At 38.6% G+C, this 72,089-nt stretch overlaps 4 protein-coding genes and 1 non-coding gene across 8 annotated transcripts; 3 read left to right on the top strand and 2 right to left on the bottom strand.

Annotated features, from left to right (window-relative positions):
- Positions 1-31,072: 31,072 nt before the first annotated feature.
- Positions 31,073-33,904, bottom strand: LOC122022271 (DNA-directed RNA polymerases I, II, and III subunit RPABC5). The gene is made up of 4 exons (XM_042580227.1): positions 33,682-33,904; positions 33,475-33,533; positions 31,406-31,500; positions 31,073-31,315 (listed from the first exon to the last, which is right to left on the bottom strand). Exons 1-4 carry the CDS (start codon positions 33,715-33,717, stop codon positions 31,290-31,292), a joined length of 216 nt encoding a protein of 71 aa, XP_042436161.1. The 5' UTR covers positions 33,718-33,904; the 3' UTR covers positions 31,073-31,289.
- A 9,440-nt stretch (positions 33,905-43,344) lies between these two features.
- LOC122023681 (endoglucanase 9-like) lies at positions 43,345-46,298 on the top strand. Its single transcript, XM_042581939.1, has 6 exons — positions 43,345-44,181; positions 44,314-44,621; positions 44,708-45,172; positions 45,254-45,389; positions 45,463-45,635; positions 45,710-46,298. The coding sequence occupies exons 1-6, from the start codon at positions 43,791-43,793 to the stop codon at positions 46,106-46,108; spliced, it is 1,872 nt and encodes a 623-aa protein (XP_042437873.1). The 5' UTR covers positions 43,345-43,790; the 3' UTR covers positions 46,109-46,298.
- A 661-nt stretch (positions 46,299-46,959) lies between these two features.
- LOC122024068 (probable NOT transcription complex subunit VIP2) lies at positions 46,960-55,866 on the top strand. 4 transcript variants are annotated; one of them, XM_042582601.1, is made up of 14 exons: positions 46,960-47,056; positions 48,356-48,486; positions 50,238-50,343; positions 50,434-50,612; positions 50,690-51,053; positions 52,420-52,518; positions 52,679-52,810; positions 53,888-53,973; positions 54,046-54,237; positions 54,345-54,776; positions 54,857-54,909; positions 54,995-55,036; positions 55,483-55,627; positions 55,710-55,866. In XM_042582601.1, the coding sequence occupies exons 2-14, from the start codon at positions 48,469-48,471 to the stop codon at positions 55,773-55,775; spliced, it is 1,914 nt and encodes a 637-aa protein (XP_042438535.1). In that variant the 5' UTR covers positions 46,960-47,056; positions 48,356-48,468; the 3' UTR covers positions 55,776-55,866. The 4 variants fall into 4 exon arrangements, with proteins under 4 accessions (XP_042438535.1, XP_042438534.1, XP_042438533.1 ...); XM_042582600.1 differs by having other exon boundaries at positions 52,420-52,626; positions 52,709-52,810; positions 54,061-54,237; XM_042582599.1 differs by having other exon boundaries at positions 52,420-52,626; positions 52,709-52,810; positions 54,860-54,909.
- On the bottom strand, positions 50,266-50,343 carry LOC122025992. The gene has a single exon (XR_006123979.1). It is a non-coding gene; the product is annotated as a small nucleolar RNA snoR35 (small nucleolar RNA).
- A 5,849-nt stretch (positions 55,867-61,715) lies between the features above and the next one.
- Positions 61,716-62,984, top strand: LOC122022814 (protein PHYTOCHROME KINASE SUBSTRATE 4-like). The gene has a single exon (XM_042580930.1). The coding sequence runs from the start codon at positions 61,716-61,718 to the stop codon at positions 62,982-62,984; it is 1,269 nt and encodes a 422-aa protein (XP_042436864.1).
- Positions 62,985-72,089: the final 9,105 nt, after the last annotated feature.

Raw genomic sequence — 72,089 nt, 5'->3', positions numbered from 1 at the left:
TTATTCTCATATTAATAAAGTAAGGTCTAAGTAATAAGGACTCTCGAGTCTTCAAGTAAACATAAGGTGTATTTGTAATAATGCTACAATCCAATTATTTATATAAAGGTTTGTTAATTGAGTATCTATTGTTATTGATTTTTCATATTATTGTTGATATTCTCTCTACTCCCAAAAAATTCCATTTATTTGGACCCCCCCTCCCCCCCCACTCAAGTTGAGTCAACACCATGATGGGGTGACACATCCACTGTACAAATCAATACATACTCACAGGAGGCAGTTGGACGTTCAATTTGTATCATAAATGAAAAAAATTATTTCAGTCTGTATCCATAAGAATGAAGAATTAGTAGTAGTAAATAAAGAATTAGTTGTCATTTTGGAAAGGGAATGATTATCTACCCAACAATACATCCCGATCCTCATGAAGATTCATCGACCAATCTGAGGAGAAGAGGACGTGACAGAAGTCACTATAATCTCAGAAACACTTCTAAAGATACACCTTCATGGGTAGCAATGGTCTTGGGTATGAAGAGGACTAGGAGACCAATGAAGGAGGCTGAGGGGGATAAAAATTATCAAAAGCAAGGCAAAGATATTAAAATTTAAGAATATTAATCCCCGACGAGATTGATAAAAAAAGAGGAGGGCAAAGAAATACAAGAAAGGGAGATTAATTATGCAGTAATTCATAAATATTAATTGCAATCCTATTGACATAAGTTTTTTTGTGGGTATTAAATATATTGAGATGTTATTATTTGCAGTGTCTTAAAGGTAAAATTAATGCTCTCAGGGCGTAGCACAGACGGTGGACGTATGACATCTCTGTCATAATAGTCAAGGGTTGATACTTAAGAACTGACAGCCTATCCCTACCATATGCCTAATGCATATGTACTTGTATTTATCTTCCTCCATATCCTTGGGACCGGTATTGGGGGGGCCGTTAAGGTAGCAAATTTATCTTTTTTAAAAAAGGTAAAATTAAAGAAAGCAAAAAAGAATAAATGAGACACAATTATGACCTACCTAATATCAGTATTTACAAAGTTGAAATAACCTATTTCTGACTTTGTATGGGAGGAAGGGTACCACACTTGACAAAAAAACCTTCCTTACATGTATCTTAGGCATGTTTACGAATGGAGAAATAATCAACACATACATTTCAATACTTTTTAGGAAAGTATACTCGTCTAGTAAAGCATATTAATGATTCATTTATTGCTCAACTGGATTCAGAATAAGATTTTTCTTTCATATGATAACTTATATTATGTTTGTGATATTAGTGCACTAAATTATGAATATATATTAAACTTTGCAATAGTCATATGAATACTTATGGAAAATAACTTTATACTAAATAATCAAAATAAATCTGGTTGATCGTGAAGTTAAGTATATTTTTATACTAAGGAATACTAATCGTGCTCATTATTATTTACTGGTCATGGACACCTACATGAAGCATTCTACCATTATTATCCAATGTCCTACAACAAAAAGTATGATAATTATTTTGTAGAGTTGGTTAGTAATGATTCTTTAAAATATTCATTATTGCACTATGACACATAATTTTATTTTAATAATATTTGGTCATCCGATTGTGTGTGACAGGAATCAAGATTAAAAAAAATCTAGCGGTAAACTAAATGAAATGCACAATGGTGTACAAGATTATATGTCTTTTGATGATTGATCTTCTACTAAAGTTGATTATTCCCAACAAATATTGTCATAAGTAATTTGACTACAATATTATTTGCCTAATTTATATTACCATTTAACTAAGTAGTTTAAACTTTTGAAACTACAGTAATGATTGTTCCTTCTTTGTAACGTAATATTGTTGATGTTTGTTGTACGATATAAAAATTGATTTTACATAAAAGGATATTTATACATTTAGAGTAGAGGTTGCAGTCTCAATCCTTTAGTAGGTCCGTACTAGAATGAGTGCATCATCAATCTTGTTAGTGACAAGGTTTAATATGTTTGTATTTCTTGCATATTAAATGATGTAGTATGTTTATGTTGTAAAAAGAAACTTTTATACCTATTTGGTATGGAAGTATTTTATTGTAAATTTCTATTTTAGTGTTAGTATTTATTGTTAATGTAATTTGTGTAAATTACTATTTGGTGTGACAAATATTATATAAAATATCATTGTTATTAAATTGTTATTATGGTTATTGTTGTCTAGGCAATTGAGATTGTAGTTTACTGCTAACCGTTGGTTTGTCTAAATTATTGAGCTCTTTTATTTAATGTTGTAAAAATCAATAAAATTGTTGTGTTTTGACAGGCAAATATGTGTAAATTGATATTGTTTACAGTATGCAATTGTGTTTTCATTATATTATTGGTGTTGTTTAGATATTGAATTTGAAGTAGGTATGTTTAATTTGATATTTGGTAATTTATAAATTAATCTTCTACTTATTTATAGGAAAAAGAAATTTATCTTAATATTTGTTCGTGATAAATTATTGAAGAGATGATATCAGACGAGTACATGTGTTTAATGCTATTGAATTTTACATATTAAGCCGTGTTTCATTGGTGTTGGTTTTGAGGGGAAAAAACCGTTGCTTGAGAATTGTGTATTGCATCGGTGGTTAAGGCCATGAATTTTATTAGGGAAAACTAAACGAGCACATCGATGTTGCTTTTATATTATTTGGAGTTATGTTGGTCGTTGGTTAGTTCACTATCATCATAGATCATCTTTATAAACAAACTTTCTCCCATTACTCAAAGGTATCGGACCGGACGATGTGCAATAATACATTTTACAGGAAGTGCATCAAGGGAGTCATACGGGCGATCAGTCTCTCACTCGAAAAATATTACTGACCAGATATTTTTAGCCCACTCTGCAGGTAGATACAAACTGATTATTAAAAACTTGCTTATCTTGTCAAAAGCATTAGAATATCCAGCACCACCATATAGAGTTGCTGAAAACCTCCATTATTTCTTGCCCATTCGATCAGTGGGGAATAGATATAGTGGAGCATTTTCTCTTAGCACCCGTCTAGAAAATTTTTTTGCTGATGGCAGTAGACTATTTTTTAAAATGAGTGGAGGCCGAGCCATTGTCCAAGATAACCGAGTAGATGATTATTAAATTCTTATGACAGCATATTATTTATAGGTTTGGAATTCCACATAAAATTATTTCAGATAATGGAAGGCAATTCTAGAGCAGAAAAATCTGAGAATGGTGTTCGGGCTATTGGTATCGCACATGCCTTCACATCTATGGCTTATCTGTAAAGTAATGGATAGGCAGAAGTGATGAATAGAGAAATCATCAGAGGACTTAAAACTAAATTAGATCATATCAAAGGAAGCTGGGTTAACGAGTTACCCAGTGTACTGTGGGCATACCGAACAACCCCTCGAGAAGTGATAGATATAATCCCTTTCCATCTGGTTTATGATGGTGAAGCAGTGATCCCGATCGAGATTGGCTTAGAATATGATTGAAGGCAGCTGTACAACGAGGACAATACTGGCCGGTGCCTCATGGAGCTTGATTTGATAAAAGAAATCAGGGATAAGGCGGCAGCTCAACTAATGGCATACCAAAAAAAAATGAGATAAAATTATAACAAAAGGGTTATACCTAGATTTTTTTCAGGTAGATGATCTGGTCTAGAAGTGATTATACCGATTGGAGACATTAACAAGCTGGAGCCATAGTGGGGAGGACCAACATATAAGGTGGTGCAAAAGCTCACCTTGGGCTCTTATTACCTCGAAGACGGAGAGGGGAAAAGGTTGGAGCGTCTCTAGAGTGCAAATCACAGCCTTATAGGGCTTGAAAAGTGCACCTATAACTTGCTCGTGTATTATATTCAATTTTTATACTTAATGAGAATGCAGGCAAATTCATTTGATAAATCCTTCAAGTTCCAAACTCTCGAGCCACCGGCCAGATTATAAGTGAGTATGCTCTCACGCTTCAAGTCCAGACTCCCGAGCCACCAGCCAAGTTATAAGTGAGCATGTTCTCGAGCATGCTCTCGCACTTCAAGTTCCAGACTCCTAAGTCACCGGTCGGGTTATAAGCGAGCATGCTTTTGCGCCTCAAGTTCCATACTCTCAAGCCACCGGTTGAATTATAAGTGAGTATGCTCTCACGCCTCAAGTTCTAGACTCCCGATCCACCGGCCGGGTTATAAGCGAGCATGCTCTCGCGCCTTCAAATTCCAGACTCTCGAACCACTGGTCGAGTTATAAGCGAGCATGCTTTCTCTCCTTCAAATTCTAAACTCCTAAGCCACCGGTCGGGTTATAAGCAAGCATGCTCTCATGCCTTCAAATTCCAGACTTTCGAGCCACTAGCCTGGTTATAAGCGAGCATGATTTCGCTCCTTCAAATTCCAAACTCATGAGCCACCGGCCGGGTTATAAGCGAGCATGCTCTCACACCTTCAAGTTCCAGACTCTCGAGCCACCGGTCGGATTATAAGTGAGTATATCCTCACGCCTTCATATCCCAAATTCTTGAATCTATAGATGGGTTTTAATTATAGAATGAGTTCTAATTATAAGGATCCTATTATATTATCTAACCCGATCATTATGTTCGATAGCATTATCTTGCTCAATTTATTATTCAACTCAAAAATCTACTATGAAGAATTCATTTGGAGATCATCTCATAAGTGTATTAAAAGGCTATGAATGTTCAACTTGAAAATTCTGCTCGATGTCGATATCTCACCCAACATATTATTCAGTCTAGAGGTTGCTTAAAAGAAAATTCATTTGCTCAACTAGGTTATTCTGTGTTGTATTATATTATCATGCCCAGTTTATTATGAAGATTAATAAATATTACTTGAAAAATACACATGAAATATATTTTATAAGAAATACTGGTGGTTCTAAAGATATATATACAAGAAAACAGGTGTGATCTAATAATTTTTAGCGCACATCTTGATATTTAATTTATGTTCCTTGCAACAATTACACAACATGAAAATATGACATGAAAAATATGATCATACACTTAATCAAACTTGTTCAAGAGGTCTTTCGGGAGCTCTTTGAGAAGTCGTTGGCGATCTATCGATCATGGAGGAAGTTCTATTAATAGATGGTCACCTTATCATAGCTATTGGGCTGCCCCTTCAACTGCCAGGGTGAGCGTCCTTGAGATGCGCTTAGCGAATTGTTGACCAAATTCTCGCGAGTCAAGATAGGCCCTCCATTTAGCCTCAAAACGTTCATCCTTCTCGGCCTGGTAAGTGGCCAATTCGGCTTTGGCAGTGTCCAACTTATCCTGCATTGACTCCAACCGGGCTTCTTGTGTATCCAATTTCCTCTGTTGCTCTAATATCAATAAGTCCTTGGAGGATAACTCCTTGGCTTGTTCAGAGGATCTAGAAACATGAGAACTTCTCAGCTCCTCTAGTAGAGCAGGTTTTTGAGCTAGGTCAGAAATAATCTTGGCCCTCATGGCGCTTTCTGCTCGGAGCTTGGATTCACTGGTTTGCAACATGATTTCCAATTTTTTTTTCTTATTTGTTTATTGAGACTCCGTCAATTGTTGATACTCCTTCAAGGTTTTCTCCATACCCAAGAGAAGTCTGGCCTGATCTTTTACCTCTTTTTGCAAGTTAGCCATCTTGGTGCTCGGAGTAGACGCAAAAGCTTCTAACTCCTCTACCTATTCTCTTAGGATCTTGTTAACCCACTCTAAGTCCATAACCAATTGGCTTAAATGTAAGCTAAAAGTGTAGAGCTGAAAAAACAACAATAGGTCTTAATTCATAAGGAAGGCCTGTTAGGATCCTTTGTACGGCTAGAGAGGGGGGTGTGAATAGCCGACCCCAATTCGTTCTCGATTCTTTCTATAAACTAGGGTTAGCGCAGCGGAAAAATAGATGCAGAAAGAATACAGGAGAAGAAAGACAAACCATATAACGAGGTTCAGAGATGAACTCCTACTCCTCGGCGTGTCCGTAAGGTGGACGAAGCCTATCAATCCGTCGGTGGATGAATCCCCGGAAACCCGGCTAATAGATACTCCTTGTGGGTGGAGAAACCTCACCACAATCTTTGCAACAGCAATAGAAGTACAAATAGGAACAAGAAAACAAGAACAGAAATGTAAACAACACTTGCTTGCCTTCTTGAAGTCAGCAGGAACCCTGGTGAAGCAGCAGCTTCTCGGATCCAAGCCTAGCTAGAAAACCATCCACGGGAAGAAGCTCACGCAAGCTTTAGCACCCAACGAGCTCAACAAAGCTCAAGGAAGAAGAAGCAAAAGCTTGAGGAAGAGTACTCGAGGAAGAAGAAGAAGTAGCCTGTAGAAGCCCTCGACCCCTTTATACTGCGAAGAAGAAAAACTAGCCGTTGCATCGCAACGCTAGAACACCGATCGGCACCGATCGGCCCAGCGCTGAAGCTTTTTGTCACCGATCGGTCCCCGCATCGATCAGGTGTCGCGATCAAGCCCTGATCGGTCGTGGACCGATCAGGAACCTCCGATCGGTCCATAGACCGATCGGTCTTCGGTTCTTCCCGTGGGTGTCAGTCGATCGGTCCGCCGACCGATCAAGTGAGATCTCGGTAGCATGCTGCGTTGCTTCTGTATCGTTCTGATCGGTCTACCGATCAGATTGCAATCGATGAGCCATCGATCTAATTCTGATCGGTCACCAGACCGATCAGGGCAAACGCAGTATCACTGGATCGGTCACCAGACCGATCCAACTCCTCGGTTTAGAGTGCCCTCTCTAACCTAGTTCGGAGAACGAGCTACCGAGCCCTCTCCGACTCCATATGCCAAGCTTCACTCACTTGGACTTCTCAACACCAGATGTCCGATCACCCTTGATCCATCTGGATTTTCCCTTGCCCGGCTTCACTCACCAGGACTTTCCACCTGGCTTCACTCACCAGGATTTCACACTGCCTAACATCCCAGTTAGGACTTTCTCATTCACCTAGCTTCACTCACTAGGATTTTCACCTGGCTTCACTCACCAGGATTTTCCCGAATGCCTGGCTTCACCCTGGCTTCACTCACCAGGACTTTCCCTTGCCTGGCTTCACTCACCAGGACTTCCCAACTGCCTAACATCCCAGTTAGGACTTTCCACTGCCTGGCTTCACTCACCAGGACTTTCCAACTGCCTAACATCCCAGTTAGGACTTTCCACTGCCTGGCTTCACTCACCAGGACTTCTCCGTGCCAAGTCTTCATACTTGGACTTTTCCCGTGCCAAGTCTCCATACTTGGACTTTTCCCGTGCCAAGCTCCCTGCTTGGACTTTTCCGTTGCCAAGTCTCCATACTTGGACTTTTCCCGTGCCAAGCTCCCTGCTTGGACTTTTCCAGTGCCAAGTCTCCATACTTGGACTTTTTCCCGAATCAGGTCAACCAGGTCAACCTTGACCTACGGTTGCACCAATAATCTCCCAAACATCTATTCTTGTCCCATATCAAGAATAGAACTCTCTCACGAGTGTCAAACATCAACATGCAACACAACTAGGTCAACCTTGACCTAAGGTTGCACCGACAATCTTCCCAAGTCAAACATCAAAATACAACTCGAGTCAAGTCAACTCGAGTCGGGTCAACCAGGTCAACCTTGACCTAAGGTTGCACCAACAATCTCCCCCTTTTTGATGTTTGACAAAACCATAATCAAGTTAGGTTAACCCGATAACCTAACTTAGGTTTTCCAACCATCTTCCAATGTCCAATGTTCTTTCCTTGAACATTCTCTAGACATTCTCCCCTTACGTTAACCTGATAACCTAACTTGGGTTCTCTAATAATTCTCCCCCTTTTTGACACACATCAAAAAGTATTCCAATGTTCTTCCTTGACACTCTTGCCCTAGCTTAGGTTAAACCGATAACCTAACTTGGGTTCTCCAATAATTCTCCAATGAACACTCTCCCCTTTTTGACACACATCAAAAAGAATAAGGAGGGTATCAAGGTCAAGAGTTTCTTCCTAATGAAAGTCCCATACCTTTCATTGAAACTCTTATTTTCCCCTTGATACTAAGCTCAACAGTCCACTTAGTGATAATCCCATATCACTAATCCTCAAGGAGTAAAAACTCCCCCTAAAAGTCAACTCCCTTGACTAATAGTTAAAACTCCCCTAAAGGCCAACTCCCCTTGACCATTGCACCAACAATGTCTTGGAGAGTTTCAAACCTTTAGAAATCCAAAACACCACTTCCATAGCTGCAATTTCAGACAAACAGTCGAAATTCAGCAGGTTGGCACGCCCTGATCGGTCACCAGACCGATCAGGCTCCCTCTGGATCGGTCACAGTGATCGATCCAGGCTCCCCTGGACCGATCAGAAACCCATCAGACACTGATCAGGGATTTCTGATTTTTCCTCTCCCGAAATTCAGAAACCCCTAATAAATTCCAGAAAATTCGAAAAATTGTGAAATTTTGAGGATACATTCCTCATATCATACACTATCATGGAAAAATAATTTTCTATGAAAATAGTTTCCATTTTCAAATCTTGATACAAAGTTCAAAAACTTTGAAATAGTTCAAGTTTTAACTCAACTTTGTATCACAAAGTTCAATGATGAATGCTATCACTAGGAAAGCTTCATCAAGGTTTTTCAAATCAATTTTAAAATGCTTTTAAAACCATTTGAATTTAGGACCATAATCTTAGGGCTAGATGTACATGACTTGTACACAAGCTTTCCCTATGATCCTCAATTTCTTGAATTAGGCTCATCTAGGTACAAGAACTATGCACCTTGATCCTAATTCATGATCCTAATATCTCACACACATCTAAGGTGTATCAAACCACATTCAAGTCAATTTGATGTGAGATATGGGTTAAGGTCAACTTAGGCTAAGTTCTCATGCATTTTCTAAACACAAATTTGATCTCAATATCAAAATGTATTTTTCATCCTTAAATCAATTCAATTGATTATTAATGCAAGAGATGATGACATGGCATAAAATGGTATCATAAATGAAAACATGTGCCAATGTCATGATGTCATGGCATAAAGTTTGAAACTTAAATAAACATGACATAACAACTAGCCTAAGCATTATCATGACATTTCAAATGATAATAAAATAAATATGATGTCATGGCATGGCATATGGTAACCAATCATGGCAAGTTAGCACAAATAAAATACCTAAATTCCCTATCTAAGTATCCTTAGCCTTAGCTAACTTAAAATCTAACCCTAGATTGCCCATATATCCCTAAGAGAAAACCAAAATCCCAATTATGGTATTTCTCTAGGTTTTCCTCAAATTGTGCCACTTAAGATTAAAAATGATATTTCCACCATTAGGCACATTTAGCTCTTCAAGGAGTAAATGATAATTCCATTTCATTTTCAAAAGTTCTCAAAACCTTGAAAATGCTCCTTGAGTGTCAATTTCCTCAAAGTTGGGTTAACTACCCTTCTTATTGAGTTGACACTCTCTAACCCATTTATGGGGTAGAGAAGATGCTCCTAGGAACCCAATACCTATTTGAGCTCATTGGGTTCACTAAATATTCACTAGGATAACTTCCTAGCAACCTCCTAATGACCCTCTTAGGCTTTAAAGCCTTGGTCATTTGGGTCTCATCAAGGTCAACTATAGGGGTGACTCCTTGTGACCTTGGTAATGGTCTTCCTAGCCCTAGGTTTTGTTCCATAATCAAATGGAACATTGTGGTAAGTGGGCTTGACCATTTGGGACTTAGGTTTGTGACTCAAACCTTTCTTGTCCTTGGACTTGGGTTTTGACTCTTAAACCCTAGAGATGACTTCTCCATGTTTTTAAGAGCCTTTTCAAGTATCAAGTCTTGACCTCAAGACTTGATTCTCCTTCTCTAATACCTCAATTTTTGATTTGTCATTTTTCTTTGAGGCATTCCTAGGCATGTGTCTAGTTGATTTGGGATTCCTACCTAGGTTCTCCTTAACCTTAGATGAGGTAATTCTAGGGTTGGCTTTCCTAGTGTTATCCTTATCTAGGCTCACATGTTTTGCACCTAAGCACATGTATTGATTCCTAAGGTTATCATGCTTGTTATTATCGACAAATGCAATAAAATTCCTAGCATGCATTTTATTAGAGTTGCAAAAATGAACCTTAGAGGTTACCTTAGGGTTTGCCTTAGCTCCCCCTATCGATGTGCCCGGTCTCTTGCCCTTGTGAGGTTGCCTCCCCCTCGGACAATGGCTCCTATAGTGTCCCCTTTGCTTGCATTGGAAGCACACGATGTGCTCCTTGCCCTTGCGTTTCGGGACTCCGGCTTCCTTGACCTTTGGCGCCGGTGGAGTCTTTCTTACCCTCTTTGGACACTTACTCTTGTAATGTCCATGTTTCCTACACTCAAAACACATTATGTGTAATTTGCTTGAAATCACAGTGTTTGAGTTACCTAGGATTGAGGATGAATGGATGTTCTCTTCTTCATCCCTCCCGGAGGTAGAAGCTTCTTCTTCGTGCTCCGATCTTGAAGAAGAACTCACTTCCTCTTCTTCCTTGGATGTTGAGTAGCCCTCAACTCCCAACTCGCTCCCTCCATGATGTGAGCTACTTGGCTCACTAGGCTCCTCTTCATGGCTTGAAGTGGAACTCTCCTCATGGTACTTGGCCAAGTTATCCCACAACTCCTTGGCATTGTTGTATTCACCTATCTTACGCAAAATATTAGTAGGTAATGAAAATTCAATTGTTTTAGTTACCTCATTGTTGATCGTTGATTGATGGACTTGTTCCTTTGTCCACTTGTTCTTCTCTAGAGGCTCTCCTTCTTTATCCATTGGAGGAGTAAACCCTTCTTGTACACAAAACCAGTTCAACATATTAGTCCTAAGAAAATACATCATCCTTACCTTCCAATATGTGAAGTTGTCGTTGTAGAAGGGTGGAATCGTGATGTCTTCTCCGAATTGATCCATCTCTAGCTTTGCTCCCACGGGTGTTGATCCGACGAAGAGCAACCTTGCTCTGATACCACTTGTTAGGATCCTTTGTACGGCTAGAGAGGGGGGTGTGAATAGCCGACCCCAATTCGTTCTCGATTCTTTCTATAAACTAGGGTTAGCGCAGCGGAAAAATAGATGCAGAAAGAATACAGGAGAAGAAAGACAAACCATATAACGAGGTTCGGAGATGAACTCCTACTCCTCGGCGTGTCCGTAAGGTGGACGAAGCCTATCAATCCGTCGGTGGATGAATCCCCGGAAACCCGGCTAATAGATACTCCTTGTGGGTGGAGAAACCTCACCACAATCTTTGCAACAGCAATAGAAGTACAAATAGGAACAAGAAAACAAGAACAGAAATGTAAACAACACTTGCTTGCCTTCTTGAAGTCAGCAGGAACCCTGGTGAAGCAGCAGCTTCTCGGATCCAAGCCTAGCTAGAAAACCAGCAACGGGAAGAAGCTCACGCAAAGCTTTAGCACCCAACGAGCTCAACAAAGCTCAGCAGGAAGAAGAAGCAAAAGCTTCAGGCAGAAGAGTACTTCCAGAAAGAAGAAGAAGTAGCCCTGTAGAAGCCCTCAGCCCCTTTATACCTGCGAAGAAGAAAAGAAACTAGCCGTTGCATCGCAACGGCTAGAACACTGATCGGTCTGCAGACCGATCAGCCTAGGCGCGTGAAGCTTCTGTTTGTCACCTGATCGGTCCCCAGACCGATCAGGTGTCGCGATCGACCGATCGGATTCTGAGACGATCGGGATCCTCTGATCGGTCCATAGACCGATCCGTCTTCATCCTCTGCCATCGATCTCTTCCCGATCGGTCCGCCGACCGATCAAGATGGGTGGATCGGTCCGCAGACCGATCCACGGTTTCTTCGCAAGGTTGCGTTACCTCGATCGGTCTCGGGCCGATCGATTCAATCGATGAGCCATCGATCTAATTCGATCGGTCACCGGACCGATCGGGAACCCTGATCGATCGGCAGACCGATCCAACTCCTCGGTTTAGAGTGCCCTCTCTAACCTAGTTCGGAGAACGAGCTACCGAGCCCTCTCCGACTCCATATGCCAAGCTTCACTCACTTGGACTTCTCAACACCAGATGTCCGATCACCCTTGATCCATCTGGATTTTCCCTTGCCCGGCTTCACTCACCAGGACTTTCCACCTGGCTTCACTCACCAGGATTTCACACTGCCTAACATCCCAGTTAGGACTTTCTCATTCACCTAGCTTCACTCACTAGGATTTTCACCTGGCTTCACTCACCAGGATTTCCAATCTGCCTGGCTTCACTCACCAGGACTTTTCCGTCTGCCTGGCTTCACTCACCAGGACTTTCCCTTGCCTGGCTTCACTCACCAGGACTTCCCAACCGCCCTACCGAGCTACCGAGCTTCCGACCCTCTCTGACCTACCCATGCCAAACATCCATACTTGGACTTCTCCCGTGCCAAGCTCACTGCTTGGACTTCTCCATGCCAAGTCTTCATACTTGGACTTTTCCGTGCCAAGTCTCCATACTTGGACTTCTCCGTGCCAAGGCTCCATACTTGGACTTTTCCAGTGCCAAGTCTCCATACTTGGACTTTTCCAGTGCCAAGCTCCCTGCTTGGACTTTTCCGTTGCCAAGTCTCCATACTTGGACTTTTTCCCGAATCAGGTCAACCAGGTCAACCTTGACCTACGGTTGCACCAATAATCTCCCAAACATCTATTCTTGTCCCATATCAAGAATAGAACTCTCTCACGAGTGTCAAACATCAACATGCAACACAACTAGGTCAACCTTGACCTAAGGTTGCACCGACAATCTTCCCAAGTCAAACATCAAAATACAACTCGAGTCAAGTCAACTCGAGTCGGGTCAACCAGGTCAACCTTGACCTAAGGTTGCACCAACAAGGCCAAGTTAGGAGAGTACCACAGTAGCATTTTGAACATGTTCATCGGCGCACACCGACACTGTGGACCCTTTTGATTGTTCACGTGCTTTCACCTAAGATATGGCTAAGGGACCGTTTAGCTTTAATACCCCATACGATGGTGATGGTAATATATAAGATTGTTTGAAGTAACGATGGGGGCCAGTTGTAGAGTTGGGACTTGAAGGAGGGGTGTCAGAAACCCTTAGTGACGCTGAACGGACGAACGGGAGGATTTTGGTATTATCTTGATCAACTCACAATCTCGTGCAACCCCAGAGTGCGTGGGCGTAAGATTGGCCGACCTCGTAATAGATGTTTGTTTAGAACTCCCCAATGTGATAGAAGGAACGCCTAAAGCCTGCCGTGATGCCTGCCGAGTAGACAAAGACTTTGGTATCGTCTTGATCGGCTTGGGATCTTGCGCAATCCTAGGAGCCACTGGTGCAAGATTGGCCAGCTTTAGCACACGCTTAGACCGACGTTGCCTTACTGGCATGGGCTGTTTTCCTCGAGCGGAACAAACCCCGATCATATCCGTTGAGGTCCGCTCGTCCAGGGGTTGTTCAGGTTAACCTAGAGTATCCGATCGAGGCCTTTTGCACGTAAGTATGAGGGGAGCACCTGAGTCGAAGGACTCATAGGAGGCGGTCTCAGGCTTGAGCGGAGGAAGATAAGCGGTAGAGGACGAGGCTTGCTCTGCTTTGCACTCCTTTAGTAAGGCTTCACCTAGTTGGTTGAGAACACCTTTCTTTACTCTGGAATTCTTGAAAAGGAATGCCGGGATAATAGATTTCGCTACAAAAGAATAAGTAAAATTATAAGAAAAGTCTTCATAAGTAACCAAGAGAAAGAGAAAAGTTCCTCACCAAAAGTGGAGTCTAACCCAAGGTTAATGGGACTAAGCTCAAAGATGTATAACAAGCCCTCTAGAATCGGTCTAGGCACATTAAACTTTAGACCTTTTATTCTTTAAGGCCTTGCATAAGATCGCGTCCTTTTTAAGGTCACTTAGAGCAGGGATAGGGGGAAGGTGATGCTTCCATTTCGTTGGCCTAGACAGAGAAAGCAGTAGTCGAATGAAGAAGTATTTGTCTCTCCACTCATCTTGAACTGGGATCCTATCAAATAGGGTTATCTTAGGACGGACGCAAAAGTGAAACACATCATTTGTCACTTATTGAGGGTAAATTTAATGATGAAATAGACGAAGATACAGAGGAGTGCCAAACAGACGAAAAATAATGGTAACACTGCTTAGGATGCGAATGAAACTCGAAGTAAGCTGATGAAGGGGAACATGAAAGTATTGGCTGATGGTGGCCCAGAAGGAGTGAATGGGGAAGCAAAGCCCGACCACAACCTACTCTCTGAAAATGGTAATGTTTTCTTTCGGGGGAAGGTGGGGACGATCTTCACTGGTCGGTATAACTATGTAAGTAGGGATCTCGTAGTTAAAATGGAGGTCATCAGCATCCACAACATGAAAATATGAGTTACAGAATGTGTACCAAGGTTATCCTCAACCATTTCAAGAAGAAAAACAAGAAGAACAAAGGGTTAGAGGAGCAACGAAGAAGAAGAAAAGATGAAAACCTTAGAGTTCACTGAGAGTTCTTATGAGGATTCTTTAAAAATTACTTTTTAAGCAAAGCTGTCGAATCGTAACAATAAAAGGGCGGGTAAATTTTGAACCATTGGATGGTAAGACGAAGCAATGGATATGTAAAAACGCATACACCCATAACAACATACATACACGTGTCACCAATAGGAAACAAGCATAAGTAACCGATTCGATAGGTAATCATCTTGAAGCGTCGGCATTTTTATTGAGGTAAGCTTTCTTTTTTGTGCAACTTTTAAAAGCCTGACTAGTCCTAAGCTCGAACACGTTTTTAAGACTCACCCAAGAGGATAATAAGTGGAATAATAATTGAAAAGTAGGTCGGATTCGTTTTGGACTGGTTTTAACTCTGAGTGAAGTTAATACCAAGCGGATTTAATCTCGACCTGTCCTAAATATTGTCACACTTAACTGAATAAGCACTATCCATTATAATTCGTCCATCCTTAAAGATCGGATGAATGTGAGGTCGAACGATTTCTAAAAATTGCTGCCCTTCCCTAAGTAATCCTCACCTCACTATAGTCGCTCGAACTTTGACCCGGACGGATTTAAGTTTTTCTTAGTTTATAACACACACTCAAGAGGAACAAGATCTAGAAGACAACTAAACATTAGAGTAAAAGCAGATGACAAATTCAAAATAGATGACAAATTTAATAAAAACTTAACAAAACAAGTCATAACAAATTTAGAAACAAGCCGGGTAGACGATTTTGGAGTAGCCTCTTACGATCAATGAAGCGAGCGGGGGGATCAAAAGCTAAATAGCCGCCCTCCTTTAATTGCTCCACTGCACCATCAGCTCTGAGAAGAAGAGCCTTATTGATAGAGCTGGCAATCGATGCATTGAAGTCGTGCTATTGGAGGAGAGCCTTTTTCCTTGTTTCAAATCTCTCATCCTCCCCCGCTTGGTAGACCACCAATTCCGCCCAGGTAGCTGTTAATTTGGCCAAGAGACCAGCCAGCTTAGATTCTTTAGTAAATAATATGGCTTGGGCGGTCGCTAAATTTGAGCGCAGGGAATCTCGCTCGACATTTCGAGCTGCAACTTGGACTCTTTGGCACCTAGCTCGGTGACATGTGTAACTTTCACTTCCTTCAGTTGAGCGGAAAGGTGTTCAACCTATGCAGTTTGCCCATCCTGCTTTGCCTTCATTTTCACCTAGAGAGTTGTTTTCGATTAGAGTTGGGCATCAGAAGTATCCAAGGTGGTTCTTCTACTTGGCCACTTTCTCAAGCTTAGTTCTTGCCAACCTTTGAGTCTCTTGAAATTGAGTCTCCAACTCGCGTATCTAGTCAAGGACGTGTGTGAAAGTAGCCTCAAAAATGCGCTGCTGTAGAGATTCATTTTCTTGAGCCAAGACGGACAATTGATATTCTAAGCTCATTCCGATTGCCCATCGCTAGGAAACAAACATTGTTAGAAATATCCAACATAGAAAATAATAAATAAAATTATATTACCTTAGTCAACTCATAGGAATACTCGTCAACTAGCTCCATGGGAGTAAGCTCGCCGAGCTGATTTCCCGCTTTCTCCCAGGCCATCGTCAAACAACCCTCTCAAAAGTATTTGACCAATAAGTGAGGGGGTGATCGGTGGAGAAGCCATGATCTAGGCGGACGGTAAATTGAAAGTGGTCGAAAATTGATAAGGCCTCCTTGGCACAACAAAGGGGGAGATCAGAAAAGTCCTCTCATGAGGAGCCACACGAGGAGTAGGAGCCGAAGAGCTGCCTGACGGACAATAATCTCCTGTGCTTGAACAATTTCTGGCGGTGGACTGGTGGAAAGAAGGACGGATAAAGTCCACTCGGAAGATTGCGCTTGTGCTTCTTCCTGGACGAGTTCTTTCCTGGCTATCTCTTCCTAGACAGGTTCTTCCTAGGCGAGAAACAAGGGCCAGAAGGACATTCCAATGGAAGATGCTTGTCCCTTAGAAATTTAGGCATGGATGAGCTTTCACCTTTTCCACTCCTCTTGGGGTGGCCTCTGCCTCCGTTGGAGAATCCTCAGACATTGGGAGAGGATCAGGAGATAACTGTTGGTGCAATTGACCTCTAGGGTTTCGATGTTTGACAATGCACCCAAGTTTGGTCAGTTTGAGCAAGGGTTAATCCAAACAGGACTTGATGTTTGGAAGAGAGTAGTATAGTCAGGAGTAGATGACAAGCAAGGAGAAGTCCTAACTGGAGGTTAGGCAAAGTGGAAGTCCTGGTGAGTAAAGCCAGACCTTAGTGAGTGAAGCTAGGTAGTGGATGAAAGTCCTGGTGAGTGAAGTCATACCCTAGTGAGTGAAGCTAGGTAGTTGATGAAAGTCCTGGTAAGTGAAGTCATACCCTAGTCAGTGAAGCTAAGTAGTGGAAGTTCTGGTAAATAAAATTGGGTCCTAATGAGTGAAGCTAGGTGGTGGAAGTCCTAGTGAGTGAAGCTAGGTAGTGGAAGTCCTGGTGAGTGAAGTCAGGCCCTAGTGAATGAAATCAGACCCTAGTGAGTGAAGCTATATAGTGGAAGTACTGATGAGTGAAGCAAGGTCCTAGTAAGTGAAGCTAGGTGGTGGAAGTCATGGTGAGTAAAGTCAGACCATAGTGAGTGAAGTTAGGTGGAGGATGTCCTAGTGAGTGAAGCAATGCAATAGAAGTCCTAGTGAGTGAAGCTAGGCAACCCTAGGAGGAGATAACCCTAGGTTATATGTGATCGACTGGTTTCCGGTCAATTGTGGACCAGCGAATGTTGAATTCTGTTAATACTGTTTTACCTTATCATTTTATCTATTGTACTAACTCAGTGTTACAGGGAAGTTTAGCTAGGTCGACGGGCCTACCAGATAGCTGGCACGAAGTCCAGACAGGTCGATAGGCTAACCAGATGTCTGGCAGGTAAGTTAAGATAAGTCACTAGAGGGGAGTGACTTGGTGAGGACGTGTTCCCAGTTAGGGAACTTAGGCGTCGATCCAACTTAGAACCATTTCGAGAATCTAAGTTGAGATCATGATTAGATTCTGGTCTCAGTGAGACAGAATCTAATTACTACTCTATTTGAATATAATTGTGCTCACACTTTATTTTTCAGGATAGTATAAATTATATTTTGTCTCAGACTAACATTTTCTTTCAGGAAAAAGGTGTGTTGGAAAATGATGGTCCAGGTGCCCGGAAGGCAATTTCTATCCTGACAACTAGGAGCGCGCTGATTGGTCTGACGACGTCATGGTCCAGACACCCGAAAGGAATCTAGGAGCCGGGAGCACTCCTATAAAAGAAGGCCTCCACCAGAGCGTTAAAACAATAACTTCTGCTACGACTACTCTGTTGCGCACTGCTCCTGCGACGCTGCGAGGTCTCTCCTACAACCTACGATTTAATCTTTTGTTTATGTTGTCGGCATTATTTTTTTAATAATTTCTGTACTCATTTTGTAATCATTTTTATGAATTATTAGTGATTACCCAACAAAAGCACTCAATGAGTGCGGGCCTTGGAGTAGGAGTCGACGAAAGCTCCGAACTAAGTAAAATTGATTGTGTTAGCATTGTCCTTACTTTCCTTATTTCCGCTGCGTATATAAATTGATTTTTGAATTCTCGACAATCGCTATTTACCCCCCCCCCCCCCCCCCCTCCTCTCTAGAGAACTCTAAAATCCAACAATAACTCCCCAGAAGCGATGGTCAGCTGGATTCGACTGTCCGGATACCGGATTCCCCTCCAAAAGGGACGGCCGGTTGGGAAGACCTCTTAGCCAACATGGCTCGCTCTTGAGCAAGGAACTCTTCCTCTTCCATGTTGATCTCTTCGGTGACCAAGGATTCGAAAATGATGTCCACTACATAAAATGAGAAATACCTTAATTAGTTATAATATAATAACTAAGTTATCAAGACTTACCAAAAGAGCAAGACAGTCTTGTTCGAATGGGGCTCAGACCAAACAAGTAAAGGAGACCTTCATGCAACCACTTGTGGATTTTAAAACACTAGACACTCAGCTTAGTGGAATAGGAAATAAAGGCTGGATCATGCTTAAAATTCCCAAGGTTAGGAAGATGATGGAGAAAAGACTGTCATTCGATTGACTAGGTAGTGGGCTCAAACATCTCAATGAAAAAGAAGATAGATTTCCAACCCTTATTTGAGAATGACATGTCTTAGAAGAAGACTGCCTTCGGACGGAACTAAAAAATAAAAACCCCTGGCTCTGATTTCTTGGGGTAAGAAAATAGAAAAAGATTGTGGGGTGTAGGCGAGATTCCAAATATGAGAAACAACATGAGCATCCAGCATATGTAGCAGAATGCGTTCGAGGTGAATTATTGTAAGGGGACATTGAAATATAGACTCACCTCCGATAGGAACGGAGGGATAGGAAAACATAGGTCAGCCAAAAACTGGTTCTTAAAGAAAGTGATATGGTTAGAAGAAGGATGATGAGGGCGAGCATCAGGGGCAGGAATAACAATGCGATAACTCTTTAGGATTTCATACCGAAGGCAGATGGAAGCCCTATCAGAATTATCGAAATCTAAACAGGTGAAGATATACTAGGGAGTGAAGGATTCTTAAGCCATGAAAGAAAGTAGAGAAAACAAGGAATGGCCAGGAGAACTTACTAGATTACAGCGAGAAAGGAGTGTGTAAAAGAAAGGTCGCTAAAGAAAAGATCATGGAAGACGAAAAGTGAAGTGTTGAGAGTCTGCGTTGTCTAGGATTTTTATAAAGTATAACTTCATTATAGTCATTCAATCAAAACGACAAGCACATGGGAGACCGTTGATTTGTAAGGAGAAGGAATCCATTGAGTCATACGAAGAAGTTGTGTCAGAGGTCATTTTCAAAAAATGAGGAGTGGAACCACATGATATTCACCCATAAATGGGCATTTATGATGGAGGTGACAACCAAATCATTATGTTGTCAAAGTGCCTCTCCGCACATCCTCGATACTCTCTTCCGAGTAGTTGGCCGTTGACAGACAATTTTTAAAAAACTGTCACTAAGTGTTCAAGGTGCAAACGAAAATAGGAATCTCTAAGCGGCCGTAGTAAAAGGGGCAAGCGGGTGGAAATCGGATTTGGGTCCAGTCAGTTGGCTACACCTCCTTCGACTAGATATGAAGGGGAGGCTAGTGATATAGGTGTCACGAACAGACCCAGAAGATGATGTAGTGGTCAAAGTCAAGGTGACGTGATGCTCAAATCCACCAGGTTTGATTATTCACCCAACGCTAAGTCCCTCAATACTAGGCTGGCCGGATTATAAGCCACTCGGACCAAGGATGGTCGGCCTTAAGCCGGTCGAACAAAGGGGACTTAATACTTTATTCCTATATTGGAAATCGAGCATGTCTAGTCAGCATAAGGATCGACCTCCCAATTCTTATAAAACTCTCTACACACACCCGGTCAACTCCATTATCGGTTAACCCTACGGTTCCTCACTCGAGATAAAAGGCCTCCATATGCATTCCACCAATGTTATGGTTGGTTGGGCCTATATAACTTAAACGTATTCGTCTCTTGTGCACACAGGTGTAAAGCAACTCTTCATAAAGCTGGTCAGACTTACAAATCCTCAGTTCATTTTACCTACAAATTATTATACGAACGATCGACTTAAAGTGTCGACCAAACCTCTCAAAGTACAACTCTATTTCTTTGAGCAGCCCAGTACAAGCCCGGCTGGATACAAGACCGACCAGGCCTAAGGCACTTAACTTCATATTGTTTCTCAAACGGGTCTCCAGCATGCGTAGTTTATCATATTGTTTCTCGAACAAATGGCCAATAGCATTCAATACATAACCAAGCAGCTTAAAGCAAGGGTAGGCATAAAGATGGTCAGCCTATATGCTCAGCAGACAACATTCTAATATCTATCAAAATAACAACTATATATCAGAGAATATTCTTCTGAAACCTTCTTTAGGGATTATCCTGTCTCTCATCAGCCGACCACTTATGACAGCATATTTCTTTAACTATTTCATCAAAGGCCTAAGCTATAAAAGAAAAAAAGAGGTATATATGTAGGTAAGGAAAGATTCCTCGGACAATTATTGCACAGGTTACACATTTTCTATTACCCAACAACCTCTGACATTCTGACATTCTATGACACCTCATGATTATGAAGGTTATAAGAGGTGGCATATAAAGGGGGTCTTCTCCGTTGGCAAAATATGTTTTTAACATCTCTCAAGTTTACTTTCGCACGAGCATTTTTCAGTGTTCTTCATTCACCCGTCCAAAATCTGTACTGACTTGAGTATTAGAGGACCTTCACCAGGGAGCCCCTCCTTGGTTTTTAGGCACTGACATTCTGTTTGCTAGTCTGAGTGTGGGCAGGATCGAAGGGAAACCTCTCCGCAAAGCGAAAAGTCTAGTTCCAGTCAATAACCAAGGCACCATTGCCAACGTGGGAAATAATCCATGAAATCCTTCTTTATAGGCTTTAATTCAGGTTGAAAAGTGTCTAATAGTCGACTGTTTATCATCATTAGTCAATTGATTTGCCAGAATTCAAACGTTGTCGAGCTTTGACCAATTGACGGATTGTTCCAATTCAACATTGAGGATAGTCAACTGTTATACCATTATCAATAGACTTGCATCAGTGGTCAAGTTCCTAGATCGACTCACAAAGTCGTTATTTGCTCCAACAGTGTCATTAATCAAGTGTAAGTGGTGCATCAATCGACTACTCATACCCAAGAGTCCATTGATCATACTGTAAATCCCCTTAACCTAAACTCAGAGTTTTGAGCTTGTTAATTGATTATTACTCTTATACAATTGATACCTCTATCTTAGCCTTACTAATGCTAAATTGTCACTTAGCTTCACCTAATTATGGTTGACTCCAACCTACCAAAAATTCTTTTTTGTTTAACATCTCGTCATCCTGAACTTGTTGGAACTTTACTTACCCGTAACATTCAATCAACCTTACCTTGTTAGGATTTTTCCATTATCAAACATTCGATCCTTCTTAACTTCTTTAAACTTTTCATCTCATTCGTAACATCACATCCTCCTTGGCTTGTTAGGACTTCGCTTCTTATATCGAATATTTAGTCTTCTACAACTTGCTAAGACTTTATCTTTCATGTGTAGCATTCAGTCTTCAATAATCTATTAGGATTTCCATTACATGCTAAGTGTTCGTTCAACTATGACGTATTTAGACTCAATCATTATCAAGTGTCTGGTCAATCTTAATCCACTTAGACTTTATCCTTGCCAACTCATCCTTATCAATGTTGGAAAAATTGAATGAAAACGCGACGTGTGGGTTGTAGTCCCACAACGATTGAAAGCGAGGCTTTCCGACTGATTCGGAACAAAGAGGGTTGGACATCCAGGACCCGGATGACATCAACCCGAGGGGTAGTTTTGTGAACCCCATTGTTTGTTACATCAATCAAACAACTTGTTGGCCAGCATACAAGATATGAAAAGTTGCCAGCTTGCTTACACGCCACGTGGCACGCTTGCTTGTGCCACATGGCAAGCAAGGCCACATGGCAAGCAAGCTTGCAAGCCAAGTGGCTTGCATGCAAGCCACAAGTGACTTGCTTCCAGCCACCAGCAAGCCACGTTGTGGCTTGCTGGCAAATGGAAGCCAACAGCAAGACACGTTGTGGCTTGCTGGCAAGCATGCAAGCCACAACGTGGCTTGCTGTGCTTGCAAGCCAAGCTTGCACAAGGTCTATATAAGACCTTGAGCACAGAAACGAAGGAGAGCACATGAAACAGCTTCAGTGAGTTTCGTGTGGAAAACTAAGCTTTGTGTGCACGTGCTTCCCTTCCACTTTGAATCCCCATGTTTCCTTCCCTTCTGTTGGGTATTTCTTTTACTCAACAGAAATCGTGATAGTTTTCGGATCTAGTTCAGATCGTCACGACAATCAGTGCTCGGTTGTGCTCGTGATCCTGCCATTTTATCCTGGGAAACAGACGTCCACCTACTCCTCTGAGCACCGCGGAGGGGCCGAATCTGTTTTAAGGAGACAGCACTCTGCTGGACTCGGCATCCACTCTGAGTTCGTGTTGCAGCTCCCGACATCCTGTCAACAACTCTCGGCAGCAACTACTCACGGTGTCCGCGACTCACCTACTCGGCGCTTGGCTCGACTAGCTAGAGTTGACAGTTTGATATTATCTGCTCAAACCTTCTTGATTGTAAGTTCTTGTGCATTTGGTACAGACTCAGAAGTGTGAAACAGAGCTTCTGAGACGATCACAAAGATTGTAACGGGTTTACTCTCAACAAAACTTAAAACAGATTCGTTCTGTTGCTATGGCGGCAGAAAATGTTGAGATGCAACAGGCTCAACATGTGCCGGCCTCCTCCGCCCCGATTGGGAATATGCCAATCAATCATGGGGAAAAGCCAGAAAAATTCACAGGAGTGAATTTCAAGCGGTGGCAGCAGAAGATATTCTTCTACTTAACCACGCTAGGTCTGGCACGTATCTTGACCGAGGAAATTCCCAAGGTTGTTAAGGGTGTAGATGAGGTGAAAACCCTCCTTCTGATCGACAAATGGAACGAGTCTGAGTTCCTCTGTCGAAACTACATCCTTAACAATCTTGCCGACTCACTCTATCTTGTGTATTGTGAGAAGAAAACGGCAAAGGAATTGTGGGAATCTCTGGACAAGAAATATAAATCGGAGGATGCTGGGGCCAAAAAGTTTATTGTTGGTCGTTTCCTGGACTATCAGATGATCGACTCGAAGTCTGTAATCAGTCAACTCCAGGAGCTTCAAGTACTCTTACAAGAAATTCACTCAGAAGGTATGACTCTGAGCGAAACCTTCCAAGTGGCAACTATCATCGAAAAGCTACCAACTGGCTGGAAGGACTTTAAGAATTACCTGAAGCACAAGCGGAAGGAAATGAACATGGAGGAACTTGTTGTTCGTCTTCGTATAGAAGAAGACAACAAGAGTTCAGAGAGAAAACTGTTCTCTCAGGCTACTATAAAAGCCAATGTTGTTGAGCACGGACAAAGCTCAAAACGGAAGCATCCAAAATCTTCCTCGACGCAACCCAAAGGACAAAACATGAAAAAGAAGTTCTTAGGGAAATGCTACAATTGTGATCGTAAAAGGCCAAAGAAGAAAAAGCCTGTGGCCAACCTGGCAGGAGAACATGATATGGATCTCTGCGCCGTGATCTCTGAGGTGAACCTAATAGGTTCCAATCCTCGCCAATGGTAGATTGATACTGGAGCCACCAAACATGTGTGCTGCAACAAAGAGTTGCTCCACAACTTCGAAGAAGTCACTGGAGACAAACTGTTCATGGGGAACTCAGCAACCTCGGACGTCATAGGCCAAGGAAAGGTGGTACTGAAAATGACCTCGGGCAAGGATCTCACTCTGAACAATGTGCTGTATGTTCCGGAGATTCGAAAGAATCTAGTATTCGGCTCACTGTTGAGCAAGCATGACTTTCGCATTGTCTTTGAGTCAGACAGAGTGGTACTGTCCAAAAATGAAATGTTTATAGGAAGAGACTATGTATCTGATGGGCTGTTTAAGCTCAATGTAATGGCCATTAGGCCCAAGATAAATAAAAATGAAAGCTCTTCCACTTATATGCTTGAGTCTTCATGTTTGTGGCATGGTAGACTAGGACATGTTAACTACGATGTGTTGCGTAGATTAATAAACATGTAAAGCATACCTACATTCTACCTTGACCCAAAACACAAGTGTGAGATTTGTGTTGAAGCAAAAATGACAAGGTCATCCTTTCAACATATTGAAAGAAGTAATGAACCACTTGACCTAATCCACACTGATGTGTGCGACCTAAAAGGTACGCCAACACGTGGTGGTAATAAATATTTCATCACTTTTGTAGATAATAACACAAAATACTGTTATGTGTATCTTCTCAAAAGTAAGGATGAAGTTATAGAGAAATTTGCTCTCTATAAGAATGAGGTTGAAAACCAGCTTAATAAGAAGATTAAGGTGGTTCGAAGTGACCGAGGCGGTGAATATGTGTCACCGTTCGCTGAGTTATGTGCTGAACATGGGATCAGACACGAAACAACAGCTCCTTATACTTCCCAGTAAAATGGAGTTGCTGAGCGAAAGAACCGAATACTTAAGGAGATGATGAATGCTCTTCTATTAAGCTCTGGATTGCCAGAGTCCATGTGGGAGGAAGCTGTGTTAACAGCTAATTACCTTTTAAATAAGGTGCTCCGGAAGAAAATAAATAAGAGCCCTTATGAGTTGTGGAATGGAAGACAACCGTCCTACAAATATTTACGAATGTGGGGGTGTCTTGCCAAAGTGTTGCTACCGGATCCGAAACGGAGTAAGATAGGACCAAAGACTGTTGATTGCATATTTATTGGATATGCACAAAACAGCGCTGCGTATAGATTTTGTGTGTTTGAGTCACACATACCGGAGATACACAAGAACTCGATAATCGAATCGAGAAATGCCTCATTCTTTGAGCATGTATTTCCTTTTAGGACCCGAGAGGATGCTAGCTCCTCAAAACAGGCATATGAAACACAAGACGAAGAAAAAGATGCTGAACCAGTGGAGGTTGAGCTTAGACGGAGTAAACGAGCTCGAGTAGAAAAATCCTATGGAGCGGATTTTATCACGTTCATGCTGGAAAGTGTGCCCCGAAGTTACTCAGAAGCAGTAAGCTCGTCTGATGGACCTCACTGGAGAGAGGCAATTACATCTGAGATAGAATCTATCTTGCAAAATCACACTTGGGAACTCGTGGATCTTCCTCCGGGAAGTAAACCATTAGGTTGCAAGTGGATCTTCAAGAAGAAAATGAAATCAGATGGCACAATTGATAAATACAAGGCCAGATTGGTAATCAAAGGATATCGACAACAAGAAGGTCTTGATTACTTCGATGCATACTCTCCGGTATCGAGAATAACTTCCATTAGAGTATTGTTGGCTATTGCTGCTCTATGGAATCTCGAAATACATCAAATGGATGTCAAGACAGCCTTTCTAAACGGGGATTTAGAAGAGGAAATCTATATGGACCAACCTGAAGGATTTTCTGTACCAGGACAGAAAAGTCTATAGATTGGTGAAGTCATTATATGGCTTGAAACAAGCACCAAAGCAGTGACATAAGAAATTTGATAATGTCATGAAGGAATGTGGCTTCAAGATTAATGAATGTGATAAATGTGTCTACATAAAAGTCACAGACAATAGTTACGTCATCTTGTGTCTATATGTAGATGACATACTTATCATTGGAAGTAATGATAAGATAATCACATCCACAAAAGCTATGTTAAACTCAAAATTTGACATGAAAGACATGGGCCTAGCTGATGTGATTCTAGGAATAAAAATTCTTAGAACGGCAGAAGGACTTGTTCTTAGTCAGTCTCATTACGTGGACAAGATTCTTGAGAAATTCACGAAGGGTGATACTGCGTTGGCACGAACGCCGATAGACATGAGTCAACATCTATCGAAAAATCGAGGTGAAAGTATCTCTCAGATAGAGTACTCTCGAGTGATTGGTAGTCTGAAGTACTTGATGAGTTGTACACGACCAGACTTAGCCTACGCAGTAAGCAAACTGAGTAGATATACGAGTAATCCTGGTGCTGAGCACTGGAAAGGGATAACAAGAGTACTGAGGTACTTAAGGTTTACTCGTGAATATGGATTGCACTATACAAAATATCCTGCTGTGATCGAAGGATACAGCGATGCAAGTTGGATATCTGATATAAAAGACTCTAAGTCTACTAGTGGATATGTCTTCACTCTAGCTGGTGCAGCAATTTCCTGGAAATCTTCTAAGCAAACCGTAATAACCAGATCCACGATGGAATCTGAGTTTGTAGCTCTTGACAAATGCGGTGAAAAGGCTGAATGGCTACGACAATTCTTAGAAGAGATTCCACGATGGCCAAAACCTGTGACGGCGATTTGCATACATTGCGATAGTCAATCAACAATTGATCGGGCACAGAGCCATCTGTATAATGGTAAGTCTAGACATATACGTCGTAGACATAACATCATTAGACAACTACTCTCAACTGGAGTTATCACTGTTGACTATGTGAAGTCAAAAGATAACCTAGCGGATCCGCTAACCAAGGGGTTAAATCGAGAGTTAGTTGCAACCTCATCACAGGGAATGGGCTTGATGCCGTTGTCAGCGATCAGTGCAGAGGACACCCAACCTATGCTGACTGGAGAGCCCAAGAACTAGGTTCAAAGAGACAACTAATCTGCACTGACTAGACACACTGTAGGGAGAGCCCAATGAAACAGTGACTAGACCAGGATAAGCCGATGGACTTTTAATGATCAAAAAGAGTAGATGGTAACTCTTGAGGGATCACCTATGTGAGAAAGAAGTGGGGCCGCTTCAAAGAGAATTGGAGGCACAGTTCTGAGAGCTTCTCACAAAACCAGGCGTGTTCATGACCAAGAACGAACACACTCATGAGATCTGAGCTATATCAGGGAGAGTCTTGGGTAAGATCTGTCCATGCTTACACCAACGGCCGAACAGTTCAAAGACATCATGTCTACTAATCTGCCAGCGAGCAAACAGAGTTTACAAGGAAAGGTTCAAAGGGTAACACCTACCTATCCTATACTCGACTCAACTGTCGAAAACTATCACAAATCCTTGTTTTCATTCATGTGGGGGATTGTTGGAAAAATTGAATGAAAACGCGACGTGTGGGTTGTAGTCCCACAACGATTGAAAGCGAGGCTTTCCGACTGATTCGGAACAAAGGGGGTTGGACATCCAGGGCCCGGATGACATCAACCCGAGGGGTAATTTTGTGAACTCCATTGTTTGTTACATCAGCCAAACAACTTGTTGGCTAGCATACAAGATATGAAAAGTTGCCAGCTTGCTTACACGCCACGTGGCACGTTTGCTTGTGCCACATGACAAACAAGGCCACATGGTAAGCAAGCTTGCAAGCCACAACGTGGCTTGCTGGCCAATGGAAGCCAACAGCAAGCCACGTTGTGGCTTGCTGGCAAGCATGCAAGCCACAACGTGGCTTGCTGTGCTTGCAAGCCAAGCTTGCACAAGGTCTATATAAGACCTTGAGCACAGAAACGAAGGAGAGCACAAGAAACAGCTTCAGTGAGTTTCGTGTGGAAAACTAAGCTTTGTGTGCACGTGCTTCCCTTCCACTTTGAATCCCCATGTTTCCTTCCCTTCTGTTGAGTATTTCTTTTACTCAACAAAAATCGTGATAGTTTTCGGATCTAGTTCAGATCGTCACGACAATCAGTGCTCGGTTGTGCTCGTGATCCTGCCGTTTTATCCTGGGAAACAGACGTCCACCTACTCCTCTGAGCACCGTGGAGGGGCCGAATCTGTTTTAAGGAGACAGCACTCTGCTGGACTCGACATCCACTCTGAGTTCGTGTTGCAGCTCCTAACATCCTGTCAACAACTCTCGGCAGCAACTACTCACGGTGTCTGCGACTCACCTACTCGACACTTGGCTCGACTCGCTAGAGTCGACAGTTTGAGATTATCTGCTCAAACTTTCTTGATTGTAAGTTCTTGTGCATTTGGTACAGACTCAGAAGTGTGAAACAGAGCTTCTGAGACGATCATAAAGATTGTAACGGGTTTACTCCTAACAATCAATTCCTTGTTGAACTTTCAATCGTCAAGTGTCCGGTCAACCATGACTCACTTGTACTTTACTACTGTCAAATATTCAATTAACCTTGACTTACTTGATCAACTATTGAAATCCAATCCAAGCTTGATTAATCTTAACTCAAGGTCGATTACACCAACAATCTCTCCCTTTAACAATCTTTCTTTTTATTTGACATCTCAGTCAACCATCAAGCATATTGATCTCCTGTCAAATATCTAATTAACCTTAACTTGCTTGATGTCTCACTCAACTATCAAACATATTGATCAAATATTAAAATTTAATTTAAACTTAGTCAACCTGGACAAGAGATCAATTATACCATCAAATTTATTTAACTAAGATTCTATTCATCTCTATTCGAGAGGTGGGGTCTCGGATCTCGTCGATGAATTATATGTTTCTAGCAAATCACAGGTCAAGTCCAAACTGGACCAACTCAAATTGGAAGCAGGTCAATAGGTTACACGTTGACCCAACTCAATAGGGGTCAGACCCTAAGTGAACCAGTGGTTAACGATCCGTTGAACTATCAAATCACTAATATTTATTTAGAAATCTGTAATTTTTTAATTTTATATTAGAGCATTTTATTTAATAATATTGTAATACTATTAATGGTGTGATTGAATATAAATAACTCATTTATTTTAAATTTGTTAATGTGAGATTATTCTATCTTTTTATTAATGTTAATTTTTTAAACTATTTACTTTGAATTTTCTAATGTAGGATTAGTCTACTTTTAAACTGCTCGTTGTTGCTTAAAAAAAACACTCTAAATTGCAAGATAAAGGGAGAAACTAAAGATCAAGAATCAAACCTCTAAAATCTACGGCGGCCACAAAGGAGCTAAGGCCGAAAGAGTGTCGTCACGTTTAATGTGTAGTTGGCCACAGAGGATTGCTAGCAGACATGACCACAAGTTGAGTCGACGAGCCGGACCCATAGGTGAAGAGTTGGACCCCATGAATCGGCAAACTTGTAATTTGAACAGCCGGATTTTTTTTTTAAGTAGGAACCTTTTATCTAATAATATTATCAGTGTTAGATTGAAAAAATATCGTGAACTAACCAACTAAGTGACTTTAATTGCGTGGTCCCCGAAGTGGATAAATAGATAAAAAAAAAAAGTTAGATAATTTAAATAAAGTTTTAAATATTTTTAAATAATAACATATAAAAAATAATATTGAATTATCGTGAACTGTGAACTATGAACTGAATCATAACTAACGGTTCTAAATCCTAAAAGCATTAGTAACTCGATCATCTACCCTAAACCCTAAAACCCATTGCTCTTCTAAATTCTTTCTAAGTTTTTAGCTGCTATTTCATTCATGATCATCTTTGTGTTCTCAATGTTCTTGTGTTTTTTTTCCCCATAGTTAGGATTCTTTTTCTATCTAGGGGTTTGAGTTCTTAATTATTGTTTAGGGTTTAAAGGTTTAGTATATTGAGACTTTAGGGTTTAGGATTTTAACAGCCATTAACAAATATAAGGAATGCATAGAGCAACCAAATTGAGTTGGTAGGCCACCTTTTTGAGAGGAACGGGTCTGACTTGATGGCCTCTATATATACGGTGGTTGCTACATGCTACTGCACACTGTAGCAACCAGATGTCAGCTGCTATAGAATTGTAGCAACCACCTGGCAACTACTATACATTGACCATTGACCATTGACCATTGACCATTGACCATTGACCATTGACAGAAACTAACCCTTTTCTTGAAGGGACTCACGTGCTTCTGTTAAAATTCTATCTTACCATGACAATCTAGAGCAGGACCGGGTATCCTCCTCATCCACAAGATAAGGCAAAAATCCAATGGTTGTGCATGAATTCCTCGATGCTCTCTACCAATGGTTGTGCATGAATTCGAAGCTTGCTCGTGAATTATTAACACACTATTGTGGAGTACGGGAGGAGAAAACTACTTGTTAAGATATCCTTACCAAGTACAAGTACAATGATTGGGAGATGCAGTACGATATTCACATATATGAATTCTAAACGAGCACCGACAATAGAATCTATACTGTAGATTTCGTGAGGAGGCATTGCATTATTTGATGTCCATGGGTTTTCATACCCACATTCAATCTGTATAATTGGTGGGATTTTTCCTCCAGTGAAAAATAAATCTAGTAATGTTGACCATCTAGATGGAGATAATAAATCTTTATAAATACTTTTTTAATTTATCTTAATAGTCAATAAAAAATTTTAATAAAACCAAATCTTAAAATTAATCGGTTCAAAGAATTAAATATTCGATGCCGATATAATTGGTCACATAGGAGTTGATTTTAAGGATTATTGTGAAGATTGTTATTTATCTTCTAGCACATATATTGAGATCATCTATGAAATCAGAAGTAGGAAGTTCTAACTCCATCTGCCCACTAATTCCTAACTGCTCCTAGGTAAGTACAACTAGGTAGGCAAAGAAAAGCAGGCATTGAGAGCTGAATTTGCAAATGCTCAGATATTTCCTCATGTCAAAGTCGGACGCTTATAATCTTGTAGATACTAAATATGACATGGTAACGATATTGGTTATAGAGTGCACCAACGACTGTGTTTTGTTTAATCATCTCTCTTGCTACAAATTGTATCCACGAAAACAAAAATCTACAAATTCGTTTAATCTCTTCAGTTGGAGGCATGAATATTGCCAACGCGTTGAGCCGTGTATATTATCTTCTACAATCTTTACTGGGGATTGATAAGGTGTTATCTCTGATCAGCAGCTATAGTTGGACCTTTAAGGCGTCGTTTCCAATCCAACAAGATGAATTAAAGTTAACATTTGGATTGAAAAGAATTAATCTAAACTAAAAAACATAAAAAAGTTGAGTCCATATGCCAATTAAAAACATGCAACAAAGCATATAAACATACATTAATCAGATCAAGTCATCAACTAGTAGTTTGGGAATTCACACAATTCATACTGATCTGACACGGTACTGAGACATATTCCATGACATTATGCAAATTAAAGTATGATTCCATGATTCATGCTAATACTATGGTGGAACTGATTCCATTTGCCATCTCATTAGCTTGTCTCCGTCTTCTCCAGAGCTAGTAACAACATAAAAATCCGATGAAATAGGTCAAAAGATGATAACTTACGACGTAGCAGCAATTGATGACTCTGCAGCAATAACTTACTGTTGTAGTTGAGTAGCTTTTCGATGAGATCAACATGGGTCATGAGCATTCTCCTACAGCAATAGCGAACCAAGCCCACAGCATCCAGAGCATCTCTTTTAGAAAGTTAATCAAAAATAATTTAGATAATGACGACTGAATAATGTAGTAAAGTTCTCCAAAATGCAAAGTGAAGTTATATACTAACAACAGAGTGGCTAGGTATCACAATACGATTACAGTATATTACACATTAGGATAACAAAATTCAGTCTTAACTAGCAGAATTTTGCAAGTGTTGCTCAAATATATTTCTGAGAGAAAATCAACTTTTGATACAAGATTAATGATTGCCAAAATGTTTATAAAGAAATATATATCATTGTTTGTAGAATCAGTTGGTATGGGTATTGATATAGCACAGATTAAAAAAAATAATATCAACCATATAAGATCATAGAATTGGAATAAAAAAATGCAAAATAAATTCATTCAGTTGGCGAAACATAAAACAAGGAATATAACAAAATTCTAATATATATATATATAAAATAAAAAATAGATATAATCATAATATTAATATACTAGGAAACAATATAACATTAACAATGTCATAAGATTTAATCAATATAACATACTATTTAATTATATAAACATTAACTAACAAATTTAATAATATGAATCTTTAGATACAATTATTAATAAGTTATCTAAGAAATCAAATAATAATATTAAATAACTAATTTATTAGATCATAATCTATTTTCTGCTATTAATAAAAAAACACAATACTCGTAATAATAGTAATGCCTATAAATTTTATTTTTCACATATATCAATGTGTAATGATTAACTTTTCCATCACACTTTTTATTGGCGAGGGCAAGAATTTGTGTTGACGAGGTTTTCATTGTTTTCTTGTTAAATGGCATAATATTGCAATTGGAATCCAACTAATAGGTGCAGCGTTACCTAAGAAGATAAACATTGAGTGTTAGCAGAGAAGACTAATGAGCAGATAGTGTGTTGGTAGATAAAATATTTCTAATAGAAAAGGACAATTAGATTATTTAACAGGTTTGAAGCTTTGCATCCTTCCATTTCCACCACTTTTGCAAGGAAACAAAACCAAGGAAAATTTATCATGTTTTCCATCCATGTGTGCCACATCAATTGCAAACTAGAACCCATCTGGAACTATTCACCTCTAACGTTGTATTACTCCTTATGAATACTAGCCTAATAAATCACCAGAAACTAGTTCACTTCTTCATGTTGACTAACAAGTAACAAGATAACAACCTAATACGTCGCCATAAGCTAGCCTAATCAGTTGCAAACGTTTATAACAATCCAAACTATTATACCATGGACAGTCCCAAGTGCACAATAATTAGAGTTGGTCCAGCATATATATGCCTTGTGCCATTAAGCTGCAACATATATTTAACAATATGATATCATATAAATCATTTTTTATTGTTCTAGTTTTTAGTTATCTTCTCTACCCTACTTACCCCATTAAACCTATTCTAACCAATTGCCAAATAATAATATATCCAACACTCTTGACCACACCATACAATTTGTCATGTATTACAATTTTTTTTTCAATTTTGCCCAGTAGGACCACTGATACACCAAGGTTTTATCTACGTTGTTTCTTAACTACTCAATTCTAAGTTTGGTCATACAAGTTATGCAATAGTCCAAGCACTCAATGCTCCCTCAAAAATCTCTGAATACATCTTTTTCTTCTATCATTATTGTTGAATAGTGCAAGCAAAATCTTTATCTAAAAGAGGGAAAAACAAGGTTGTGTATAACAATCCTAACCATGTTACAAGTTGTGATAGTTTAGCATGATAAATCTTTGAAGAACTTGATTGCATCAAAATGAAGATTTTATATCTTTCTCACCCGATCATAGCCAGACCCATAATACATGTGTTATTAAATTATCATTTATATTCACCCAAATAATTTGTTGAATGATGTCAACAAGCAATTTCCTTACTAAAAACATGAAAACCACTCTGAAAATCAAGCGAACCTCCATTAAAAAATAACAAAAAGAGAGAGAAAATCACCCTTCAGTGTAATCCGCCTGCAGAAGATCTAGATACGTATCCCATTTGTTCCCAATCACCTACGCGAAGAGCGAACAAACAACCATTATCAGTTCTAGATAATGTATTGGCCAAAAGGTCCTTTTAAACAGGCAGACAAAAACAACCAAACCCTAAAACAAGACTAAGCAGTGTGCTGATTTAGAAAGAAATTAGATAGAGCGTTACCTTGCCGCAAGTGAAGCAGCGCACCGGGATGATCATCTTCTCAACAACAGCGGAGAGTTTGGAAAAGAGAAAAGGAGGGAGAACCGGAGAGAGGACGCCGGCGCAGCGGGGAGAAGAGCCACAAAAGAGGCGGCGAGAGATCGACGGAGTTCGTCGCGTGGGACGGGGTTAGGCAATGGAACGGCAACCGACGAGATCGCGAGAAGATTTTGTTAGGGTTTGGGATTGGGATGCTTAGCTTATATAAGAGAATTATCAAAATACCCCATTAGTTTAACTTTTCTTTAAAAATATCCTTAAAATTTTATTGATATTAAAACTTTGTCTTTTAACATTATTTTTTTAGTTTACTATTAAAATTGCTCCGTTGACCATCTCCAAAATTACGCGTCTATTTTACTCTTTCAAATTATTATAGAAATTGCTCACATATTAATAAAACTTATTCTTATTAATTTTTTAAAATTATTAAAACTTTCAGACGTATTAAATATATATATAGATTTTAAGTTAAAAATGTCTTGCTAAGTTCCACGTGAGTCCGCAACCACGCACGTGATCAACCAGTATAGTGTTAACATTGCCATTTCTCGATTCGTTTTGTGCTGCCTCGACTCTCGATCTTTGCTCATCTCCTCCTCCATTGGAACGGAGGGCGATCATGGTGTGCCAGAAGTGTAAGTCCTCTTCACCCTCTGCTATCACTTCAAGTACTACGTCTTGGTTTCTCCTTTTTATGGTTTGTTCCCTACGAAGACGAACGACCATCCCCTCCTGACCACCGAAGTCCTAACCGGCAAAACGTTTCCGACGGTCTGCAATGCGCCAGCTTCAACTAACTCAGCTCTGTTCTTTTGTCGGACAATGCTCAAATCTTCTGGCCGAGCGAAACATCTTTAAATTCAAAGTGTGGGCTTTGGTTTGGTGTAAATTACTATCCAGCCAGCTCTAAAACCCCCAATATAGACTCACTACTCTAAAATTCCAAGCAATCCAGAAAAACTCCAAAGAACCAGTGATATCTAAAACCATCCTATATTGGACGAAGCTTTTCACTCTGATTAGAGACATGTATGTTTTCTTCTATCATGTTTTAGATGTCTTTTTCACTATTTAATCTATAAATTTGACTGAAGATTAACATTGCAAATTTTATAGATGTTTTTTTTTTGTCAGTGTTAACACTTTATCATGTGGATCTAAAATGTAGTGTTTTTGATCTAAAAGTTAATTCTTTCTAGAAGGAAAATCCCAAAAGGTAGTACAATAAAATTCATATTATGATCTTTCCATTTCCTCCACCCACTTATTGTGTTTTTGAAAAATTTACAATCTTAATATAATTTTTTATTCGCGATATGGTTAATTTTTATTGTATCAATGCAGGGATGACCTAATTTCTGACGAAATCCTCTCAGTAGACTATGGAATCATAATTGGAGAATCCAAACATAAGCGTTACTCCAAATATAAATATGAGTACCGACAATATGACACATTCAACTTCCTCTAGTATTATGGTTAATACTGGAGAGATTATTAATTACAACTTCAATTTGAATGAACAAGCTCCCAGTGTTGAGAATGAATCAGTACATATGAATATAGTATTGGAAGAACTTTTTGAAAATACGCCAACTGAACAAGAAAATAATGACAATAGAATAGAAGAAGAAATTGAAAGGGATGTCTCTAACAATGAATTCTTAGCAAATGATATGCAATATTCATTAGATAAGCTAATCAAATTTAACGAATATAACGACTTTGAGGAGCAGTTTCCATTAGCTGAAGATGCATATGAAATGAACTTAAGACTTGTTCCATTACTAATGGAAGAAGTAGATTATTAGGAATTTTTTGTTAGTCGGGTAATGTATTTTTTTAACTTTCATAATGTCAACTCAACTCAATTTTAGTAATACTAACATATCATATATAAATTCTCATTGTAGGTATATGCAATGCAAAAACATTTTAAAGATGTACTTGCTAAATATACTATGAACGGACGCTTCACATACAAAATTAGGACAGCAGGAATAATAGAGTTAAAGCAATATGTGATGAACAATATTGCACATGGACAATTATTGCAAGAAGAGATATTGAGTTCATGGTTATAAAATATTTAGAAAGTCATCAGTGCGGTCTTAGTATGGCAATAACTCATCATCTTGCATGCACATCTTTGTTTATAATTTCTCAGATTAAAAGTCATTTTGTGGCATCAGAAGATTATAGACTCATAAACATTCAGAATGAGATGAAATCACGATTTGAAATAAATATATCATATCGAAAGACATACTATGCATGTGTGAAAGCTATAAATATGGTGGTAGGTGATTTTGACAAGCATTATGGTGATCTCCCCCTAGACTATTTCACGAGCTAAAATATAGAGACTCAGATACATATGTTGCATTGAAAAGAAATGGTGATAAATTTGAACGTTGTTTTTCATATTTTGGTGCATATGAAAGAGTTTTTTTAACATATTTTTAGAAATTAATTAGAATTGATGCAACACATCTAAGAGACAAGTATCTTGGTGTTATTGATGACCACAACAATAGATGGTAATGGAAATATGCCTCCAGTTGGCTTTGCAATTACTAAGGTTGAGTGTGGCTTTGCATGAGAGTGATTTTTAAATCTTTTAAAGATATTCCTTGCAATTGATCCATCAAATATGACAATTATATCTTATAGACATTGTGAAATATTATATGCAATGAGTAAAGTTTACCCTACTGCTTACAAAGGATTATATTGTCATCACCTATCTTGTAATATGGTTATAGATACTTACCTGCATTAGGATTGTTTTGAGCTGCAACTAGAGCAAATACAATTCCACAATTTGATCGAATCATGCAGACTATGTCAGAGACACATATAGATGCTTATAAATGACTTCAAAATATAAAACCTATAAAATGGGCAAATGCACATTTCCCTAGTAGAAGGTACTCCAGGCTCGGCTGAAGGCATAGGCCAATAAGACCTATGCCTAGGGTCCCAATAAAATTATGGCCCATTAATATTAATTTTTTTTCAAATATATTTAATAATTGAAATTTAATTTTAATTAGAACTCTGATTGACTTTCGATTTCAAGAATGCGCTTTGATTTTCGTGCACAGTAATATACACTGTACGACCATAATTAAAATTGCCGCTTCGATTTCTTACTGTGCCCAGTGTACAACCAGCTGTTGAAGATTGCCATTTCGATTTCCATGCACAATAATGCACTGTACAACCATATATTCCAACGGAAAAATGAAACTTCAATTAATTATATAATTCTCCTAGAATTCTATATAAAACTACCACTACAGACATTCTCTAAGTTTCATCCTGCTCATATTTTCATTCTCTAAGTTTCATCCTCTGTAATCTGTATTTTCTGTCCCTCATCGTCCCGACGATGATTCTTTTAATCTTAGAATACGACAAAATGCCCTTCGCATTTCTCAATCGTCGGCGTCGGGTAATATTTTTTTTTAATATTTTCTTCCTTCTTAAATATTCTTTATTGTGCTGTATAAATAATAAATTATGGATGAAATAGACCCAAATATGGTTGGAAAATAGATTATTAGTAATTGTATGATTTTTTTTTTCATTTTTCCTCTCTCTCAAACAAATTACTACTATCGCAAATCTGATTTATGCACTTATCTCATTTATTATATATTTGTTAAGTATAGTTTATTATAAAATATAAACTACTTAAATTAACCGATTCAAATCAAATTTAATATTTTGTATTTTTATTATATTTGTGCAGGTAATACTCAGTCATCAATTTGAAATAATTAAAACTATACGGTGTAAATCAGGTTTTATTGTTCATTTAATTCTAAGTAATTTTATTTTGATAAAATAATAGGGACTTATATTTTCTTTTTTAATATTATTTTAATATAAATATATCTATTAAAAAATATGATTCTGGATATATGAAATGTATGAAAAAAAGAAAAATAGAAGAATTTATTCAATCTAAAAAAATGTACTCCACAGATAAAAGAAGCTTTATATAAACTTGCAGAAACTAGTGATGATCCTAAAACAAAAAGTGAAGCAAATTCTAATTTTTATTAGGTATGGTTATTTGGTATGATATATTATTTGCAGTTAACACTGTTAGTAAATTTTTACAACATAAAGATATGAACATTGCTATTGCATTAGATCAGTTAAAAGGTCTTGTTTCTTTTTTTAATGATTATAGAGAAAATGGATTTATATCTGCTGTGATTTCTGCCAAAGAGATTGCAAATGAAATGAATATAGAATCAAAATTTTGTGAAAAACGTGTAATTAGAAGAAATAAACGATTTGATGAGAATAAAATTAATGAAGTGAAACTTTCACCTGACGAATCTTTTAAAATTAATTACTTTAATTATATTATTGACCATGTCATTTCTTCACTTCAAAGTAGATTTGAATAATTTAAAATATATGAAGATAATTTTAATTTTTTATATGATGTAGAAAAGTTAAAATTATATTGCATGATGTTGAGTTTTTAAAAATAAAATATTTAAATCTTGAAAACTTTTTAACACATGACATGTTATCTGATATTGATGGTTTAGATTTATTTTTATAATTAAAAGTTTTAAAAGAAATAATAAATCCATAATTAAAAACCGCACTTAGGTATTGAAACTTTTAAAAAAAATTAAATTCTTTTCCTAATGCATGGATAGCTTATAGAATATTATTAACTATACTTGTTAGTGTAGTTTCAGCAAAAAGAAGTTTTTCAAAATTAAAATTAATAAAGTCTTATTTACGTTCAACAATGTCTCAAGAAAGATTAAATAATCTAGCAATTTTATCAATTGAAAAAAAATATTATCAAAACTCGAATATAAAATTTTAATTAATAATTTTGCATCTCAAAAAGTTAGAAAATTAAATTTTACATAAAAATTATTTTAAATTAATATTTTATTTTAAAAAAAAAAAATTAAACCCACCATTGTCGGTTTTTTAAAAAAAATATTAAAGGCCTAAATATTTTTTTGTTTGGCCTAGGGCCTCGTAGAACCTGGAGACAGCCTTAAGCTACTCAATGTTGGCAACGAATTATTCTGAAAGCATGAATGCATTGTTTAAGAAGACTCAAGAACTCCCAATTGCAGTACTAACAAACAATACAAGGAGGAAGGTTGTTCAATGGTTTTATAACTGTAGGGAACAAGTGGCTAATTTTGCACGAGTATTGACATCATTATCTATGAAGGAGATTGACACTAGGAGATAAAAAATTAGGTACTTTACGGTTCATCGACATACTAGAACAGAAATAGAGGTACAAACTTTATTATCATCCTATATAGTTGGCATGGAGTTTTGTAAGTGATTGTGGTGAGTTCTAGATTTCATGGCTTCCTTGCTCACACGCAATGACAGTGTGTTTATACAGGAATATGGACCCTGTATAAGTATTGTGAGCATTATTTTTTATTTGAAACTTGGAAAACTGCTTATATGGATTGTATCTATCCATGTAGAAGTAAAACAATATTGGTGAATAGGTGGATAAGAATGTATTGTTTTACCACCAAGTAGCCTTGTGCAACTCGGAAGAAGGCAATGATTCCATCCAACCACACGGGAAAGGTTAAAAACAAGTGTAGTAGGTGCAAACAATTGGGTCCTAATAAAAGATCGATAGAATGCCTCCCGCAAGTTCATACATGTATTGGTGTTCTTTTGTGATAGTATTCAACTTTTGTATATATTTGGCACACAAGCTTATATGTAATGAGACATATAAGTGTATTTTGCTAAATATATTCAAATGTGTATTTTGCTAAATACATTTAAATATCTCAATGTAATGTTGTCTATGTTATGTTTCTATATTCTTATGTTCTCTTATGTAGAGAAATAAATTTTGAGTGTTGGTATGTGCAATTAGAATATTTTTGATGCAATGTTTGAAAAATGGATAATAGACATTTACCATTTAGACAATCTAATGGATTGTCCTTATTGGATTTTGTAAAATTGTTATGTTCTAAATTTTTTTGTATTGGATTGTGTAAAGTATAGTGTGAAATTTGAAAGTTGTGCAAAATAGTGTTCATAAAATAGTTGCTCTCGATATAACGTTGTTTGAGCCATGGATACATTTAGGACACCAAATCGAGAACATAGGAACTGGTGCTATGTCAATTCGATGTCCTTTGGTCCATCAACTGGTTTTGATCAAAACTGGCTGATGGACCTTAGCAACTCTAAAAATCATAAATTTAATATCTTAAGAATGAGGAGAGATCAATGATCTCAAATATGGTTTGTTTGAGTGATTATCATCGATGTATCATTTTTATTGAGCTTCAGACATCATTTGTTAATCGATCGAATCTATTTGTCATTCAGTTGAATCATATAATTATTTGTCAAATCAATGGAAATATTAGTTGAATTGTTTTCTCTGTCAGAACTTCACCAATCGATTAAATCCTTATATCAATCAAATCGATTCATATATGTTTACTTCAGAAACGAAACTAGTCAACTGATATTTCATATCAGTCGAATTGATTCATCTCTGATTATTTCAGAAACTAGCTCAGTCAACTAATTTTTTATATCAGTCGAATCGATTCGTCTCTATTCCCTTCCTAATAGTTTCCTAGTCGAATCAATACACTGATCAATTCAACTGATATAAGTATCAGTCGACTTATGAACTGATATCATTTTTCGTAGCTGAATCATGTTTAAAAAATCACTGCTCTTAATATGATGTATCATAATGATGTTAATGAGCATTTTCACGTTCAGTAGACAAGGCCGAACACATAGGACCTGACCCCATGTTGATCCGATGTAGTTTGGTCCATCAACCGATTTTCGTCAAAACTGGTTGATAGACTTTAGAGACTTTAAAAATTTAAATTTTAATATATTAAGAAAGGGGAGGGATCAAGGATCTCGAATATAATGTTTTTCAATGATCATCATCTACATTTCATTTATATTGAGCCTACAAACCTCATTTTTCATGGCTGAATTGTGTTCAAAAAATTGTTGTCGTAATGATGTTAATGGGCACTTTCACGTTCAGGAGACAACATAGGACCTGATCCCATGTCAATCCGATGTAATTTGGTCCATCAACCGATTTTGGTCAAAACCGGCTGATGGACTTTAGAGACTCTAAAAATTAAAATTTTCATAATTAAAGAAGAGGAGGGATCAAGGATCTCAAATATGGTGTTTTTCAGTAATCATCATCTACATTTCATTTATATTGAACCTACAAACCTCATTTCTCGTGGCCGAATCGTGTTAAAAAATCGTTGCTCTCAATACGATATATTGTAATTATGTTAATGAGCATTTTCATGTTCAGGAGACAAGCCCTAACACATAGGGCTCGACCCCATGTCGATCCGATGCGATTTGATCCATCAGTCGGTTTTGGTCAAAACCATCTAATGGACTTTAGAGACTCTAAAAATCAAAATGGGGCACTCCTCCGCATAACTCATGTAAGCATACCATAATAGATGCGACACATATAGCCCACAAGATCAACATCAAGTATAATAATTGTACAAAAATGTGCCTCACAAGGCATAATAAGAACAACTCAGCATACAAAGTACTAGGGTGAACCCATATTAATACATCAATCATAACATGCAACAACTATTCTAAGTCTATAGGTGGATGCTCAGAAGCATCTTTGGCATCGCTGGTAGTGTAAATCGGCATACAATACATGATTTAGCCATTTATAAAGTACCCTATGTGAATAAGGAGTCAGTTTGGCAGGAGTTTTTTTTGCTTCCAGATTACCTTTTACGTATAGTTGCTTTCTAAGTAATCTTTACTAGATCTTCATTTGTCATTGACTCAGAGAGCATAATTTACTCCACGATATCACTAATATGCAATTTTATTTAATGTTTTCCAAAGGAAATGTTTATGATGGTACTTGGTACCTCTTTAATTAGATATAGTTTTCCATCCAATACTTTTTTGTTGGGTTTAGGTTGTACCTACCCTTTGAATTCAATCTGTTGGCTTGGGTAGGTATATGTAAATTAGTTAGATGCTCTTTATGGTGATTTTCAAGGCCTAATGCAATTCTCAATCTCTTTTTATCCTGGCTAGGGACCATCGTTGCAGTTTTATTTGGTACCAAATAAATGAAAAGGAAAAAAAATGTACCCATTAACACTAACCAGGATGAAATCTGTACCACCAAACCTTAATAAGTATGCAATTATATGTTCCTAGATTTGTATGCAAATTTAGAAAGGGGCTCAGAGAGAAATTCTTCGGGTGAACATAGTTTATAGTGATTATCTTGTTTAGTAAAGTGCATAAGTTTAATCAATCCACTAGAAAAGGTTGGAAAGCATTTGTATTAAGTGGAGCATGAAATTGAAATTTTAAAAATAACTATCCTATTATTTGATCCAAATGTAGTGCTTTTGTGCTGCAGAATATATTTTCATCTCTCATATAGTTCTTACCGTATAACTTAGAGGTCTCGGAAACAACCTCTTGTAAAGCAAAGACAAGATTGCATACAATAAACCCTTCTATGAGACCACGCATCGCATCGGGCTGCCCTTTTTATAGAATTAGATTCTTTCTAAAACTTGATCTATGACATATTCTAATCGGCCATGTTTGTGGTGTCATTACTATTTTTCTGTCTAATTACCAGCTAAATTCATGATGCAGACTAAAATTAAGTTATACAATGACATGACTTTTAATCAAGTGTCTGATTTGAGAATATATATCATGAACAACATGTGAATTTAGAATAATTTAATGTTGCAATCAAATCCTTAGAACATGACTAAATTATTAATTTATTATATATGAGTTATGAATCAAGTGAATGATTTTGGGAGAATTTAACAAAATCCTGTTGGACTCTATAATTTTTGTTAGATTTTCACTGATTTTCCATTATTTCTCTTGATTAAAAAGATGGGTGATATGATAATTCAACCTAGCAAATCAACAATTTAACTTATATCTGACAAAAACACAGTGGCTGTAGATATTTCATACAAATGTATTACTTGGTACATAAATAGTTACTACTCAAAGTTGAGGATGAAATTTATATAAATATATAAACTAATGTAGTGTTTTTATAAATTATTCCTCCTGCTAGTTGGGATTTATATGGATTTATATATAGACTATTAGATTTAACTTATTACGTTTCATTGTTGTTTATAAGAAATATAATAAATTGCTACTTTATATTTTAAAACTTTTATTTGTCTAAAAATCTTCATAAATCTTATCCTGCATTAATTCCTACTGTATATAATTCTATTGCTAATTCTCTATGTTTTTAATGATGCATAAATGACAATAAACTTAAATATCAATACCAATCTGAACAAATGTCTGACATCGCCAAATGAGCTGTATATTTATTTTAGGACTGACAATTAAATGATATTTATTTTAATTATTTGTATTGCTTTTAGAACATAAATTTATAATATAACAAATATATTATTCTATTACAACTAAATGGGGTCAGATTCTAATGCATAATTGGGACCGAACGCTGGTCGCACCACTGGCTTCAAGATTAATCAATGGCCGGGGCTGGCCCAGAAATAAACTATGCGGCCTGCCTCACCCCCATGTGCTGCGACGAGCTCAATCCACAAATCCCGAGCATCGGTCCAGTTCATGAACGTTGTCGTCGTCACACCGGTCACCAGATTTCGCCATTGTTGACCCCTGCTTAGATCTCCTATAACAGCTTCGTTTTCCAGCTGGAAAATTATTAAAGCAGTTAGCTTTTCTTCTAAGCTTATCACTTGTTTCGCTGGCCACTGTCGCCGTCTCCAGCACTCAAACGGCGGGGCTCAATCTCACCAGCTGCTCGCCACCACCACCCACTCCATTCTGAGAGGAGAAGGAAATTTTTATAAAAATCCCTGTAGCTCCGCTTGCGTCGCTTCCAATCTTCTCTGCTGTGATCATCCACCAAACACTCGCCTTGTGCGTCTAAAAAAAGGGCGAAGGGGAGAAAGGGGAGGAAAAATTGTGATTTTGAGGGAGAAGGGAGGGGGAGGATGAGTATGTACGGGCGTGATCCGTGGGGTGGGCCGTTGGAGATCTCTCACGCCGACTCGGCCACCGACGATGATCGGAGCCGGAACCTGGACCTGGACCGGGCGGCGCTGTCGATGACGTCGCGGCAACTGGACGAGACGCAGCAGAGCTGGCTCCTTGCCGGGCCCGGCGACCAGGGGAAGAAGAAGAAGTACGTCGACTTGGGGTGCCTCATCGTCAGCCGCAAGCTCTTCCTCTGGACCGTCGGCGCGATCGTTGCCACCGCCGCGCTAGCCGGCCTCATCACGCTCATCGTCAAAACTGTGCCGCGCCACCACCGCCCCCGTCCGCCGCCGGACAACTACACCCTCGCGCTCCACAAGGCCCTCATGTTCTTCAACGCACAGCGATGTGAGGATTTCTCGAACCCCTTCCCTCTTGCCCCAAATGCCTGCAGAGATCTGCTCCAAAAATCAGATTTTGATGGGTTTTCTGAGGGGAAGACGAGATTTTAATGCCATTTTTTGGCAATTTCCTTTGCAGCTGGACCGATTCCGAAGCACAACAACGTGTCATGGAGGGGGAACTCCGGGATGAAGGATGGCATCTCGGATCCGTCCCACGGGAGGAGCCTTGTGGGAGGATTCTACGACGCCGGCGACGCCATCAAGTTCAACTTCCCTTCTTCCTTCGCCATGACCATGCTTAGCTGGAGCGTGATCGAGTACAGTGCCAAGTACGAGGCCGCCGGCGAGCTCGGCCATGTCAAGGAGATCATCAAGTGGGGCGTCGACTACCTCCTTAAGACCTTCAATTCCTCAGCTGACACAATCGATCGCATCGCTGCTCAGGTAGGGGGAGAGATATCCATGCCATCATCCAAACCAAGATTAGGCAAAATCTGTGGCAAATTCTGATGAATTCAAACTTTCGGTAGGTTGGGCAAGGAGACACTTCCGGCGGTACAAGTACAACTCCAAACGACCACTATTGCTGGATGAGACCAGAGGACATCGATTACCCAAGGCCGGTCCTCGAGTGCCACAGTTGTTCCGACCTCGCCGCCGAGATGGCGGCTGCTCTGGCTTCAGCATCCATCGTCTTCAAGGACAACAAGGCCTACTCTCAGAAGCTCGTCCACGGCGCTGCCACACTCTTCAAGTTCTCAAGAGAGCAAAGGGGGCGGTACAGTGGCGGCGGCTCTGACGCAGCAATCTTCTACAATTCCACTAGCTACTGGGACGAATTCGTGTGGGGTGGCGCGTGGATGTACCTCGCCACCGGCAATTCGTCCTTCCTTCAGCTGGCCACCCACCCGACGCTCGCAAAGCATGCCGGCGCTTTCTGGGGAGGACCGGACTACGGAGTCCTCAGTTGGGACAACAAGCTGACTGGTGCTCAAGTAATTTAAGCTTCCGTTTGGATCATACTTCTTCTTCTTCTGTTAACTTTCTTAGATTTCCCTAATCTATTTCTTTTGCAGGTACTTCTCAGTAGATTGAGATTGTTCCTGAGCCCAGGGTACCCTTATGAAGAAATCCTGAGAACTTTCCACAATCAGACTGGAATCATCATGTGTTCTTACCTTCCAATCTTCAACACTTTCAACAGAACAAAAGGTTTGAAATCTTCCATCTGCAACTCCGCTCTGCAGTTTCTTCCATCAAATCGCTGATCCAGAGGCATTTTCAGGAGGCTTGATACAGCTAAACCATGGAAGGCCTCAGCCCCTGCAGTACGTCGTCAATGCAGCTTTCCTCGCAGCTCTCTACAGCGACTACCTTGAAGCCTCCGATTCTCCAGGGTGGTACTGCGGCCCGAACTTCTTCCCCACCGGAGTCCTCCGCGACTTTGCGCGAACCCAGGCATGTTCTTCAGTCTTTGTCCCGCGACCTATTCGATAGAGATTCAGACTGTTTGAATTCTCTGTTCATGGCAGATCGACTACATCCTCGGGAAGAACCCCCGGAAGATGAGCTACGTCGTCGGATTCGGTGGGCGGTACCCGAAGCACGTTCATCACCGCGGCGCCTCGATTCCGAAGAACGGGGTGAAGCCCAGCTGCAAAGGGGGGTGGAAGTGGAGGGACACGAAGAAGCCGAACCCGAACACCGTCGTCGGAGCGATGGTTGCGGGCCCTGACAGGCATGACGGGTTCCACGATGTCCGGACAAACTACAACTACACGGAGCCGACGCTTGTGGGCAACGCCGGTTTAGTCGCCGCCCTGGTGGCTCTGTCCGGGGAGGCCAGTGGAGTGGACAAGAACACCATGTTCTCGGCTGTCCCGCCGATGTTTCCGAACCCTCCGCCGCCGCCGACGGCGTGGAAGCCATGAGATAGGAGAGGATGCTAGTTCTTTTACGTGTACGATGATGATCCTTGTAGTGGAATGGTCGATTGCATTCCTTCGTCGAAAGTGGAAGAGAACAGCCTACTTTCAATTTGACAGCTGCGTATTTTTGTCAGTGATTAAAACATGGCCGTGTAATAAGATCTATAGAATTAAGCTTGAATTTTAGTTTGTAGTTGTTTTCTTGATCTTGTTGAGGTCACTTTTGTTCGGCTAGTCTTGTTTGTGGCTGAGCCACTCTCCTTCGGTCCGATTCTATGGCTTAAACCGGGCTCAATAATTTTAAAAAATTATTTAGGATATTTTATTAATATCATAATATTTTTTTAATAATATCTAATTTTATTCTTTTAAATATTTTTATAATTTATTTAATTTTTGAAAGTGTCCAGTAAGTTGATCATAAAATATGAAATACAAAGAGGCATTCAAAACAAAACTATTTTGTCAAATAGTTTAAACAAATTAAATTAAATTTTTATTAAATAGATGAGTCAGATTGGTCAATCCACCTAAGCCCGCAATCCGCCCGTGGGTTGAGATATTTTTAAAAAATTTAAAATTGAAATAAAAAATTTAATGACCTTGTGAGTTTAATCTGTCAGCACTAATTCACATTAATAAATTTTTAAGGAGATTTTTTCAAGAAATATTAAATGCTAAAGTATATATGAAAAATATTCGTTTTAAAATACCAATTTGAAGACTAATAATAAAATAAAATAAAAATTATTTTGAACATATCTAAATTTATTAGAAGTGAATAATTTAATAAGTTTTTATCAGAAAATAAATAATTTAGGTAAATCTCATCTTTCTTTTTTTGAGTCGTCTATAAATAATCCTAATTTCATTTCCTCGTCGCGTATTGGAAGTTCACTCCCAGCTCTCCGTCGGGCGTCAAGAGATCGTTTATTTCCTTGAATTCGTGGGGTATGATCGTCCGCTATCTATGCCCTTTCCGATCTTTGTTGCGTTGTTTTTGGCATCTTACCTCCTTTGTCGGATTGATCTCGGTTTAGGGTTTCGATCCGAACTTGTATGAGAGGTTTCGTGCCGTTGCACGATTACAATAAGAGATTTCTCGTCAATAGGGTTTGATTTGTGTTGTATTTTCAATCTGCGAGGCATAGGACCTAGTACGGTTAATGTTGTTGCTGCGAGGTAAGTATGCCGAGCAAGTCGCGCTGCAACTCTTTACTCATCAAAATAAGTATATCGTTGTTAAGAGCACAAGTTGAAATAAGTATTTTGTCTTGGTGGGTTCTATACCTCAGTCTCTGAAGCTTGGACTGAAATATATTTTCTTCGTAAAAATTATGGCAATCAGTGTTCCCTTTTCATTTATTATAAGACTGTTGGCGTGTGGCTTGCTTGAGGTTTTAATTAAGTCGTTCAATGTAGTTGTTTAGGAATGCTTTTAGTGTTGAAAGTTAATATTTATCGAGGTATCTTGTTTGCTTGAAGAAGTATAAGTGCTAGATCCCTGACTCATGGAGTGTGATAATGCAGACAATTTGAGGATATTTTGAAACCTTTAGCTGTTAGTTGTCTATCTTTAATTAATAGAAGTGCATGCCTGTTTTGTTTTTGGGAATGTTTCTGGATAACATCTTGTCATTCTAGCACACATCATTTATTTTTTGTTGGAGAAGAAGGAATTGATGCAGATTAGAATTAAGATTCATAGTTTGAATTTCAAATTATGGTTTTGAGTAGTTCCGTAATTTATAGTTTTTTATTTTGTTATCTTTTAATTTGGTAGTCCATTAATTGGATAATTGTTATTCTCAATTTGCTTATTTTTTTCCTAGTTTTTGTTAGGATTGAGCAAATAAAAAGTGCTTTTGTGTTATGTAATAAGCAGCTTTGATTGATGAAATTTCTCTTTAATTAACCTGTGTCCCTGTGTGACTTCTTTTTCCTAAGTGTGAGATAGTTATCACTTTTTTTCATTAATTTTGTCTCATTCTTCTATGTGATTTTAGGGATTAATTTGGTGCTGCATTAGGTGTTGCTTTTGGTAATTGAATCATTCATCTTTTAGTATGAAAACATTGCATTCTAATCTTTACTACTAAGAATTTTTTTAACAGTACTCTAAACAAGTCTTCATTATTTATACCTATAGTACTACTGGTATCAGTTGTTTACCTATCTGTTACCATTCAAATCATTTCATTTGATACACTAACTTCATATCTAACTTGTGTTTTATTTTTTTGTGCTCAGGATATAGTCATTGCTTCCAATTGAACATCTGGAGAATTTTTATTCACTGGTTGGCATAATGAAGAAACACTGCATCTTGATCTGAGTTTTTCTACATTTGTGGCAAAGTTATAATGTCTTGGCTTCCAAATGTAACTCCTGCTTCTATGTTTTTCACAAAAAATGCATTACTTTCATTTCTAATTTTGTTCATATGACATAGACGCATATAACCTTTAAGCTGTTGGGGATATTCTAGTTCTCTCTTCTGTTCATTATATTTCCTTTGCATAATTTGTATGACATACTTGTATTTTTCCTTTTATACAAAATACTACTACTTGATTAACTTTTTCATTGCATCTCATTTTCAGTTGTTGTAATACTTTTGTTAACAAATCTGGATGTTGTGCCTATGAATTGAGTAGTGCCTTGAAAAGAAATCTGCTTCCAATATGATTTTTGTGGTCCATTTTATGGGTTCAATGAGATTGAATGCTAACTCTTCTATTGGCTCCACTTCCAGTCTGCCAGTGGTCTACTATATGTGATATAGGTCGTTGTACTGCCAAAGTTAGATGTGGAGCCTTGACACAGAACTAGGGAAATGATGTGCATAAGATTTTCCAATAATTTTTTCAGTTAAAGTTGTGGAATTATAGAACTGCATTTGGTTATCCACCTATTCTCATTATTACAAGCAAGGACATGTTCTATGAACAGATTAAACACATTGAATCTATTTCTCACTTAATTGGAGATTTGTTATTTCCAAGAAATTGAGTTCATTATGCATATCTTCTGCATTGAAATCTATGTTCCATTCCCACCATGCTTTAGCTTGATGGAGAGAAGTAGAATGCATAGTTATAAAGTTCAATATTGTCCCAAATTGCCTATTTGTTGTTTTACTACTGTATGGGATTTATATATGTTGTAATTTTAGTCATGGTTTAAAGTGTCGAGCCGAAAGGGTCGAAATGGGCGAAACATCTCGTTCCGCCGGGCGATCGGCACTAGCATGACCCCGGCACCGGACCCACAACAGCTGCGACATGTTGCGTGACCTCGTGGCCGTAGCAGAGGGGTTGCTCGACCCTGCAACAGCAACGGAGAGGTCGCATAACCCTTCTGCTGTCGTTGCGGAGGCGTCGCGCGATCCTACGACTGCTGCATAGGGTCACACGACCACCGCGGTCTCACCGGAGGAGTCACGCGATCCTCACGGCTATGGCTGAGGGGTCGTGCAACCCTGCGGCAGCGCCGAAGTCGAGCCATCACGCGAGTGGTGTCAAATTTCGGATTTTTATAATTAAACTTAGGTTAATTATTTTAATTAACTCAATGGAGATAATCTAAAGAGGCTTTATTAAACCCTAATAAAATTATCTAATTAATTTTATATTACATTTATCTTAATTTAAAAATTATAATAAAATTTTTATTTATTTATTTATCTATTTTCATATCTTTTCCTTTTTTAAAAAAATATTTTTTATATTGTTTATTTTGTTTATTTTTTAAATATTTATATTAAATATTTTATTTTTTTAATTAATATATTTTATATTTAAAAAATACCGAAACTATATCGTCACGGCACGATACGGTACCGAAACTATATCGTTCCGGTCCATGATCGAAACCTCGACACAGGTCGAAATTTTAAACCTTGATTTTAGTCTTATTATTAATAATGTAATCCCTTATTTCTAGATGAGTTCAGTTGTTAGAGATGAGTACCTTTGGTTTGCTGTAATGTTCAATATGGTTTTGTAAGTACTAACTTGATATGGTTGTGTTTTTCTTGTTAGCTAGCATATCAAGTTTGGTAGAACCTGGCCTATCCTTTGTTTTACTGGTTTTGCTTTTCCTGATAAAGTTACTGGACTTTTGGTTACAGTCAACAGTTATTGGTTCAGCATCAAATTTTGCAGACTCCTCAGGCCGACCCTATACCACATTGTTTTCTGCCCAGTCTGCTGCAACGCCTGGGTTTTTTCCCTCTGGTTAGACATTCTTACATAAACTTTGTTGGAAAGATACATGTGGAATTTTATTATCCGCGGTTTGGTTTTTAATTGTTTACACAAAAATAGGTGGTATTCAAGGATTGCATAACCTTCATGGAAGCTTCAACCTGCCAAACATGCCAAGTTTGCTTGCATCAAGAGAGGCTGCAATGAATGCTGTATCATCTGGTGGTGTTCAGCAACTGGGAGGAAGCATTCCTAGTGGGCGATTCACGTCAAACAATCTTTTGGTTGCATTGTCTCAGGTATGACGTCAGTTTATTCCCAGATTACTTCTCTGCATCACGTGGCCCTTTGAATGTGATTTTTTTTTTTCATGCAGATACCTCATGGCTCTGGTGTCACAAATAGAGGGGGTATTAATGTCGTTGGAAATCATGCTTTTAGTAGTAGTAATATTAATGGAGCTGATGGGCCAATAACTGGTATTTCCTCAAGTTCAGCTTCTGGCAGTCGTAGTTCTGTTCCTGGTTTGGGAGTTTCTTCAGTATTGGGTAACATAGGCCCAAAACTTACAAGCTCTGTAGCTAATATTGTTGGTGGTGGTAACATGGGAAGAAACATCAACTCTGGAGGATTATCCGTGTCTGGTTTAGCTTCACTGGTAAACTCAGCTACTAATAGTGGATCAGGGAACCTCAATGTACAAGGTACCAACAGATTGATCAGTAGCATGCTTCAACCAGGTAGCTTTCTAATTTCCTTGAAGCTCGTCAACTTCTGTTTGCATTACTAACATCATCTTAGTGCACGTAAGTGATGAATTATCTCTCTTTTTCTAAAAGGAAACACTTATCTGTAATTTCAATCAGATTTTTTCAGAAAAGTCTATTCTCAATAGGAAATTGTATTTGATTTCTGGTTCTTTCTCAGGACTGGGTATTTTTATTTTTTTTAAAATGCCTACTAATCGTTTTACAGGTTATTTTTCCGAGTTGGTGGGCGACATATGCAGACCATGTGGGCTGCCTATATGTTGGAAAAAATGGCATAGTTCATTTGAAAAAAATTGTAGGCCACATATGCTGACTAGTTTAGGTTTTACATCAAAAACCCTAATATGATTATCTCCATAGAAAGGACTTGATGAAAAAACTTGCTCAATCTTTTAGAGATGATTAATTCTTGTCATTGTGAAACGCTAACCTAAGTTTTCGATGTGATTAAATGTAATTTTCAAGTGTTAAATATTTATTTTGCAAATGATAGACACATTAAATATATGCATGCTATTTGTAACTATCACATTTTCTACATGGTGTTACATATTTTCCATTTTATAGTTGATTTATTTTTTCTATGTGGAATTATTAGTAGGATGGGCCAATGAATAATATTTTATTGGATATGTGGGCTATTGTGATGCAACACCAATCAACTGCTCAATACACAAAAGCTTAGGACTAAATTGATGAAATAAAGGAATAACTATCTCACACTGAGGGAAAAAAAAAGAACTATAAAATCACACAGAAGATTGGGACGAAATTGATGAAACAGACAGAATAGTTATGTCACACGTTGAATAAACAATCTCATATAAAAATTCATTAAAAGAGAATTTATAAATCAAAGTTCTTTATTACATATGAAAAAGACACTAATAAACTCCATCTTAATGAAAAACTATAAAACAAATAAGTAAACTTGGAATTTCAATTATTCCATTAATTGATTACCAATTTAAAAGATAAATTAAAATAGGATAATTACCTACAACTGAAACCTAAAATTCAAAATTCAAAATTTGAATATTATTCATAATCAGCATCACATTATCATCATTATTAATATTTTTTACAATTTTTATAGCAATAACCACATTGGGCTAGGCAATGTTTGTGCATACTGCATATGCCTTTTAAAACCTTTTTTAGATTACGCAAATAGTCAGCTATACTCCTATTTGTGCTGCATTCTTGCCTAGAATCTGAAATTTTCTGTTTCGCTTTATGGATGCATGATTTTTGCCTCTGTCCCAGTTAGTCATAATTATTTGTTGAAGTAATCTAGTGGTCAAATATACTGAGAACATTCTACTTCTATGGTTAGCCGGACCACCAATGATCGGTATGCTTGGTAACTCGTATCCTACATCTGGAGGATCGCTATCTAGGAGCCAAGGTGGGAATAATGCTTTAAGCTCTATGGGTATGTCGAATACCATCAATGCAGTGGATAGTTCTCCTTTTGATATGAATGATTTTCCTCAATTAACTTCAAGGCCTAGCTCAGCAGGAGGCCAACAAGGGCAATTGGGTATCCAAATATGAGTTGTTTGCTTAATTGCTTTTCTCAAATTTTCTTTCAGATGGAACATCAACCTATTTTGAATTCTTAGGTGCAACACGGAAGCAAGGAGTTGGGGTTAGCTCCATTGTTCATCAAAATCAAGAATTTAGCATACAAAATGAAGATTTCCCAGCTTTGCCAGGATATAAAGGTTCTTTTTTTTTTCCTTTTTGTCTGAACTTTCTTGTTCATTATCAAGAAGATGTGTCCGGCCCAATGCAAGGCTATATCATCTGAACACTTTTTTTTTCAAAAAAGAAGCTGCATGTTATACACTGTATTGAGTTGATGCATTTTTGTTGTGTTCCTCTCTATCATGTCTTTACAAGTGAAGTTGGTGGGACTTTTGCAAATCTCTGCGTAAAAATCCATTATATTTTAATTGTTTTGACATCGGATTGGCTAGATGATCTTTTCCCAGCATTGAGTTTGTTTTTTCAGCTTCTTTAGGCTATTCAAACTTGTTGCCTTTGTTTCGGATTGAAGTCTCTTTTAGTCCCTCCTCTACTATTCTCATGCAGTATAATATAATTGCTTCCGGACATGCTCATCGTACATTATAAATGGTTGTCTGTCTTTTTATCCTCTACCACTTCTATCAGGAAATAGTAATCCCTTTACAGATTGAGATGATGCTCTTCACCTATATTATTCAACTCTTCTCCTATATTATTGAACTCTTCTCCTATATTGCTTGAACTTGCGTAATGATTTTTTGGTACAACTATTTCTTTATCTAGAGTCTAGTGTTTCGCTTAAAGTTTCAGTGACCCTGATTGCTAAAGATAATGACCACATATAATGTTGTGATGTTTGATTGGTTCATGGCCCTTTTGTGGTCATTCAATGGAGCTCAAAGAGTTATAACATATGCTTTTGTTATACTAAACAATTCTAAACACACCTCTTACCATGGACCTGAATGTACTGGGCAGTCAGTCTATATAATTTGCATATATGATGGGGCATGAATTCCCTATGCTCTCTAATGTAGATTTGTGGATGCACTTCCTTTGATTCATGTCTGACCCATGAAATTCTAGAAGAATGAAAAACTTCTTTCAAATTTTTAGTTGTATGGTTATAGAGATTCACTGTAAAGTTACTAGCATCAAAGATGCTAATTATATTGTAGCAATACTGCCTGTTAGTTGTATGGGCATACAATATCTTTCCAAGGAGTTACATCGGAATGCTGTGGCATTACTTATATTTGATTCCTGTTTAGGTGGTAGCTCAGATTTTTCAGTGGATCTACATCAGAAGGAACAACTTCATGAAAATATTTCTACCATACAATCACACCAATTACCAGTGAGTTGAACTTTGGTGAATTTATTCAGACGGCTTGTCTGTACTCATCAATTTTCTTCATTCATTTGGTAGTTTGATATCAACCAGATGGCAAGATCTGGCGGATTTAACTTAGGAGGAACTTTCCAACCTAACCTTCAGCAACAGCAGCTGCATGCTACTGCAGCCAGTAGTGGTGAACTTCCTTTTGCACCTGGAAACAGTCGAGATCTACGATCACATGGCTCTGATTTCTTTCCTTCTCACGGGAATTATCATTCACAGGTATCTTACCTTGTGTAACCCTTTCTATTTTTTTTCCTAAACACCTTGATCTTTAATGATTGTATTTATGCTATTAATTAAATGGTTTCACCTTTAACTTTATACAGATTCAAAACAGTGCAGACCCTAGTATTGGGTTGAGAGCATTGAACTCTGTTACATCTGCTTCTGGTATGAATACATACGAGCAGCTGATTCAGCAATATCAACAATCACAAAGTCAATCTCAATTTAGACTACAGCAGATGTCTGATGTCGGTCAATCATATAAAGGTCAAAATGTAAAATCCACCCAGGGGTCACAAGTACCTCCTGATCCATTTTGCATGTTAGGGTTGTTGAGTGTTATTAGTATGCATGATCCAGATCTTACGCGTCTTGCATTGGGAATTGATTTAACTACCGTAGGACTGAGCTTGAACTCTACAGATAGTCTTTATAAAACATTTAGTTCACCTTGGTCTGATGAACCTGCCAAGGGGGAGCTTGAATATTGCATTCCAACATGTTATCATGCCAAAGCACAGCTGCCTCTACATGTAAGCTTCTATACTCTTGTTTTATCAACGTGAACGTATACTCTGAGTCTGACTTAATTCATCTGCTATTGTCATTGTAGCAGCTATATTTCTCAAAACTTCAGCTATCAACCCTGTTTTACGTTTTCTATAGGTATTCTATCCCTCTTTTTTTTTTTTGTCACTTCCCTCGCATGCTTTCTTTCGCAAGCCATTCATTACTATTTTGACTTTTGCAGTATGCCGAAGGATGAAGCTCAACTTTATGCGGCTTCTGAACTGTAATTTCTCCCTCAACCTTATTTTCATGTATTAGTTTAGTTTTTATTTATTTATTTACAGTTCATATCTGGTTTTTTTCCACCTGAACTTACTATTTGAAGTGCCATTTTTAAAATTGAACTCCTGATTGTTTTACTCAAAAACTTGTTTCTGTTTTCCCTTCGATGATTAATTTGGACACCATATAATTATGGGCGGAAAATACTGTGCAGTATTCTGTTGTCAAAGCCATTACACAGAAAAAAAAGAAAACAAATTTTATCTAATTTTGTATATCAATCAATCCAAGTGACTGTATATGTTGTTCCTCGTTAAAGGAAATACGTGACCTTCAGTTTGTGACCATGTAATTTTATGAACCCTAGAAATGGTACTGTATTAGAGTTTTTCCTTGATTTGCCTCCATTTATATGCGCCTTCAAACTCTCACCAAAAGCTCCTCCAGGTACGCCCGTGGATGGTTCTACCACAAAGATCAACAGTTATGGTTTACAAGAGTCCCGAACTCAGAGACTCTTGTCAAGACGCATGCTTACGAAAGAGGATTGTACCTTTGCTTTGATCCGAACACATGGAGCACAATTTTGAAGGTTTGGCAACAAACCAATCACCTCCTCTATTACTTCGTCCATGCTTCATTTCTAGTCACCATCCCTGCTTGTTGCACTGCAGGAGCACTTTGTTTTGCATTACGATGCAGTGGAAAAGAAGCCGATACTCCCTTCAGATCACCCTTAATATCTACGTAAACAAAACTGCCCATGTAAAACAAATCTTGTCACTTTCGAATAAAAAACGGTTCTAATCTATTCTTCATTTAGTCGGCTCAGTGCTTCTTCTCTAAGGCCTCTCAACATGGTTAGTATATCCTTGCATTCAAAAAATTTCTCTAGCCTGCAACCCTAGTAATGACCTTTATGAGATTTCATTAGCCTATATAGGTAATCTTGATTCACATTTTCTATTTAAAATCTAACACGTTAAACATTAGCTACCTTCTTCACTGTGCAGTTTTCATAGGAATATCTAAAAGATAATAGTTTGATGGAAATCTTTTTATAGTCGTTTCTATGGGTCTACGGTTCAAAGTTAAGATGTAATTTGAGCTCTTTCTTGGCGTATTTGGTAGGATTTTTTTTGCTAGTTCTGTACTGATATTTCATGTTGGGAGTTACTCTCAGATTGATTGATGTAATCATATCAACAATTTGTTTAAGTAAAAAAAGAAATTGTGAAAATAATCTATTCCATCTTGATTGGTGGGCTGTGGATATGAATGATTTTTGGATAGTCTCAGGATATTTTAAATTTGGGTGAGTATTTTTTCCCCAAAATTAGAAAAGTAAATATAAAGGAGTTTGACAGAATGCAAATGTGAAATTAATTTATTTCTTAGACATGCTGGAACAAAAACAAATATAACTGTTCTACTATTTGTATTTGAATATATATTTTTTTAAAATTATTAAAATTGTTAGCAATTTAACCTAAGTCGTAATGGCGGAAAACTAATTACAACAGTGCCCCAAAATTGGAAATTTATTTATTTATTTTCAAAATGTGTGGATGTGTCATGTGTACAAAGCTTATGATTTATCTTTTGAAATGAAATTTTAGTTGGTGTTTATTTGATTTAACGCTTTAAATTAAAATTTCCAACAAATTAGTGCATCAAAAATTAACATAACATATTAAATGGCTGGATGAATTTATACATTGAATCAAAATGTTTTTTTTTACTTGGGGGTATTTATTAAGTATTAAATAATTATTTGATATTAAATATCTGTCAAAATTCAATTTTATAATTATGACCATTTCGCCTTGTTAGGAATTTTAAAGTCAATATCCTCGTTATTTTATTAAAATTTAATTAAGTAATACAATATATTACAAAAAAACAAAGATTCAATTTAATTAAGTAATAAATGTCCATTTATCTTCTTTCAAAGAGTAGGAATCAAAGGAATAATTTCACCTTTAAAAGTGCTCCAATAACATACATTATCTTAGCATTTTTTTGTTTTTCTTTTAATTTTTTTTCTCTATACCCCTCATTTTTTTATTGAGTTTATTTTAAGGAAAAAAAATGGGGCATTGACAAGATAATAATAAATGTTAGAGGTCATTTTAAAGCAATTGCTCTAATTGAATCTAGTATTCTGTAATAAATTATACGTGTTGAAGAAAATACGGTAAATGATTTTAAAATCCTCCACCACAACTTAAACTTTACCCTTAGTTTTCATATAAAAATATTTTATCTGACTCTCTAACTATACATAATATACACCAATTTATCTAATTATCCTAATTTTTTTTATAGATATAAAAAATATAAAAGGAGGCATAATTTTTTATAAATTTAATATATTTAAATTAAAATTTAGTATAGTTTCTATCAAATTGAATACGACATTTTCTCAGTCTAACCAACTCAATTGACTTAAGCTGAATTGATTGACCCAATAGATTCAGTCTAAGTCAATCGATTGATATGAGTTCCCAATCGATTAGTAAGTAGAAACAGAGTCGCGCTCAATTTAATAGAAAATATACTCGATTTTAGTTTGAATGTACTGAATTTAAGAAAAATTATATCTCCTTTTGATCTTTTTGTCCTATAAAAAAATGAAGAAAAATTATATAAATTGATATGTATTATGGAGTTGAAGTAAATAAAAATTTACATGCATAAAATGTAAATAAGTTTTTTCTAGGGACCGAGAGGAAGTATAATTTGTTATTAGGAGTTTTAAGTCATTTTTCTAAGAAAATAAAAGAAATTCTTAAAAAAAAAATAGGAATATAAAAATATTCCTTTTCTATATTACTTTCGTGTATATTGGATTTATGTATATAATAAAAAAATGGTATATAAATGTATGCTATGACTACTCATGCATTTCTAAAAAATTTGGAAACAAAAATTGATTAAAAAATATTTATATACATAATACCATTTCGTTTATTCCCTAGTTATCCATGCATGTAAAAAATCAAAAGATGCTATATAAGTGTTTTATGCTACAAATATTCACCCATTTCTAGATAAATTTAAAAAGAAAATGGCAAAAAAATAAATAGAATATCATTCTTTTTATTCCTTACCTATTCATGCATATCTATAAAATATATATATATATGATATCATTTTATTTACTGCATAATTGAGACTTGTCTTTTATCCCCTACAAATACCCAAATCAGTGTCATAATCCATCAGAAACAAATCTCATTAGTGTTAACAATATACATATAGTTTGACAGTCTCACTTGCTCTGCCTGTCAGTTCAAGAAACTGTCTGAATACCCTACAAATGAGAAAGCCCACTAAAGCTAAAAAAAGTGCATGCAATAAGGTGGACAGGTGATGTTACTTTCTCTCCCATGACACAACAAGAAACATCCATTGTTTTCAAGGTGTGAGAGAGGGGGGGGGTCCTTGTGCTTTGCTTAGCTCAGGCCTGATTGAGTTGTCAGAAAAGGATACTGAATCAAGGATGGTGTGGCTGGGAACACTTGAGGTCTTCAAGTCCCTATGTGGAAGATTGTTGTCCACTGATGAACACATAGTTTAAGGAAGGAGATAAGGAGACATGATATCCTTCTTATTCCTCTTGTTTCCTTTCCTTTCGTTTTCTTCCAGGATAGTGGATTTGGAGGAGATGGCTTGAGTGTAACCCCAGCTTTATTTGTTGTTACTAGGGTTGTGTTGTTTTTTTTTTTTTTTACCAATTTTGCGTTTTGACTAATTTTGGAATGGACGGTCCGGCCTCACATGCCGGCACTAGTAGATCAAAAAGTATAGATGAATCTCGACGGGTGGTCCAGTATTACGAATGGTTCGAGCACCGTGGACATTTAATATTGTGGCAAAAAGGTAAATACGCTCGCTCTCAGTGCCCCCGCCAACCTGTCCCAGGGTCAACAGGGAGGAGGTAAATCACGAGCGGCTACTAACTTTGGAATAGTGACCAGCACATAAGGAAGGTATTTACCTCGACTTTGCCGAGATTCGAACCACAGACCTTATTGTGGTAACACCTCATGCGCTAGCCACTAGACCCATCCGAGGGGACACCATGGATATTTAATATGCCCTATGTGGGACTCGTTGCATGGGCATTCTGTCCCATCATTTATTATCATATCGAGTCCACGAAAATTGTTGTTGCTGCTAGGGTTATTGAACTTTGATAGAATAGTTTGATTGGATGATCTTGTTATTGAAACAAATTTTTATTAAAATTAATTTTGAAAATATTTTTTAAAATTATTATTAAAATAGTATTTTCAATCTATTTTTATTTTAAAAAATATTCTAGTCATTTATTATCATATCGAGTCCACGAGAATTGTTGTTGCTGCTAGGGTTATTGAACTTTGATAGAATAGTTTAATTGGATAGATCTTGTTATTGAAACAAATTTTTATTAAAATTAATTTTGAAAATATTTTTTTAAATTATTATTAAAATAGTATTTTCAATCTATTTTTATTTTAAAAAATATTCTAGTTAACATTGTTATAGTAACTATAATTCATAATTGCTAACGATAATGATACTATATTATAATTTTTGTTTATAACTATTATAAAAAAAATGATAAATCTAGTTAATCTTATTGACTGCCCGGCTCAATAAAAACTTTCTATTAGTCACTAGAATAAATCAAGAAGTACATATGATACGGATAATCCAAGATTATTTATAACTATTTTAATATAAACACTTAGTCGTTACAATATAAACACTTTATCTCTAATCAATATTAACTAATATTATATTGCGGCCCTTATAATTTTGTAGGTGCAATACAAACATTAAAAATAAAAATTGTATCCTCATAAAAATGGATTAAGACATTGTTTTGATATAAAAAGATATTATAATAAAAGAGAACATCCCCGGGACTGTAGTGTCATGATATGATATTCGAGTTATCTTTTAGGTATTTACGGTTTGATCCCTAGTATAATTAATCATGGTGGAAAATTTTTTGAAGACCAGACCTGTATACTTAGGAAATGAGACTAGCTGAATGGATCAGTTTATTCGTTTCGTATTTGATTTCTTTCTCTCTGGAGCCGCCTTCAATTGTTAAATTTGACATGGCAAGATGACTGATGACCGAGAAGGAGACTGTTGGATGCGAGTGTTCCTTGTTGGCTCTTCCTTATGGGACGCCAGTCCTCCCATAGTGACCGAGACATGGTCTCTTGGGTCACGACCGGCCGGCACCTTTGTTTGTACCGAAGCACGTACGGACATTAGCTTCTCGTCTCCATTCTATCGTACTGTATAGTCGTCGAAAAAAAGCTTTCGTCATTCTCCGATTCCATCCATCCAGGTAAACATGCACCCAGTCCTTAAAACGTTGGTCAGCACTGCCTGATGCATGCATCTTATCTGTTCTTCAGAGACAGAAGGTGACTAGACATCAATTGTGCACAGTGTTTAGATTATGAAATTCTGTGAGGAATCCATGAGAAACGTAGACAAGGGCCAGCCATGCGTGCCAATTTGATGGTCACGTCCTTGTGATATATAACATTGCAGTTACGTGGTGGCTTAAGCTTCATATATATAACATTGAGCTAGCATAGTGGTGTTCTAAGATTGTTGTCTTAATTATCGATAAGATCGAACCAAGTTGATCTGGCCAACAATTAAACCAAGTTAATTAACTGACAAATATAGCTTGCGGTTAGACGTTGATCCCGTCTAAAATCGATGAAAATTGGACTACCGATAAGATGATTTCAAAGTTGATCGGAAGAAGATCTTGAAGAGAGAACACCTACAAGATCATCAGGTGGAGGAGGAAGGAACATTAGTAAGCATGTTAGAGGTTGTCCTTGAGATATTCTGATGCTCAAGTCAATCAACTGGAGGACGATATGGAAAATGAATAGTAAAAGAATATAGGATGCATGCATGTGAAGTAAAAATGTACTTGCATCTATGGGTGTGAGACCCTTTATAATACTTTTGTAATCCTCACATTAATGAAATGTTATGTCGCAATAAGAAAAATATCTCATCATTATATTTTTATTGTATTGCACAGTCTCATCGCTCATACATTACTTATATCTCGTATATGTACAAAAATAATGTTCCACGTGTTTTTGATAATTCCACGCACAAAACTAATTATGGAATGAGCTCATAAGTTGAAGGACTCATTGGGCTTTCTTAGCCTAACCCAAATAGTAATTAAGATAATGGATTGATAAAATGAGGCTAAATCTTTGATCATGGACCAACAAGTATGCTTATATGTTTGTCCATCTTATAAGAAGTTAAAGAGTACTAATCCTCTAAAGTCGGAAGGAATATCCTATCGAATGGTAATCTCTAAGCTAGCAGAGTGAAGTAGGGGGAGTATAGCCTGTGAAATCAAGATTGCATGATCGGATAGTAACCTTTAAACTAACAGAGTGAAGTACGGAAGAAGCATAACCCGTGAGATTAGGATTATCCGATTGGATAATAGTATCTGATGTCTTGATCCGTAATTCAGTCAGATTGACCTTCCCTAAATTGACTTATGGTCCGATTTTTCTCAAAATCTCCGTATTAATGGGAGTCTAAGTAAATTTTTAAAAAAAAAAATAGATATACTTTTGCGCGTTCATAAAACCCGCGAGCGCAGGCTCCAGTTTTCGGCAATGAAGTCGGAAGAGGAGAACGGGGAGATGGAGAGACGCAGTGCGGCAGCAAGCTTTAGTGGCGGCTGCCTGCACCAACGGCCGGCTGCCTTCCCCACTCCGCACTTCATTCTACTCGCTCCCGACCGCAAGCCGCACCTCGGCGATCCCCTCGTGCTCTCCGACGCCGTCGCCGGCGGCCACGGCCGCCGCCTCAGCATCTCCCGCCGAATCGACGACGCAGAGCTTAACATCTTCGACGCCGAGCGGTACTTCCGTGAAGGCGACGAGGCCGCCTCCAAGCGGACCTTCGTCGTCGATGAGGCGCTCCGAAGGTGCGACCTTTCCGAAGGATTGAATGGCCGGGGTTCGCCGTGCCAGACGACGCCCACCGAGTCGTCGGAAGCCAGCTGGAACAGTAAATCTGGACTTCTCCCACACCGAGCTGGTAGGCGTCGGTCGTCAGGAAAGCGAGTGGTCTTCGGGCGTAGCTGCCCTTGCTCCGGCAAGAAATCCGTCGACGTGGAGGAGAAGAAGCATTCGACCCCAATTCGACCGTTGAATGCCTCGTTCGATGCGAAAAAACAGAGCTTTCGAGCAGGAGAGGTGGGACTCGATAGCATCCCAGAGAGGTCGCCGGCCGATGAGTTCAACAACGAATTAGACCTTTCCTGCGGAGTGGTGAAGATGAAGATAACTCCCGGAAATTGGGGTAAAGATCGAAGCTTTTTCAATGTAGCCAGCCGTTTCTCGCCGGAAAAGACCTTTCCTGCTGAAATCAGCCACCGGATAATGAACTCCGGCAGGCACTTCGCCGACGTCCCCGGTTTCTCCTTCCCGGTCCTTAGCCCTCCCGACGTCGCCGGAGAGTCACCGCGCGATTCGCTGGAGGTATTCCGGAGTACGGCAAAGACTTCTGAGTTATCGCAACCGCGGCCGGAGGAGGACGCGGCGAGCGACACGAGCTCGGACCTGTTCGAGATCGAGAGCCTCTCGACCTGCCGCCGTCGCGACTCCCTCGACGAGCTCGAAGGGCGTCGATTCGTCGGGAGAGGCGCGGCGGTGGATATCCTCCAGATACAGCGCCGGAGCCTCGAGAGGGCTGCCACGCCGTCCGTCGCCCCGAGGGAAGCGAGCGTCGCCACCGCGGAAGGCTTCGACCGCAAAATTTCCAGCGCCGCCTCGGACCACGGAGAGTCTCGCTGTATTGAGGAGGAACATGACCTGTTCACGGAGGCCGTGGATGGCGCCCGGCGGAAGGCCGGCGGGCTCCTGAACTGCCGTAGCTAGAAAGCGGTCAGCGTCGGGCCAAAGCCGGAAAACCTGCAAGAACCAACAGACCAGACGGTTCATAAAAATTAAGCCGGATTAAACCGCTCAAGAAGTCCAAATTTACCAATAAATGTAAGTGAAGCTTCGTGTGCTATTTTGCCTCCTTCCTTCTTTACTTGCATTAGATTTACGAAGTCTCTCATTAATGATTTCTATCTGGTCTTATTATTGTAAATGTTTTAAAATTGAAGACTTGCAACAAATATGGCAAAAAAAAAAAAAAAAAAAAAAAAGATCAACATCAATAATTTTTATCTGTTCTACTGTTTACAAATTCTTTTAATGATATGGATAATTAGAAGTGCTCTTTTAATTTTTCGTCCAAAGCTTAATAGAGTGGTCGAACTATTAAATCCTACTCAAATTACTAAAAAGATTTAAGCTACCTAAAAACATCAAAGGAAACAAAAGAAGTTGGGAAGACAAAACCTAAACACATGCAAGGTTCCAGACAACACCAATCCAAAACATGCCCATCACTTTGCCAGCTCAATTTCAGACCAAATGCTGGTGTTAAAGTCCCCACAATGAGGCAGAAGGTAGACAAGGTAACCCAGCAAATGGCAATGAATGAGCCACACCCTGTTCTTCATCTGCAACAACTATTCATACTCATGTCATCACAGCATAGAAGCACATCACGATTGATACGGCGAATGGCATGGGACCCCTGATGCAAGTATCGAAGTCCTGAAGAACATGACGATCTAAGTCCCGAAGGACGTGGCAGTCTAAGTCCCGAGAGACGTGGCCATCAAGGTATAGAAGAACACGACGATTAGACTCCCTGGGACGTGGTGATTGGAGTCGTAGGGCAGTTAATCAAGTAAACTTGACCGTTGATGGAACACGGCCTAGCATGGTCCTCATAGACTTGACCGTCAGATCCTTGGCTCGGTTCCCCTATCAAGCTCTAAGCAAACGCTTCTCCCATACAATGGGTTCAAGTAAACTAGTTCTATCGGCCGGCCCTTGAGTCTGATATACTCAAGGTCTGACCAGGCGTTATGGCCATAAAGATGGGTTGAATCAACGTGGACTAACTCAAAGACATCGACACCTAGTAGCTCCCATAAGGTCATTATGGAATAATCATCAATAACCCCCTAGCACAATGGCTCTTTTAACGTCATATATAACCGCTATCAGGGAATCACCAAAAGATGCTCTGTGCAACTTGTACGATGGAGACTTCCATCCTCCATATGTAAAAGTGGTCAATGCAATTTCGGAAAAGCGACAGTATGTCAATATAGTGGGTCTTATTTTAGTAACATGTCTCATTATTCATGTAAGGAGAAATAACCTCATAAATAAGGAGTCCCTTCTGTTGATAGTTAGCACCAAGAAGTTAAACTCATATTTTGATGAATGATAAATGGATTAATGTTAGATGTTGTATGTTCTAATCCTTTTATCAAGTGTAGGATTGAAAGACTTGATAGGGACCAAATACCGTGCTGAAGTCCAATCAGGTCAAGAAGGACTAGACAATTAGCTGGAAGTCCAGTTGAGTCAGAGAACTAGAAGTTGGTAGAAAGTCCAGTCGAGTCAGGAATGACCAGATGATTGGATGAAGTCGAGATGAGGCATATGACAGGGAGACCTGATGGGTCAAGAGATCAAGATCAAGTAAGTCTGTAATGGTAAATGAGGTAAGCACTAGAGGAGAGTGATCCAGTGAAAACGAATCCCAATGGGACTGTAGGCACTGGTCTAGTTTAAATCCATTTTTAGAAATCTAAATTGAAACCATGACTAGATCTTGGTCTTGGTAAAACCATCTAATTAATAATTTTATCTTATTATACTAACTTTGTTTTGTAGGTTATTTTATTGTTACTAGACCGCGTATTTTACAAGAGTTACGTGCACAAAAATCAGCCTCGAGTGAACAGTGTCTGAGACACCTCAGAGTTGCAGGGAGGCATCTTGGAGCTTAGTGAAGGTGCTCTGGACATGGCAGAGGTTGTTGGTGCAATATCCTTTAGGTCAAGGTTGACCTGGTTGACCAAGCTTGAGTCTTGGTTTGGGTTTCGATGTTTGACAATATATTGGGTTTAGATGATATGTGTTGGTTGCTACTCGGAAAACCTATAGGTTCCACTGTACAAAAATTTTGTACAAAGGTCTGAACCTTTTCCTAGCTACCATGTGTTCTTTTAAATTAAATTTTGGATCACCTGCGGAACTTAACACGTTGGATCCAAAACTTAATCTATTTGTTCTTTTAGGTTTTGACTTGGATCTCCTGCGGAACTTAACACGTTCGACCCAAGTCTCCTTAAGTTATTAATTCCATTAAATATTAATTTCCATAAAAGGTTCCCAGTACTGACGTGGCGAGGCACATGACCTTCTTGGATATGGGAGCAACCACCACCGACTAGACAAAACCTTTAATAGAAAGCTAATATTTAATTTCCTAAAATAACTTTAGGTTAACCAAAGAGAACAATCAAATCACAAGGAAAAGAAAGAAACAAAAGAACACAACTTCGAAAAAACATATTCGAAATTCTAGAACGTAAGCCTCTTGTATTTGGTATTATTTCCATAAATAACTAGCATGATGCGGAAATAAAATTTACTAGTTATACCTTGTAGAAAAACCTCTTGATCTTCTACCGTATTCCTCTTCTAACCTCGGACGCTGTGTGGGCAACGATCTTCCGAGACGAGAAACCACCAATCACCTTCTTCTCCTCCTAGCTAGGTTCGCCAACAAAGAGGAAGCTTCACCAAGGAAGAAAAACAAAATACTAACCAAGCTCCAAGAGATGCTAGCTTTCTCTCCTTCTTCTTCTTCTTCTCCGAGTAGTATCCGCCACCACAAGAGCTCCAATAGAAGGGTAGGGTTCGGCCACCACAAGAGGAAGAGAGGGAGAGGGCCGGCCACACCAAGGAACAAAAGAGGAGAGGAATAATAGATGTTGTGTCTTGTGAAGGCACTCTCACCCCTTCTTTTATATTTCTTGGCCTAGGCAAATTAGGAAATTTAATTACAATAAAATTTCCTTAATTTCCTTGACATGATTTAATTGAGAAAAATTAAATAAAATTTCCCAATTTAATCTCTAATGGTCGCCACTTCTAGAGGAAATAAATTAGACAAGTTTTAATCAACAAATTAAAACTTCCTAATTTGTTTCCGGAAATTTTAAAATAAAATTTCTCTTAAAAATCTCTTCATGGTTGATAAAGGAAATTTCTATAATTTTAATTTTATCAACATGTGGATAATTTTAAAGAGAAAATAAAATAACTCATCAATCTACAAATAAGGAAAGAGATCTAATCTCTTTCTTTAATCTTTGTAGATCTTTTACAAGAGAGATATTTTAATTTTAATTCTCTTTAAAAATTATTTCTTCCACATAATAAAAACTAAAATTAAAATCCCTTTTAATTTAATTTGGCCGGCCCACTAGCTTGGGTTCAAGCTAGGGCCGGCCACCCAATAAGTTACCGGCCCCTTATTAGGGGGTATAGAAGGTGGGTATAGGTGGGTATAAAACTTCTACAAATAAGAGGCTACGATAGGGACCGAGAGGAGGAATTGGTTTTGGTCTCCCGATAAAATTAAGCATCCCGTGTTCGCCCCGAACACACAACTTAATTTTATCAATGATAATTCATTCCACTAGAGAATTATCATTGAACTACCGCACCAATCCCAAATTACATTTTGGGCTCCTTCTTATTATGAGTGTATTAGTCTCCGTGTTTAAGATATCAAATGTCCACTAATTAAGTGAGTTACCGACAACTCATTTAATTAATATCTAAGTCCAAGAGTAGTACCACTCAACCTTATTATCATGTCTGACTAAGTCCACCGCAGGGTTTAACATGACAATCTTTATGAGCTCCTCTTGAGGACATTATCAACCTAGTATCTCTAGGACACGCTTCCTTCTATAATCAACAACACACACTATAAGTGATACCATTTCCCAACTTATCGGGTTTATTGATTCAACGAACTAAATCTCACCCATTGATAAATTAAAGAAATAAATATCAAATATATGTGCTTGTTATTACATTAGGATTAAGAGCACACACTTCCATAATAACCGAGGTCTTTGTTTCTTTATAAAGTCAGTATAAAAGAAACGACCTCAAATGGTCCTACTCAATACACTCTGAGTGTACTAGTGTAATTATATAGTCAAGATAAACTAATACCTAATTACACTACGACCTTCTAATGGTTTGTTCCTTTCCATCATGGTCGTGAGCTACTGTTTATAATTCATAAGCTACTGATAACATGATCTTCTGTGTGTGACACCACACACCATGTCATCTACAATATAAATTAATTGAACAACTACATTTATCATAAATGTAGACATTCGACCAATGTGATTCTTATTTCTAGATAAATGTTTATACCAAAAGCTAGGCTTTTAGTATACACTCCAACAATATGGACAATGCAGGTACAGTTATAATTCCCGCTTGGTTAAGGTTGACCAGTTGAGATATGAAGCAAAGTCAAGTAGGTCAAGGTTGACCGGATACCTGACTGGAAAGTCCTGATGAGTGAAACCAGGCAGAAGAAAGTCCTAGTGAGTGAAGCTAGGCAGAGGAAAGTCCTGGTGAGTGAAGTCAGGCAGAAGGAAATCCTGGTGAGTGAAGCCAGGTGAAAATCCTAGTGAGTGAAGCTAGGTGAAAGTCCTGGTGACTGAAGCCAGGTAGTTGGAAAGTCCTGGTGAGTGAAGTCAGGCACTTGGAAAGTCCTAGTGAGTGAAGCTAGGTGAAAGTCCTGGTGAGTGAAGTCAGCCAAGGGAAATCCAGATGGGTTAAGGTTGACCAGACATCTGGTGAAAGTCCAAGTGGGTCAAAGGAATTGACCGGACACTTGGCAAGAGGAGAAAAGTCCAAGTGGGTCAAAGGGATTGACCAGACACTTGGTGAGAGAATCCTAGCTGGTCAAGGGTGACCAGATGCTAGGTTTTATGTACCAACAAGTCATGGTTGACTGGATGTTGGTTCAGGGGGCTTTGGATTTGGTTTGGGCGAAAACCAAGATCTGGATCGATCAACCGATCGATTGGATCATGCCCAATCAATCGGCCGATCGATCGGGTGAGTCCCCGCGACAAAGCTCCTCCCAATCGATCAGTGGATCGATTGGGGAGAAGCATCGCGCGAACATAACACCTCTGGATCGATCAGCCGATCGATCTAGAGCTCCCAATCGATCAGTGGATCGATTGGGAGGCGTGACTTCGCGCGATAAGCCCTGGATCGATCATTCGATCGATCCAGGCATTTTTCCAGAGCATAGAGGCGCTTTGGATCGATCAGTCGACCGATCCAAAGCCTCCCCGATCGATTGGGAGCAATCCAATCGATCGAGATTCGACCGTTGGCGTCGTTTATAGCTGCAGGCGTTCGAGCACTTCGGCAGAACTTCACGGCATTCATCTCTGATCTTCACCAGCGACTCCACAGCATCTCTTGAGGTTCAGATCGTCAGTTCTTGAGGGATCTTGGAGAGACATCCAAGTAGGGGTGAGCAAAAGTTCGGTTAAACCAAATAAACCGATTAGACCGACCGAATTTAAAAATTCGGTTCGGTTTATTCGGAAATTCGGTTTTTTATTTCTAAAAAATCGGTTAATTCGGTTCGGGTTCGATTTTGATTTTTTTTATTCCGTTAAACCGAATAAACCGAATAGACCGAATTTTTAAACTAAATCGGTTTTTTAGACCATAAATTTTAGACCAAACCAAATTTTTATTAAGCTAAACCAAATTTTTAGAAAAAATCGGTTTATTCGGTTTGTTCGGTTCGGTTTGTTCGGTTTTCTTGGAAATTCGGTTCAGTTCAGTTTTTATCGAAAATCGGTTCGGTTCGGTTTATTCGAAAACAAATCGATTCGGTTCGGTTCGGTTAATTCGGTTCGGTTCGGTTTTAACCGAATACTCACCTCTACATCCAAGTCAAGAGGCGAGAACACAACAAGAAGGAGAAGCTAGGGTTAGGGTTTTCGGTTGTAAAACCTGTAAGATTTCTTGTATTTGTTTTTCCCTTTGCTTTCTTCTTGTATTGAGAGATTGTAGGGCTTCTCCACATTTGGTAGTTACCATAAAGGAGTGTTATTCATAGTGGAGGGTGCGTGAGTGTGTGGATCCTTGGATTAGTCACCTCTTATGAGGTGGATACCAAGTAAAATTCATTTGTTAGCATTGTTGTAGTTGTTTCTGTGGGACTGTTGGGCCGGCTAGAAGAGGGGTTGAATAGCCTGAAAAAAAATAAACAGAAAAGACCCTTCTCGAACTTTCAACAGAACACTTGCATAAAGTAAATTAGCAGCAAATAAAAAGCAGAAAGAAGAGGCTCACAATTTGACTTGGTTACAACCAAGGAGGTTGTTAATCCAAGGAATGAACATGCACTAAAATATCTCATTCAGGCGGAGAAGCCTCTTACAGCAATGAAAGCACAAAAGACAAAAGCTAAACTAGAACAGAAACGCACAAGTGTTTGGAATGTAAATTTCTGAGTTGATGAAAAGCTTCTGGACCAAGGCTATATTTATAGCCTTGGTCGGGGCGCCTGGAAGGGTTCCGGGCGCCCTGGGGGGATAAAACTTTATCCCCCAACGTTCAGATCGCGTAAATCACAATCCTGGTCAAAATCAGGGTCCGGGCGCCCGGAAGGGTTCCGGGCGCCCAGGATGGCTCCGGGCACCCCGGAGCCCAAAGTCAACATCGTTGACTTTTTCGTCTGGGATCTCTTCTCTGGTTCAGTCCCTCCTCGGTCCGGTTCTTCTCCTCCGGATCCGCTCGCTTGGGTGATCTCTGCTATCCGGAAAAGGGCTCACCCGAACCCAACTTCCGGTCTTCTCGAGCGAGTTTCCCTCCGGCTTCTCATCCCTCGGAATCGCTGTGTGTTTCCTTCTCGTCCGTCGGCGTACTCATCCGCAGTCTTCGTCCCTCGGACGCACCGCGTGCCGTCCTTCTCGCTAGCTGCGTCTCTTGCTCCCCGAGCAATCTTCCGCTCCGCGCTTCCTTCTCGTCCGCCGGTGTACTCTTCCGCAGCACCTCGTCCCTCGGACTGCTGTCCTTCTCGCTAGCTGCGTCTTCCGCTCGACTACCTGTGTTCCTAAGCTCCTGCACACTTAGACACAAGGTTAAAACAAACATGACCTACCTTAACTTGTTGATCACACCAAAACAACATTGGGGTTCCAACAATCTCCCCCTTTTTGGTGTGATCAACCCAAGTTAAGTTAGGGTTAAAATAGACATAAAATTGACTTAAGTAAATTAACTTAAATTGCAATTTAAGTACAAAAAGATAGAAAAAATTAAATCTATCTACCTCCCCCTAGACTTATACTTTCCCTTCTCCCCCTTTGATCACAAAAAAAATGGGGTTCCAAGAAAAATAATCTAAGGGTTAAAGACTTAGAAAAAGTATTTCTAAAAAAATCTAAGTTTTTAAGAAATTTAGAAAAAATTTTCTAAGTAATTAAAGCTGAGATTTCTAGTTTCAAGAAAAAAGTTCTTAACTTAGGAAAAAATAATTTTTGAGAATATTTCTAAGAAAGAAAAAAAATCCTAACTTACATTTTTAAGTATTTTTTTTTTTAAATGACTTAGGCAAAAAAATTTCTAAGTAGGTAAATTTCTAATTTGAAATAAAATGTTTTGAATAATTTTTTTTCAAGCACTAATTAATTCTTGTATTAATGCTTCATTAGTAAGTTAATTAAACATTTATTTCAATATTTTGGCTTCCAGGTCGTGGCGAGGCACTAGGCCTTCTTGGTTATTGGAGCAACAACCACTTCTTTAGACAAAGGCTCATAAAGAAATTCTTTGTTTAATTTTCTCACTTAAAGCGCTAATTTTACTTTTAAAATTAATTTAATCATGATTTAGGAACCCAATATAGGTTCCAACCTACTGGATTAACTAAAAAGTTTTTAGGGACATATTTTCTTGAAATGTTCCTAATTTGTCCCGGGTGATATTTAAAGTACCAATTTAAATTATTAAATCTTCTAACATTGGTTTTAGATGAACATGCATAATTGTTTAAGTTATCTATTTGAATTTTCAAATTTTGATTTTCTAATTCCAATTTCTCATTTTTTTAATTTTAATTTATCTAATTCTTCTAAGGGACAAGACTTAGCTAGAATTACTTTTAAATTTTTATTTTCACTTTCTAATTTACAGCAGTCTTACCTTGTCGATCTCGTTGTCCGTTTCTCCCCCTGAGCTGCTGCTTTCTTCTGACGTGTCTCCCCCTTCATCGATGCTCTCGATGCTCATTTCGGAAGAGCTTGAATCGCAGTCGTCGTCTTGATGACTCGCCATTAGTGCGAGTCCGGAGAATGTTTCGACTTCCGATTCGGACGAAGTATCGTCCCACGTCACCTTCAGGGCCTTTCGTTTTTGGATAGGCTTCTTACCCTTTTCCTTGTCTTTATTCTTCAGCTTGGGGCAGTTGTCCTTGACATGCCCTTCTTCGTCGCAATGGTAGCAGCGGATCGTTCTTTTCTTTCTACCCTGTGGATGGTTAGTTTTTCTAGAATTGTATAACTTCTTAAATCGTCTTACCATCATTACCATTTCCTCGTCGTCGAGAGAAGATTCTGATTCATGTTCGTCTCTCGAAGCTTTGAGGGCGACGTTGTTCTTTGGCTCCCTCATTCCTGCACATCTTGACTCATGCACTTCAAATGTTGAAAAAAATTCTTCTAATGAAATTTTTTCTAAGTCTTTCGAAATGTAAAAAGCATCTACTAGTGATGCCCATTTTGAATTTCTAGGGAAGGAATTTAAAGCGTACCTGAGCGAATCTCGGTTACTTACCTCTTCTCCGAGATTCGAAAGTCCGGTGATGAACTCCTGTATCCTCGAGTGTAGATGTACAATTGTTTCACCTTCTTCAAGACGGAGGTTGGTGAGCTGGTTGCGAAGTAAGTCCCGTCTCGCAAGCTTGGCTTCGGATGTTCCTTCGTGTAATTCAAGGAACTTCTCCCAAAGCTCCTTTGCCGAGTTGTAGGTGCCGACACGGTTGACTTCTTGTGG

Source organism: Zingiber officinale, chromosome 9B (genome assembly GCF_018446385.1).
Source record: "Zingiber officinale cultivar Zhangliang chromosome 9B, Zo_v1.1, whole genome shotgun sequence".
Taxonomy (NCBI): Eukaryota; Viridiplantae; Streptophyta; class Magnoliopsida; order Zingiberales; family Zingiberaceae; genus Zingiber; species Zingiber officinale.
The sequence above is the reverse complement of the archived record's forward strand: the minus strand, read 5'-3'. Positions and strand labels throughout refer to the sequence as shown.

Coding starts and splice junctions, on each gene's coding strand:
- LOC122022271 (XM_042580227.1), bottom strand. CDS start 33,717: ATGATCATCCCGGTGCGCTGCTTCACTTGCGGCAAG. Junction 33,534..33,681: donor GCTGCTTCACTTGCGGCAAG/GTAACGCTCTAT, acceptor CTCTTCGCGTAG/GTGATTGGGAACAAATGGGA. Junction 31,316..31,405: donor AAAGCTACTCAACTACAACA/GTAAGTTATTGC, acceptor TGTTGTTACTAG/CTCTGGAGAAGACGGAGACA.
- LOC122023681 (XM_042581939.1), top strand. CDS start 43,791: ATGAGTATGTACGGGCGTGATCCGTGGGGTGGGCCGTTGGAGATCTCT. Junction 44,182..44,313: donor GTTCTTCAACGCACAGCGAT/GTGAGGATTTCT, acceptor TTTCCTTTGCAG/CTGGACCGATTCCGAAGCAC. Junction 45,173..45,253: donor ACAAGCTGACTGGTGCTCAA/GTAATTTAAGCT, acceptor TTTCTTTTGCAG/GTACTTCTCAGTAGATTGAG.
- LOC122024068 (XM_042582598.1), top strand. Junction 54,910..54,994: donor CTGTTTTACGTTTTCTATAG/GTATTCTATCCC, acceptor TGACTTTTGCAG/TATGCCGAAGGATGAAGCTC. Junction 55,037..55,482: donor CTTTATGCGGCTTCTGAACT/GTAATTTCTCCC, acceptor AAGCTCCTCCAG/GTACGCCCGTGGATGGTTCT.
- LOC122022814 (XM_042580930.1), top strand. CDS start 61,716: ATGAAGTCGGAAGAGGAGAACGGGGAGATGGAGAGACGCAGTGCGGCA.